This window comes from Scyliorhinus torazame, chromosome 14 (genome assembly GCF_047496885.1).
Source record: "Scyliorhinus torazame isolate Kashiwa2021f chromosome 14, sScyTor2.1, whole genome shotgun sequence".
Lineage (NCBI taxonomy): Eukaryota > Metazoa > Chordata > Chondrichthyes > Carcharhiniformes > Scyliorhinidae > Scyliorhinus > Scyliorhinus torazame.
Window position 1 is genome coordinate 4,561,684 of NC_092720.1, and position 72,089 is coordinate 4,633,772.

The 72,089-nt window shown below is 52.4% G+C and overlaps 1 long non-coding RNA gene across 1 annotated transcript; it reads left to right on the plus strand.

The window, feature by feature from the left end:
* The first annotated feature begins 21,088 nt into the window (after positions 1-21,088).
* Positions 21,089-42,595, plus strand: LOC140389237 (uncharacterized). The gene is made up of 4 exons (XR_011934311.1): positions 21,089-21,404; positions 22,760-22,915; positions 38,204-38,308; positions 42,310-42,595. It is a non-coding gene; the product is annotated as an uncharacterized lncRNA (long non-coding RNA).
* The last annotated feature ends 29,494 nt before the right edge of the window (positions 42,596-72,089 follow it).

A 72,089-nucleotide genomic window follows, 5' to 3' on the forward strand; every position in this document is an offset into this window, starting at 1 on the left:
CACACCCTTTAATAGCCCACCCGTCTAATTCCCCTCTCCCCCTCACTCCCTACACCCTTTAATATCCCTCCCAGTCTAATCCCACTCTCTGCCCTCACTCCCCTCACTCTCTAATATCCCACCCGTCTAATCCCATTCTCCCCCTCACTCCCCACACCCTTTAATATTCCACCCGTCTAATCCCACTCTCCCCCTCACTCCCCACACCCTTTAATATCCCACCCGTCTATTCCCACTCTCCCCCTCACTCCCCACACCCTTTAATATCCCACCCAGTCTAATCCCACTCTCTCCCCTCACTCCCCACACCCTTTGATATCCCACCCGTCCAATCCCACTCTCCCCTCAATCCCCGCACCCTTTAATATCCCACCCAGTCTAATCCCACTCTACCCCTCACTCCCCACACCCTTTAATATCCGACCCAATCTAATTCCACTCACCCTCACTCCCCACACCCTTTAATATCCCACCCAGTCGAATTCCACTCTTCCTTCTCTCCCCAAACCCTTTAATATCCCAACCAGTCTAATCCCACTCTCCCCTCACTCCCCGCACTCGTTAATATCCCACCCAGTCTAATCCCACTCTGCCCCTCACACCTCACACCCTTTAATATCCCACACAGTCTCATCCCACTCTCCTCCTCACTCCCCGCACCCTTTAATATCCCACCCAGTCTAATCCCAGTCTCCCCCTCACTCCCCGCACCCTTTAATATCCCACCCAGTCTAATCCCACTCACCCCTCACTCCCAACATCATTTAATATCCCACCCAGTCTAATCCCACTCTCCCCCTCACTCCCCGCATCCTTTAATATCCCACCCAGTCTAATCCCACTCTCCCACTCACTCCCCGCATCCTTTAATATCCCACCCAGTCTAATCCCGCTCTCCCCTCACTCCCCACACCCTTTAATATCCCACCCAGTCTAATCCCAGCCCCTCCCTCACTCCCCACACCCTTTAATAGCCCACCCGTCTAATTCCCCTCTCCCCCTCACTCCCTACACCCTTTAATATCCCACCCAGTCTAATCCCACTCTCTGCCCTCACTCCCCTCACCCTCTAATATCCCACCCGTCTAATCCCACTCTCCCCCTCACTCCCCACACCCTTTAATATCCCACCTGTCTAATCCCACTCTCCCCCTCACTCCCCACACCCTTTAATATCCCACCCAGTCTAATCCCACTCTCACACCTCACTCCCCACACCCTTTAATATCCCACCCGTCTAATCCCACTCTCCCCTCACTCCCCGCACCCTTTAATATCCCACCCAGTCTAATCCCACTCTACCCCTCACTCCCCACACCCTTAAATATCCCACCTGTCTAATCCCACTCTCCCCCTCACTCCCCACACCCTTTAATATCCCACCCAGTCTAATCCCACTCTCTCCCCTCACTCCCCACACCCTTTAATATCCCACCCGTCTAATCCCACTCTCCCCTCACTCCCCGCACCCATTAATATCCCACCCAGTCTAATCCCACTCTACCCCTCACTCCCCACACCCTTTAATATCCGACCCAATCTAATTCCACTCACCCTCACTCCCCACACCCTTTAATATCCCACTCTGTCTAATCCCACTCTCTCCCCTCACTGCCCACACCCTCTAAAATCCCACCCGTCTCATCCCACTCTCCCCCTAACTCCCCACACCCTTTAATATCCCACCCAGTCTAATCCCACTCTCCCCCTCACTCCCCGCATCCTTTAATATCCCACCCAGTCTAATCCCACTCTCCCCCTCACTCCCCGCACCCGTTCATATCCCACCCAATCTAATCGCACCCTCCTCCTCACTCCCCGCACCCTTTAATATCCCACTCAGTCTAACCCCACCCTCGCCCTCACTCCCCACACCCTTTAATATCCCGCCCAGTCTAATCCCACGCTGCCCCTCACTCCACACACCCTTTAATATCCCACACTGTCTAACCCCATTCTCCCCTCACTCCCCACACCCTTTAATAGCCCACCCGTCTAATCCCCCTCTCCCCCTCACTCCCTACACCCTTTAATATCCCACCCAGTCTAATCCCACTCTCTCCCCTCACTCCCCACACCCTCTAATATCCCACCCGTCTAACCCCACTCTCCCCCTCACTCCCACACGCTTTAATATGCCACCCGTCTAATCCCACTCTCCCCCTCACTCCCCACAACCTTTAATATCCCACCCAGTCTAATCCCACTCTCCCCCTCACTCCCCGCACCCTTTAATATCCCACCCAGTCTAATCCCACTCTCCTCCTCACTCCCCGCACCTGTTAATATCCCACCCAGTCTAATCCCAGTCTCCCCCTCACTCCCCGCACCCTTTAATATCCCACCCAGTCTAATCCCACTCACCCCTCACTCCCAACATCATTTAATATCCCACCCAGTCTAATCCCACTCTCCCCCTCACTCCCCGCACCCTTTAAAATCCCACCCAGTCTAATCCCACTCTCACCCTCACTCCCAACATCATTTAATATCCCACCCAGTCTAATCCCACTCTCCCCCTCACTCCCAACATCATTTAATATCCCACCCAGTCTAATCCCACTCTCCCCCTCACTCCCACATGCTTTAATATCCCACCCAGTCTAATCCCACTCTCCCCCTCACTCCCCGCACCTTTAAAATCCCACCCAGTCTAATCCCACTCTCTCCCCTCACTCCCCACACCCTCTAATATCCCACCCGTCTATTCCACTCTCTCCCTCACTCCCACACGCTTTAATATCCCACCCAGTCTAATCCCACTCCCCCCTCACTCCCCACACCCTTTAATATCCCACCCAGTCTAATCCCACTCTCCCCCTCACTCCCCGCACCCTTTAATATCCCACCCAGTCTAATCCCACTCACCCCTCACTCCCAACATCATTTAATATCCCACCCAGTCTAATCCCAGTCTCCCCCTCACTCCCCGCACCCTTTAATATCCCACCCAGTCTAATCCCACTCACCCCTCACTCCCAACATCATTTAATATCCCACCCAGTCTAATCCCACTCTCCCCCTCACTCCCACACGCTTTAATATCCCACCCGTCTAATCTCACTCTTCCCCTCACTCCCCACACCCTTTAATATCCCACCCAGTCTAATCCCACTCTCCCCCTCACTCCCCGCACCCTTTAATATCCCACCCAGTCTAATCCCACTCTCTCCCCTTACTCCCCACACCCTCTAATATCCCACCCGTCTATTCCACTCTCTACCTCACTCCCACACGCTTTAATATCCCACCCAGTCTAATCCCAGTCCCCCCTCACTCCCCACACCCTTTAATATCCCACCCCGTCGAATTCCACTCTTCCTTCTCTCCCCAAACCCTTTAATATCCCAAATAGTCTAATCCCACTCTCCCCTCACTCCCCGCACCCTTTAATATCCCACCCAGTCTAATCCCACTCTGCCCCTCACACCACACACCCTTTAATATCCCACACAGTCTCATCCCACTCTCCTCCTCACTCCCCGCTCCCTTTAATATCCCAGCCAGTCTAATCCCAGTCTCCCCCTCACTCCCCGCACCCTTTAATATCCCACCCAGTCTAATCCCGCTCTCCCCTCACTCCCCACACCCTTTAATATCCCACCCAGTCTAATCCCACTCTCCCCCTCACTCCCCGCACCCTTTAATATCCCACCCAGTCTAATCCCAGCCCCTCCCTCACTCCCCACACCCTTTAACATCCCACCCAGTCTAATCCCACTCACCCCTCACTCCCCACACCCTTTAATATCCCACCCAGTCTAATCCCACTCTCCCCCTCACTCCCCGCATCCTTTAATATCCCACCCAGTCTAATCCCACTCTCCCCTCACTCCCCGCATCCTTTAATATCCCACCCAGCCTAATCCCACTCTCCCCCTCACTCCCCGCATCCTTTAATATCCCACCCAGTCTAATCCCACTCTCCCCTCACTCCCCACACCCTTTAATATCCCACCCATTCTAATCCCACTCTCCCCCTCACTCCCCGCACCCTTTAATATCCCACCCAGTCTAATCCCAGCCCCTCCCTCACTCCCCACACCCTTCAATATCCCACCCAGTCTAATCCCACTCTCCCCCTCACTCCACACACCCTTTAATATCCCACCCAGTCTAATCCCACCCTCTCCCTCAATCCCCGTACCATTTAATATCCCACCCAGCCTAATCCCACTCTCCCCCTCACTCCCCGCATCCTTTAATATCCCACCCAGTCTAATCCCACTCTCCCCCTCACTCCCCGCACCCTTTAATATCCCACCCAGTCTAATCCCAGCCCCTCCCTCACTCCCCACACCCTTCAATATCCCACCCAGTCTAATCCCACTCTCCCCCTCACTCCACACACCCTTTAATATCCCACCCAGTCTAATCCCACCCTCTCCCTCAATCCCCGTACCATTTAATATCCCACCCAGCCTAATCCCACTCTCCCCCTCACTCCCCGCATCCTTTAATATCCCACCCAGTCTAATCCCACTCTTCCCCCGCACTCCCCACACCCTTTAATATCCCACCCAGTCTAATCCCACTCTCCCCTCACTCCCCACACCCTTTAATATCCCACCCAGTCTAATCCCACTCTCCCCCTCACTCCCCGCACCCTTTAATATCCCACCCAGTCTAATCCCACTCTCCCTTCACTCCCCACACCCTTTAATATCCCACCCAGTCTAATCCCACTCTCCCCTCACTCCCCACACCCTTTAATATCCCACCCAGTCTAATCCCACTCTCCCCCTCACTCCCCGCACCCTTTAATATCCCACCCAGTCTGATCCTACTCTGCCCTCACGCCCCACACCCTTTTATATCCCACCCAGTCTAATCCCACTCTCCCCTCACTCCCCACACCCTTTAATATCTCCCCCAGTCTAATCCCTCTCTCCCCTCACTCCCCGCACCCTTTAGTATCCCACCCAGTCTAATCCCTCTCTCCCCTCACTCCCCACACCCTTTAATATCCCACCCAGTCTAATCCCACTCTTCCCCTCACTCCCCACACCCTTTAATATCCCACCCAGTCTAATCCCACTCTCCCCCTCACTCCCCACACCCAGTCTAATCCCACTCTCCCCCTCATTCCCCGCAACCTTTAATATCCCACCCAGTCTAATCCCACTCTCCCCGCACCCTTTAGTATCCCACCCAGTCTAATCCTTCTCTCCCCTCACTCCCCACACCCTTTAATACCCTAACCAGTCTAATCCCACTCTACCCCTCACTCCCCGCAACCTTTAATATCCCACCCAGTCGTGACTTCCGGGTGCGGCGATGACCAGCTGAGTCGCACGTTTCGGCAGCTCCCTGTGAAACGGACTTTTGGGCTCTTGATAGGAGCCCCAACGGCAATTTTAACGGCTAAAAACACCGTGCGGTAAACCAGGAGGGTGTTCCCCCTGGACACGGATGGAAAAAGGAGAGGAAAGTGGCCGGATTGCAGCGGATCCTTTGGAACAACGGCAAGGAAGGCAAGCAAAAACCAAGATGGCGTCGGAAGGTGGCAGTTTCATATGGGGCCCTGAACAACAAGAGTTCTTGAAATGCTGCGTGGAGGAGATAAAAAAGGAAATGAAGAAAGAGTTGTTGGCCCCGATACTACAGGCGATCGAAGGGCTAAAGGAGGAACAAAAGACCCAGGAGCAGGAGCTTCGGGTCGTGAAGGCGAAAGCAGCCGAGAATGAGAACGATATACAGGGCCTGGTGGTGAAGTCGGAGATACAGGAGGCACACCAGAAACGATGTGTGGAGAGGTTGGAGGCACTGGAAAACAACGCAAGGAGGAACAACCTGAGGATTCTTGGCCTTCCTGAAGGTGTGGAGGGGGCGGACGTCGGGGCATATGTGAGCACGATGCTGCACTCGTTAATGGGAGCGGAGGCCCCGACAGGTCCGTTGGAGGTGGAGGGAGCGTACCGAGTTATGGTGCGAGGATCGAGAGCAGGAGAAACTCCCAGAGCCATAGTGGTGAGATTCCTCCGTTTTAAGGATAGAGAAATGGTCCTTAGATGGGCGAAGAAAACTCGGTGCAGTAAATGGGAGAACGCGGTGATCCGCGTTTATCAAGACTGGAGTGCGGAGGTGGCGAGAAGGAGAGCGAGCTTTAATCGGGCCAAGGCGGTCCTTCACAAAAGGAAGATAAAATTTGGAATGCTGCAACCGGCAAGACTGTGGGTCACATATCAAGGGAGGCACCACTACTTTGAGACGGCGGATGAAGCGTGGACTTTTATTGTAGAAGAAAAACTGGAATGAGTGGATTATGAAAAAGAACGTTTGGACAAAGTGGTGGGGCGAATGGGGGGGGCGAAGAGGGGTTTTATGTTCTAATCCTGCGGTATGGTAACTTTTCTTTCACCCACAGGTGGTGATGGGGGGAGGTGGAGAGGGAGAGGAGATGGGGCGTTGGCCGTGGGAGGCGGGGCCGAGGGAGAGGCGCGGGCTTGGTTCCCGCGCTATGATAATTATGGCGGGAATAGAGAAGCAGGAAGGAGGGGGCGTCGCACGGTGCGAGCCGTGGTCACGGGGGGAAGCCGAGGTCAGCCAGAGTTTGCTGACTTCTGGGAGCAACATGGGGGGAGTAATTACGCTAGCGGGGGGTCTAGCGGGGGGGGGGGGGAGGGGGGAATTACTGGGTTGCTGCTGCTGGGGAAAGGGGGGAGTGGGTACGGGAGAGGATGGGCGGGGGGGCACCGCCTGGGGGAGATACAGCTGTGTGGGAACTGGGTGAGAAGCTGGAAAAAGATGATGGCTAACCGGCAAGGGGGGGGGGGGTGGGAAGCCCCCCAACCCGGCTGATCACGTGGAACGTGAGAGGGCTCAACGGGCCGATAAAGAGGGCACGAGTACTCGCACACCTTAAGAAACTTAAAGCAGATGTGGTTATGTTACAGGAAACGCACCTGAAACTGATAGACCAGGTTAGGCTGCGTAAAGGATGGGTAGGGCAGGTGTTCCATTCGGGGCTGGATGCGAAAAACAGGGGGGTGGCTATATTAGTGGGGAAGCGGGTAATGTTCGAGGCAAAGACTATAGTGGTGGATAACGGGGGCAGATACGTGATGGTGAGTGGCAAATTACAGGGAGAGATGGTGGTTTTGGTAAACGTGTATGCCCCGAACTGGGATGATGCCAACTTTATGAGGCGAATGCTAGGACGCATCCCGGACCTAGAGACGGGAAAGCTGATAATGGGGGGAGACTTTAACATGGTGTTGGAACTAAGGCTGGATAGGTCGAAGTCCAGGACTGGTAGGAGGCCGGCAGCAGCCAAGGTGCTTAAGGATTTTATGGAGCAGATGGGAGGTGTGGACCCGTGGAGATTTAGTGGACCTAGGAGTAAGGAGTTCTCGTTTTTCTCCTATGTCCATAAAGTCTATTCGCGCATAGACTTTTTTGTGTTGGGTAGGGCATTGATCCCGAAGGTGAGGGGAACGGAATATACGGCTATAGCCATTTCGGATCATGCCCCACACTGGGTAGACTTGGAGATAGGGGAGGAAACAAGAGGGCGCCCACCCTGGAGAATGGACATGGGACTAATGGCGGATGAGGGGGTGTGCCTAAGGGTGAGGGGATGTATTGAAAAGTACTTGGAACTCAATGACAATGGGGAGGTTCAGGTGAGAGTGGTCTGGGAGGCGTTGAAGGCGGTGGTTAGGAGGGAGCTGATATCAATAAGGCCACATAAAGGGAAGCAGGAGAGTAAGGAACGGGAGCGGTTGCTGCAAGAACTTTTGAGGGTGGACAGACAATATGCGGAAGCACCGGAGGAGGGACTGTACAGGGAAAGGCAAAGGCTGCATGTGGAATTTGACTTGCTGACTACAGGCACTGCAGAGGCACAATGGAGGAAGGCGCAGGGTGTACAGTATGAATATGGGGAGAAGGCGAGCAGATTGCTGGCACACCAATTGAGGAAAAGGGGAGCAGCGAGGGAAATAGGGGGAGTGAGGGATGAGGAAGGAGAGATGGAGCGGGGGGCGGAGAGAGTGAATGAAGTGTTCAAGACATTTTATAAAAAATTGTATGAAGCTCAACCCCCGGATGGGAGGGAGAGAATGATGGATTTTTTGGATCGGCTGGAAATTCCCAAGGTGGAAGAGCAGGAAAGGGTGGGACTGGGAGCACAGATCACGGTAGAAGAAGTGGTGAAAGGAATTAGGAACATGCAGACGGGAAAGGCCCCGGGACCGGACGGATTCCCAGTTGAATTTTACAGAAAGTATTTGGACTTGCTCGCCCCGGTACTGACGAGGACCTTTAACGAGGCAAAGGAAAGGGGACAACTGCCCCCGACTATGTCTGAAGCAACGATATCGCTTCTCTTAAAGAAGGAAAAGGATCCGCTACAATGCGGGTCCTACAGACCAATTTCCCTCCTAAATGTGGATGCCAAGGTCCTGGCCAAGGTAATGGCAATGAGAATAGAGGAATGTGTCCCGGGGGTGGTTCACGAGGACCAAACTGGGTTTGTGAAGGGGAGACAGCTGAACACGAATATACGGAGGCTGTTAGGGGTAATGATGATGGCCCCACCAGAGGGTGAAACGGAGATAGTAGTGGCGATGGATGCCGAGAAAGCATTTGATAGAGTGGAATGGGATTATCTGTGGGAGGTGTTGAGGAGATTTGGTTTTGGAGAGGGGTATGTTAGATGGGTGCAGCTGTTGTATAGGGCCCCAGTGGCGAGTGTGGTCACGAATGGACGGGGATCGGCATATTTTCGGCTCCATAGAGGGACAAGGCAGGGATGTCCTCTGTCCCCATTACTGTTTGCACTGCGATTGAGCCCCTGGCGATAGCGCTGAGAGGTTCCAAGAGATGGAGGGGAATACTTAGGGGAGGAGAAGAACACCGGGTATCTTTATATGCGGATGATCTGCTACTATATGTGGCGGATCCGGCGGAGGGGATGCCAGAAATAATGCGGATACTTGGGGAGTTTGGGGATTTTTCAGGGTATAAATTGAACATGGGGAAGAGTGAGCTGTTTGTGGTGCATCCAGGGGAGCAGAGTAGAGAAATAGAAGACCTACCGTTGAGGAAGGTAACAAGAGACTTTCGTTACCTGGGGATCCAGATAGCTAAGAATTGGGGCACATTGCACAGGCTAAATTTAACGCGGTTGGTGGAACAGATGGAGGAAGATTTCAAGAGATGGGATATGGTAGCACTGTCAATGGCAGGGAGGGTGCAGGCGGTTAAGATGGTGGTCCTCCCGAGATTCCTCTTTGTGTTTCAGTGCCTCCCGGTGGTGATCACGAAGGCTTTTTTTAAAAGGATAGAAAAGAGCATCATGGGTTTTGTTTGGGCCGGGAAGACTCCGAGAGTGAGGAAGGGATTCTTACAGCGTAGTAGGGATAGGGGGGGGCTGGCATTACCGAGCCTAAGTGAGTATTATTGGGCCGCTAATATTTCAATGGTGAGTAAGTGGATGGGAGAGGAGGAGGGAGCGGCGTGGAAGAGATTAGAGAGGGCGTCCTGTAGGGGGACCAGCTTGCAGGCTATGGTGACAGCCCCATTGCCGTTCTCACCGAGGAACTACACCACGAGCCCGGTGGTGGTAGCTACACTGAAGATTTGGGGACAGTGGAGACGACATAGGGGAAAGACCGGAGCATTGGGGGGGTCCCCGATAAGAAACAACCATAGGTTTGTCCCGGGGGGAATGGATGGGGGATATGGAATGTGGCAAAGAGCAGGAATAATGCAACTGAAAGATCTATTTGCGGACGGGAAGTTCGCAAGTCTGGGAGCGCTGACCGAGAAATATGGGTTGCCCCAAGGGAATGCATTCAGGTACATGCAATTGAGGGCTTTTGCGAGGCAACAGGTGAGGGAATTCCCGCAGCTCCCGACACAAGAGGTGCAGGACAGAGTCATCTCAAAGAAATGGGTGGGGGATGGTAAGGTGTCGGATATATATAGGGAAATGAGGGACGAAGGGGAGACTATGGTGGACGAACTAAAAGGGAAATGGGAAGAAGAGCTAGGGGAGGAGATCGAGGAGGGGCTGTGGGCAGATGCCCTAAACAGGGTAAACTCGTCGTCCTCGTGCGCCAGGCTAAGCCTGATTCAGTTTAAGGTATTACACAGGGCACATATGACTGGAACACGGCTCAGTAAATTTTTTGGGGTGGAGGATAGGTGTGCGAGGTGCTCGAGAAGCCCAGCGAATCATACCCATATGTTTTGGTCATGCCCGGCACTACAGGGGTTTTGGGTGGGGGTGACAAAGGCGCTTTCAAAAGTAGTAGGAGTCCGGGTCGAACCAAGCTGGGGGTTGGCTATATTTGGGGTTGCACAAGAGCCGGGAGTGCAGGAGGCGAGAGAGGCCGATGTTTTGGCCTTTGCGTCCCTAGTAGCCCGGCGCAGGATATTGCTAATGTGGAAAGAAGCCAAGCCCCCGGGGGTGGAGACCTGGATAAATGATATGGCGGGGTTCATAAAGCTAGAGCGGATTAAGTTCGTCCTAAGGGGGTCGGCTCAAGGGTTTACCAGGCGGTGGCAACCGTTCGTCGAATATCTTGCGGAAAGATAGATGGGGGAAAAAAGAAGGCAGCAGCAGCGGCCCAGGACTTGGGGGGGGGGGGAGGGATGGGGGTGGGTGGGTGGGGGGGGTATAGCCTGTGACAAGGCAGTTGCCAATTAGGGCTAGTTTTCATTTTTGTTATTTAATATTTATTTATTTGTTGTTTTTTGTTTATATAAAAAAGGTCATTATTATCTGTATTGTTATAATGTTGTGTAAAGGATGCACAATGTACTGTGTTGGTTGACCAAAAATTTTCAATAAAATATTTATTAAAAAAAAAAAAATATCCCACCCAGTCTAATCCCACTCTCCCCTCACTCCCCGCACCCTTTAGTGTCCCACCCAGTCTAATCCCTCTCTCCCCTCACTCCCCGCACCCTTTAGTGTCCCACCCAGTCTAATCCCTCTCTCCCCTCACTCCCCGCACCCTTTAGTGTCCCACCCAGTCTAATCCCTCTCTCCCCTCACTCCCCGCACCCTTTAATATCCCACCCAGTCTAATCCTACTGAGCCATTATTTTCGCCAGCTAGTACCTCCCTGACTGGGAAATGGGCATTCCCAGTTCATGCAGCCCCCATTAGCCATGCTCCATTTCTAGATGAGGGGCGAAATTCTCCCGAAACGGCGCGATGTCCGCCGACTGGCGCCCAAAATGGTGCCAATCAGACGGGCATCGCGCCGCCCCAAAGGTGCAGAATGATCCGCATCTTTGGGGGCCGAGCCCCACATTGAGGGGCTAGGCCGACGCCGGAGGAATTTCCGCACCGCCAGCTGGCGGAACCGGCCTTTGGTGCCCCGCCAGCTGGCACGGAAATGACATCTCGGAGCAGCGCATGCGCAGGAGCGTCAGCGGCCGCTAACAGTTTCCCACGCATGCGCAGTGGAGGGAGTCTCTTCCGCCTCCGCCATGGTGGAGACCGTGGCGGAGGCGGAAGGGAAAGAGTGCCCCCACGGCACAGGCCCGCCCGCGGATCGGTGGGCCCCGATCGCGGGCCAGGCCACCGTGGGGGTCCCCCCCGGGGCCAGATCGCCCCGCGCCCCCCCTCAGGACCCCGGAGGCCGCCCACGCCACCTTGTCCCACCGTTCAAAAGGTGGTTTAATCCACACCGGCGGGACAGGCAATTTATCGGCGGGACTTCGGCCCATCCGGGCCGGAGAATCGCGCGGGGGCGCCCGCCAACTGGCGCGGCCCGATTCCCGCCCCCGCCGAATATCCGGTGCCGGAGACTTCGGCAACCAGCGGGGGCGGGATTCACGCCAGCCCCCGGCGATTCTCCAACCCGCTGGGGGGTCGGAGAATGACGCCCAGGAGCCGTGTTCAAGGGTTGATGAGATTCTAACCCAAATGCAAAGCCACAGGAAAATCCCGGGTAAATCCCATCCCGGCAGGTGCCAGACTGACCCTCCGGCAGAACCGAGATTCTGCCACCCTTCTTAAACAAAGGAACAACATTGGCTATTCTCCAGTCCTCCGGGACATCACCTGAAGACAGTGAGGATCCAAAGATTTCTGTCAATGCCTCAGCAATTTCCTCTCTTACCTCCTTCAGTATTCTGGGGTAGATCCCATTTGGCCCTGGGGACTTATCTACCGAGATGCCCAACACCTCGGGCGACATTCTCCGACCCCCCGCCGGGCCGGAGAATCGTCGGGGGCTGGCGTGAATCCCGTCCCCGCCAGTTGCCGAAGTCTCCGGCACCGGAGATTCGGCGGGGGGCGGGAATCGCGCCGCGCCGGTTGGCGGGCCCCCCCCTGCTCGATTCTCTGGCCCAGATGGGCTGAAGTCCCACCACTAAAATGCCTGTCCCGCCGGCGTAAATTGAACCACCTACCTTACCGGTGGGACAAGGCGGCGCGGGCGGGCTCCGGGGTCCTGGGGGGGGGTGCGACCTGGCCCCGGGGGGGTGCCCCCACGGTGGCCTGGCCCGCGATTGGGGCCCACCGATCCGGAAGAGACTCCCTCCTCTGCGCATGCGCGGGAATGCTGTCAGCGGCCGCTGACGCTCCCGCGCATGCGCCGCCCGGAGATGTCATTTCCGCGCCAGCTGGCGGGGCACCAAAGGCCTTTTCCGCCAGCTGGCGGGGCGGAAATTCCTCCGGTGCCGGCCTAGCTCCTCAATGTTGGGGCTCGGCCCCCAAAGATGCGGAGCATTCCGCACCTTTGGGGCGGCGCAATGCCCGTCTGATTTGCACCGTTTTGGGCGCCAGTCGGCGGACATCGCGCCGTTTCGGGAGAATTTCGTCCCTCGTCTTTTTGGATCTCAATGTGACCCAGGCTATCTACACACCCTTCTCCAGACTCAACATCCACCAATTCCTTCTCTTTGGTGGATTCTGAGGCAAAGTATTCATTTAGTACCTCGCCCATTTCCTCTGGCTCCACCCATAAATTCCCTCCCCTGTCCTTCAGTTGGCCACCACTTTCCCTGGCTACCCTCTTGCTTTTTATGTACGTGTAAAAAGCCTTGGGATTTTCCTGAACCCTATTTGCAAATGACTTTTCGTGACCCCTTTTAGCCCTCCTCACTCCTTGCTTAAGTTCCTTCCTACTTTCCTTATATTCCACACAGGCTTTGTCTGTTCCCAGCCTTTTAGCCCTGACAAATGCCTCCTTTTTCTTTTTGACGAGGCCTACAATATCTCTCGTTATCCAAGGATCGCGAAATTTGCCATATTTATCCTTCCTCACAGGAACATGCCGGTCCTGAATTTCTTTCAACTGACATTTGAAAGCATCCCACATGTCAGATGTTGATTTACCCTCAAACATGCGCCCACAATCTAGGTTCTTCAGTTCCCGCCTAATATTGTTATAATTAGCCTTCCCCCAATTTAGCACATTCATCCGAGGACCACTCTTATCCTTGTCCACCAGCACTTTAAAACTTACTGAATTGTGGTCACTGTTCCCAAAATGCTCCCCTACTGAAACTTCTACCACCTGGCTGGGCTCATTCCCCAATACCAGGTCCAGTACAGCCCCTTCCCTAGTTGGACAATCTACATATTGATTTAAGAAGCCCTCCTGGATGCTCCTTACAAACTCTGCCCCGACTAAGCCCCTGGCACTAAGTGAGTCCCAGTCAATATTGGTGAAGTTAAAGTCTCCCATCACCACAACCCTGTTGCTTTTACTCCTTTCCAAAATCTATCTACCTATCTGCTCCTCTATCTTCCGCTGGCTGTTGGGAGGCCTGTAGTAAACCCCCAACATTGTGACTGCACCCTTCTTATTCCTGACCTCTACCCATATAGCCTCGCTGCCCTCTGAGGTGTCCTCCCGCAGTACAGCTGTGATATTCTCCCTAACCAGTAGCGCAACTCCTCCACCCCTTTTACACCCCCCTCTATCCCACCTGAAACATCTAAATCCTGGAATGTTTAGCTGCCAATCCTATCCTTGCCTCAACCAGGTCTCTGTAATAGCAACAACATCATAGTTCCAAGTATTAATCCAAGCTCTAAGTTCACTTGCCTTACCCGTAGTACTTCTTGCATTAAATCATATGCACTTCAGGCCACTAGACCTGCTGTTTTCAGCAACTTCTCCCTGTCTGCTCTGCCTCAGAGCCCCACTGTCCCTATTTCCTAGTTCTCCCTCAATGCTCTCACCTTCTGACCTATTGCTCCCGTACCCACCCCCCTGCCATACTAGTTTAAACCCTCCCGTGTGACACTAGCAAACCTCGCGGCCAGATTATTTATGCCACTCCAGTTTAGATGCAACCTTTCCTTCTTATATAGGTCACACCTGCCCCGGAAGAGCTCCCAGTGGTCCAGATAGCTGAAACCCTCCCTCCTACACCAGCTGTTTAGCCACGTGTTTAGCTGCTCTACCTTCCTATTTCTAGCCTCACTGGTACGTGGCATAGGGAGTAATCCCGAGATCTAGCAGAGGGCAGTAGAGCGGAGCTGCTGATTGGTGTTGCAAGGGAAATTTGCATACCTCCATTGTGGTCACCCTAATTTGAAGGTAGTTTATGGAGGAGCTGTTGTCAAGTGACACTTAAACCCGAAACACTTCTTCAGTGTTTCCCTCCCTACCCTCTCCTCTAACCAAATAAAAACAACCGCTGTGAAGATCAAGGGGAAGGCTCGAGGTCAGTGACTGGTAAGTAGTGTTTCTGTTTTCTTTTTCTTTTCATTGGTATATTGATATATTTTTTTCTTCGTTGTTTATTTATTTATTTAATTTTATTTGGTAAATTGTAATTGTTGAAGTTAACCGAAGGTTTAAGACATGGCAGGTGATCTCAGACCCGTGTCATGCTCCTCGTGTGCGATATGGGAGCTCAGGGCCACGTCCACTGTCCCTGGCTCCTTCACGTGCAAGAAGTGTGTCCAGTTGCAGCTCCTGTTAGACCGCTTGACAGCTCTGGAGCTGTGGATGGACTCACTTTGGAGCGTCCGCGATGCTGAGGATGTCGTGGATAGCACGTTTAGCGAGTTGGTCGCACCGCAGGTGAAAGGTACTGAGGGAGATAGAAAATGGGTGACCAAAAGACAGAGCAAGAGTAGGAAGGCAGTGCAGGTGTCCTCTGCGGTCATCTCCCTGCAAAACAGATATACCGCTTTGGATACTGTTGAGAGAGATGGCTCACCAGGGGAAGGCAGCAGCAGCCAGGTTCATGGCACCATGGCTGGCTCTGCTGCGCAGCTGGGCAGGAAGAAGAATGGCAGGGCTATAGTGATAGGGGACTCAATTGGAAGGGGAATAGACAGGCGGTTCTGCGGACACAATCGAGACTCCAGGATGGTATGTTGCCTCCCTGGTGCAAGGGTCAAGGATGCCTCGGAGCGGTTTGCAGGTCATTCTGGGGGGGGGGGGGTGAACAGCCAGCTGTCGTGGTGCACATAGGCACCAACGATATAGGTAAAAAACGGGACAAGGTCCTACAAGCTGAATTTAGGGAGTTAGGAGTTAAACTAAAAAGTCGGACCTCAAAGGTAGTAATCTCAGGATTGCTACCAGTGCCACGAGCTAGTCAGAGTAGGAATGTCAGGATAGATAGGATGAATGCGTGGCTCGAGAGATGGTGCAAGAGGGAAGGATTCAAATTCCTGGGACATTGGAACTGGTTCTGGGGGAGGTGGGACAGTACAAACCGGACGGTCTGCATCTGGGCAGGACTGGAACTGATGTCCTGGGGGGGGGGGGGGGGGGGGTGTTTGCTAGAGCTGTTGGGGAGAGTTTAAACTAATGTGGCAGGGGGATGGGAACCGATGCAGGAAGTTGGAAGGTAGTAAAACAGGGACAGAAACAAGAGGCAGTAAGGGGGAAAGTGTAAGGCAGAGAAGCCATAGTCAAAAATCAAAAAGGGCGACAGTACAAGGTACAGTGACTGAGGGGAGCTCAGTGAATAGGCCCAGTAAACTAAAAGGAATAAAACGGGAAGTGAAAGCATTAATGGTAAGCGTCGCGGCAGGTTGTTACATGAAGATGTGGGTTCGATGACAAGGAAAATTAGGAGAAAGGTTAAGAGGAAATATAACTTAGGAGAGGTTACTGATCGAGGTGTTAAGATTCAGAACAGAGGTAAAAAAAGCCAACATAAGTGTACTTTACCTGAATGCTCATAGTATTCGAAATAAGGTAAATTAGTTGATGGCGCAAATCATCGTGAATGACTATGATTTAGTGGCCATTACTGAAACATGGTTAAAGGATGGTCACAACTGGGAGTTAAATATCCGAGGGTATCAAACTATTTGAAAGGACAGAGTGGATGGTAAGGGAGGTGGTGTAGCTCTGTTAATTAAGGATGACATCCGGGCAATAGTAAGGAATGACATCGGTGCTATGGAGGATAAGGTTGAATCAATTTGGGTGGAAATCAGGAATAGTAAGGCAAAAAAGTCACTGATAGGAGTAGTCTATAGGCCACCAAATAGTAACAATATGGTGGGGCAGGCAATAAACAAAGAAATAACTGATGCATGTAGAAATGGTACAGCAGTTATCATAGGGGATTTTAATCTATATGTTGATTGGTTTAACCAGGTCGGTCAAGGCAGCCTTGAGGAGGAGTTTATAGAATGTATCCGCGATAGTTTCCGAGAACAGTATGTATTGGAACCTACGAGGGAACAAGCGGTCCTAGATCTGGTCCTTTGTAATGAGGCAGGATTGATTCAGGATCTCATAGTTAGGGGTCCTCTCGGAAGGAGCGATCACAATATGGTGGAATTTAAAATGGAGGGTAATGAGAAGGTAAAATCAAGCACTAGTGTTTTGTGCTTAAGCAAAGGACATTACAATGGGATGCGAGAAGAACTAGCTAAGGTAGACTGGGAGCAAAGATTTTATGGTGAAACAGTTGAGGACCAGTGGAGAACCTTCCAAGTGATTTTTCACAGTGCTCAGCTGAGGTTTATTCCAACAAAAAGGAAGGACGGTAATAAGACGGAAAATCGACCGTGGATATCTAAGGAAATAAGGCAGAGTATCAAATTGAAGGAAAAAACATACAAAGTAGCAAAGATCAGTGGGAGACTAGAGGACTGGGAAATCTTTAGGGGGCAACAGAAAGCTACTATAAAAGCTATAAAGAAGAGTAAGATAGATTATGAGAGTAAACTTGCTCAGAATATAAAAACAGATAGTAAAAGTTTCTACAAATATATAAAACAAAAAAGAGTGGCTCAGGTAAATATTGGTCCTTTAGAGGATGAGAAGGGAGATATAATAATGGGAGATGAGGAAATGGCTGAGGAACTGAACAGGTTTTTTGGGTCGACCTTCACAGTGGAAGACACAAATAACATGCCAGTGACTGAGAGAAATGAGGCTATGACAGGTGAGGACCTTGAGAGGATTGTTATCACCAAGGAGGTAGTGATGGGCAAGCTAATGGGGCTAAAGGTAGACACGTCTCCTGGACCTAATGGAATGCATCCCAGAGTGCTAAAAGAGATGGCTAGGGAAATTGCAAATGCACTAGTGATAATTTACCAAAACTCACTAGACTCTGGGGTGGTCCCGGCGGATTGGAAATTAGCAAACGTGACACCACTGTCTAAAAAAGGAGGGAGGCAGAAAGCGGGTAATTATAGGCCAGTGAGCTTAACTTCGGTAGTAGGAAAGATGCTGGAATCTATCATCAAGGAAGAAATAGCGCGGCATCTGGATGGAAATTGTCCCATTGGGCAGACGCAGCATGGGTTCATAAAGGGCAGGTCGTGCCTAACTAATTTAGTGGAATTTTTTGAGGACATTAACAGTGCGGTAGATAACGGGGAGCCAATGGATGTGGTATATACTTTTCTCTGGTTGGCAATCAGTAGCTAGTGGTGTCCCTCAGGGATCAGTGTTGGGCCCACAACTGTTCACAATTTACATAGATGATTTGGAGTTGGGGACCAAGGGCAATGTGTCCAAATTTGCAGACGACACTGAGATAAATGGTAAAGCAAAAAGTGCAGAGGATACTGGAAGTCTGCAGAGGGATTTGGATAGGCTAAGTGAATGGGCTAGGGTCTGGCAGATGGAATACAATGTTGACAAATGTGAGGTTATCCATTTTGGTAGGAATAACAGCAAAAGGGCTTATTATTTAAATGATAAAATATTAAAACATGCTGCTGTGCAGAGAGAGCTGGGTGTGCTCGTGCATGAGTCACAAAAAGTTGGTTTACAGGTGCAACAGGTGATTAAGAAGGCAAATGGAATTTTGTCCTTCATTGCTAGAGGGATGGAGTTTAAGACTAGGGAGGTTATGCTGCAATTGTATAAGGTGTTGGTGAGGCCACACCTGGAGTATTGTGTTCAGTTTTGGTCTCCTTACTTGAGAAAGGACGTACTGGCACTGGAGGGTGTGCAGAGGAGATTCACGAGGTTAATCCCAGAGCTGAAGGGGTTGGATTACGAGGAGAGGTTGAGTAGACTGGGACTGTACTTGTTGGAATTTAGAAGGATGAGGGGGGATCTTACAGAAACATATAAGATTATGAAGGGAATAGATAGGATAGATGCGGGCAGGTTGTTTCCACTGGCGGGTGAAAGCAGAACTAGGGGGCATAGCCTCAAAATAAGGGGAAGTAGATTTAGGACTGAATTTAGGAGGAACGTCTTCACCCAAAAGGTTGTGAATCTATGGAATTCCTTGCCCAGTGAAGCAGTAGAGGCTCCTTCATTAAATGTTTTTAAGATAAAGATAGATAGTTTTTTGAAGAATAAAGGGATTAAGGGTTATGGTATTCGGGCCGGAAAGTGGAGCTGAGTCCACAAAAGATCAGCCATGATCTAATTGAATGGTGGAGCAGGCTCGAGGGGCCAGATGGCCTACTCCTGCTCCTAGTTCTTATGTTCTTATGTTCTTATTACAACTCTTGAGGTCCTGTCTTTTAACTTCCTGCCTAGCTCCCTGAACTCCTGCTGCAGGACCTCATGCCCCTTCCTGCCTATGACATTAGTACCAATATGTACCACGAACTCTGCCTGTTTGCCCTCCCCCTTCAGGATGCCCACTACCCGTTCTCAGACATCCTGGACCCTGGCACCAGGGAGGCAACATACCATTCTGGAGTCTCTTTCATGTCCACAGAAGCACCTATCTGTGCCCTGACTATAGAGTCCCCTATTACTATTGCTCTTCTGCGCTTTGACCCTCCCTGCTGAACATCAGAGCCAGCCATGGTGCCACTGCTCTGGCTGCTACTGTTTTCCCCTGATCGGCTATTCCCCCCGACACTATCCAAAGGGGTATACCTGTTCGAGAGGGGAACAACCACACGGGATTCCTGCGCTGATTGCCTTCCCCTTCTGGTGGTCACCCATTTCTCTGCCTGCACCTTGGGTGTGACCGCATTTACATAATTGCTATCTATGACGCTTTCCGCCACCTGCATGCTCCTAAGTGCATCCAATTGCTGCTCCAACCGAACCATGCGGTCTGTGAGGAGCTCCAGTTGGGTGCACTTTCTGCAGATGAAGACATCCGGGACACTGGCAGCCTCCCGGACCTGCCACATCTCACAGTCAGAGCACTGCACCCCTCGAACTGACATTGCGTCAACTAATTAGTAAATTAAATTTTTAATTTTTTTTTTAAAAGTTACTGTTAACTATATGTTTCTAGCACTAGATTTCTACTATAAATGTAAAAGCTAAATACAGTGCTCTCCGATCTCTGGCTTAGATACCCCTCTAAATTATGATCAAGTAATTAATTAATTATGTTTAATTAGTTTAACAATGTTTAATTTTTAAATTTAGTGCAGATTCCCTATCAGCCAATCAGGTCACAGCTTTCCTGTGACATGACTTTTCAGCCCCCCCCCCCCTCCCCCCCAGTCGGATCACTCGGAGTAGCAGAATATCTATCACTTACCTGTTCCCAAGCTGCTCCCCGGCTCTCTCTCTCTCGCTCCCGAAAATGAAGGCCTCTGGAACCTGGGGGTAAGATTTTATATCAGCTACCTTCCCAGGGTGCTCCCTGGTTTTCTCACTGCTTCCCGGAATGCACTCTGGATCTCTCCCTGCTGATTACCAGTTACAAAGCCAAACGAAGGAAACAGAACAAAAAGGGAAACCGCACCACCTCCCACTCCGTGCCGAATTACCACACTGCCCAAATTACCACGTTCCAATTCCCACTCTGGCTGTGTCTCACTCACTCAGCCTGTGTCTCCTTCACCTGCGCAAAGTTTACTGAGTGCGCTTTCTGTCTGTCTTTTATACAGAACCTAGATAAACATGAGTGACACTATTTAAGCTTCAAACAGAAGAATACAATGTACACCCTTGTGCCACTAAACAGGGTCCTCGGCACCGTGAGGCAGCAGTGCTAACCACTGCGCCACTGAGCCGTCCCAGGTGATATCTCTGCCCAACTCTCTGGGGAGTATTGGATTCCCAATCCAATACTCCTTGCTGAACACTATGAGGGCTTTACATCGTTATAAAGATTCCTTTTAGAGGAGGTGGACATCGCTGGGTAGGGCAGCATTTATTGCCCATTCCTAGTTACCCCTTGGAAGCTGGTAGTGAATTGCCTTCTTGAACCGCTGGAGCCCCTGAGGTGTGGGTACTGGGACTGACACAGCAGATCAGCCTCTATGTTAATTGGCTGTGATAATGCTGACCTATCGTGATGCATTGCATCCAGTCTAGCAGCAAATCCCCGGTTGTCGTGGCCCAGGTTCCTGCGCCCACCATCTGCTCATTAGCTCTTCACATGCCCGATGCAGGGAGGGTGGCTTTGCTGGCAGCTCCAAGGAGGGCCTCATTGACAGACAGGCTAACAGCATGTTGTACATATCTGCCTAACAAGCAGCTATTTTCATTGCTTATAGCAATAAGTCCTATTAAACAACAGCTGTTCCAGGACCTGACGTCCCTCCTGGAGAAGATTGAGGGCGATTGTTAATATTGCAGCACCTCCCAGGGCTAGAAACCCATGGCAACCAGAGACTGTTGTAGTCACACACCACCGGCTGGCGCACTCTGACATTCTCGGATCTGTTTCGCAATTTTCTTGCAAACTGCTGAGCGAATTAATGGGTTTTAAGCCGATCTTGGTTTTGGGTGTGAAAGGGTCAAATTCAATCTGTGGAGTTACACCCATCAAGTGGCTCGAATTCTTCCAAAGGTTTGCCCTTCTCAATGTTGAGATTTTTTGGTAAACATTGTGCACCTGTCCCAGATCTGGCTGGATAAAGTTGCAGCAAAGCTCCCATTTGGAAAATGTGCCTCTGCCCAACTCATTTGTTGTGTGGTTCAGCTGTTAAACCAAACAGCTGCAGGAAATGAGGGGGTGAGTACAGTGTGTGAACAGGAGGGGGCAGTGCCGCCACCGATTCAACTCAGACCAGACAGAATATCTGCCAAACCCCAGCAGCTCGGGGTCACATCGCTCTCAAGGTAAGAACAGTAAACAGGTGAAGATGGCAAGAAATAAAGAACACAGCAGAGTGGACATACAAACATTCGAACGAGGAGCAGCAAGCCATTCGGCCCCTCGAGCCTGCACTGCCATTTAATAAGATCGTGACTGATCTGATCGTAACATCAAATCTGCACCTTGTCCAACCCCGATCAATTTTCAGGCCCCCATTGCTTATCAGGAATCGATCTACCTCAACCTTAACAATATTCAAAGTTTCAGGAGAGAGTTCCAATGACTCAGGAACTCCTCATTTCTGTCTGGGCAACACTGCTGCTTCACAGCGCCAGGGACCCAGGTTCGATTCCGGGCTCGGGTCACTGCCTGTGCGGAGTCTGCACGTTCTCCCCGTGTCTGCGTGGGTTTCCTCCGGGCGCTCCGGATTCCTCCCACAAGTCCAGAAAGACGTGCTGTTGGGTGAATTGGACATTCTGAATTCTCCCTCAGTGTACTGGAGTGCTGGAGTGTGGCGACTAGGGGATTTTCACAGTAACTTCATTGCAGTGCTAATTATTATTATTAAACAGTGACCCTTCGTTCCAGATTCTCCCGCAGGGGAACCATCCTCTCCACATCCACCCTGTCAACACCCCTCAGCATCTGAGAAGACCTCCACATGACACTGTACCCACCAACCTCCATTTCAATCCCAAGCGAAGCTGCAAGAACAACCCACCCCTCTCCACTGTTTCCCCCTCACCCCACCAGCTGTATTTCACCCCAGCAACCCAGTGAGCACCGTATCTCAATCACTGCTGCACCTCCCCAGGCCACGTCACACTGTACCACACAGGATTTTACCCCAACACTGCATCTCACGCCAACCGCTCCCCACCCCACCCCCAACCTCCCCTGTAACACCGTATGACAGTTGTGGGCACAACCTATCTCAGGGAAGTCTGTGTGTGAGGGGAATCTGTGTGCGTGTATGTGGGTGCGAACGTGTGTTTGTGTGCTTGTGTGTGTGTGTGCTCACTATAGGAAGGTGAAACTGTGCTATGTGTATATGTGGGTTTGTGTGCACACGTGTGTGCATTTACACCTGTGAGTATGTGTGCACATTGTGTGTGTGAACACGTGTGTTGTGCTTGCACACGAGTGTGTGTGAGGCTGTGTGCACATGTATATGCGCATGTGTGTGTGTATGTGTGTGTGTGCACGCATGTCAAGGGCCAGGAAGTGAAATCATGCTCCCTGGTTCCTATTCCTCTCGTCACCCCTTTAGCCCTCCCCGTCACATTCTTAGGGTGGCCAGAATTAGGAACCACAGTCGCAGTGGGGTTAAACTGTTTTATACAGGTTTATCTAATCATCTTGGCTTTTGTACTCACAGAATCACAGAATCACAGAATACTACAGCGCAGAAAAGGCCCTTCGGCCCATCGAGTCTGCACCGCCGCATGGAAGGCCCTGACCTGCCCACCTAATCCCATTGGCCAGCACCAGGCCAATTGTCTTGAATGTTACAACTTGCCAAATACTCATCCAGGTATTTTTTAAAGGATGTGAGGCAGCTCGCCTCTACTACCTTCCCAGGCCGTGCGTTCCAGACCCGCCTCTACTACCTTCCCAGGCCGTGCGTTCCAGACCCCCCTCTACTACCTTCCCAGGCCGTGCGTTCCAGACCCGCCTCTACTACCTTCCCAGGCCGTGCATTCCAGACCCGCCTCTACTACCTTCCCAGGCCGTGCGTTCCAGACCCTCACCACCCTCTGGGGAAAAATGTTTTCCCTTAATCCACCGAAAACTCCCTCCCCTCACTTTGAACTTGTGTCCCCCTCGTAACTGACCCTCCAACTAAGGGGAGCAGCGGCTCCCTCTCCACCCTGTCCATGCCCCTCAGAATCTTGTCCACCTCGATCAGGTCGCCCCTCAGTCTTCTCTGCTCCAGAGAAAACAACCCCAGCCTATCCACCCTCTCTTCATCACTGAAATGTTCCATCCCAGGCAACATCCTGGTTAATCTCCTCTGCACCCCCTCCAATGCAATCACATCCTTCCTATAATGTGGCGACCAGAATTGCACACAGTGCTCCAGCTGTGACCTCACCAAAGTTCGATACAGCTCCAACCTGGCCTCCCTGCTTTTGTAATCTACGCCTCGATTGATAAAGGCGAGTGACCCCTATGGCTTTTCACCTCCCTATTAACCTGCCCTTCTGCCTTCAGAGCTCTCTGGACAAACACACCGAGGTTCTTTTGTTCCTCAGAACTTCCCAGTATCAGGCCGTTCATTGAATACTTCCTTGTTAAATTACTCCTTCCAAAGTGTATCACCTCACACTTTTCAGGGTTAAATTCTATCTGCCACTTACCTGCCCTTTTGACCATCCCGTCTGTATCTTCCTGTAACCTAAGACTCTCAACCTCACTGTTACCCACCCGGCCAATCTTTGTGTCATCGCAAACTTACTGATCCTACCCCCACATAGTCATCTTAGTCATTTATATAAATGACAAACAATAGGGGACCCGGCATAGACCCCTGTGGTGCCCCACTGGTCACTGGCTTCCAGTCACTAACGCAGCCGTCTGTCATCACCCTCTGTATCCTGCAGCTAAACCAATTATGAATCCATCTTCTCAAATCATCCTGTATGCCATCTGCATTTGCCTTCTTAATAAGTCTCCCACGTGGGAACTTGTCAAAGGCTTTGCTGAAATCCATGTAAACTACATCAACTGCACTACCCTCACCTACACACCTGGTCACATGCTCAAAAAATGCAATCACCTTTATGAGGCACGACCTCCCTCTGACGAAGCCATGCTGACTCTCCCTGATCCAACCTCGCCTCACCAAGTGGAAATTGATTCTCTCCTTCAGAATCTTCCCCAGTACTTTCCCCATCACTGACGTGAGACTCACTGGTCTGTAGTCCCCTGGATTGTCTTTACAACCTTTCTTAAAAACTGGGACCATATTGGATTGGATTTGTTTACTGGCACGTGTACCGAAGTACAGTAAAAAGTACAGTTCAGACAGATCATTCTGTACATGAAAAGAAAATACATCGAGCAAATATCAATACACAGTTAAACACACAGGCATTGGGTGAAGCTTACAGAGTGTAGTACTGCTCAGTGGAGAAGATGTGTGAAGAGATAGCGGGATTCTCCGACCCCCGCCGGGTCGCAGAATCGCTGGGGGGCGGCGTAAATCCCGCCCCCGCCGCCCGCCTCGGAGAATGGCAGGGGCGGGCGCGACACAATAGACTCCGGGGCTACCCATATTCTCCCGGCCGGATGGGCCGAAGTAAATCAAAACGCCTTTTTAACGGCGTCAACCAGTGCTGGTGGTTGACGCCATCCAGCGTGGAGGTGGGTCACGGCCTGGGGGGTGGCCGCAGGAGAGGTGATGGCGTGGCCGCAGTGTGTGGTGAGGGGGAGAGGTGTGTGTGGGTGTGGGTGCGGCGGGGGGGGGAGGGGGTTGGGGTGGGGTGGGCTTCGGGGGAGTGCCGGGAAATGCGGTGTGAGTGCCGGGGACGGGGGAGTGAGTGCCGGGGGGGTGGGGGGGGGTGAGTGCCGGGGAGGGGGGGCCTGTGCCGGGGACGGGGGGGACGGGGGGAGTGCCGGGGGGGGGGTGAGTTCCGGGGGGTGGGGGGGGGTGAGTGCCGGGGGGGGGGGGAGTAAGTGCTGGGGGGGGGGGGGTGAGTGCCGGGGACAGGGACGAGGGGGGGGAGCCAGGGAAGGGGGGGTGAGTGCCGGGGACGGGGGGGGTGAGTGCCGGGGACGGGGAGGGGGGGTGAGTGCCGGGGGGGGGGGGTGAGTGCCGGGGACGGGGGGAGTGCTGGGGGGGGGGTGAGTTCCGGGGGGTAGGGGTGTGAGTGCCGGGGACGGGGACGGGGGGGGAGTAAGTGCAGGGTGGGGGGGGTGAGTGCCGGGGACGGGGGGGTGAGTGCCGGGGACGGGGGGTGGTGAGTGCCGGGGATGGGGGGGTGGGGTGAGTGCCGGGGAGAGGGGGGGGTGAGTGCCGAGGACGGGGGGTGAGTGCTGGGGACGGGAGCTCAGGGGGACAGGGGACGGGGGGGGGGGGTGAGTGCTGGGGAGAGGGGGGGGTGAGTGCGGGGTGGGGAGGTTGAGTGCCGAGGACGGGGGGGTGAGTACCGGGGACGGGGGGTGAGTGCCGGGGTCAGGGGGGGTGGGGGGATGCCGGGGAAGGGATGCAAGGTCAAAGGGGTTTGTCAGCCTGGCCAGGTGCCATCTGCCAACAGTCGATGGCACTTTGGGGTGGCGGTTCATCTCCGCCCATCCACTCTGTGTCACTGTCCTGTATTTCAGTTTCCTGGGTTGTGGTCTCCTGGGTAGGGGTGTCCTGGGTAGGGGTGTCCTGCGCAGTGGTTTCGTGGCTCGGCTGCGACGGGGGCCTGTGGCTGACCCCCTCATCGCTGGGTGGCACACGCCTGCGTCGCCGCACCCGCACGAGACGGGGGCGTCGTCTCCCTATTGCTCCGGGTCCCTCCATCTCCTGTGGTCGCCCTGGGGCATCCTGCGGGCGGTCTGCATCTGCGGGGATGGGTGCCTGGGCGTTTGCTCCTGCGATACACAATGAAGCATGCATGGTTAGACACGCAGGCAGTGATCAGGTGGTATGGGGGAGGGGGGATATGGGGGAGGGGGGATATGGGGGATAGGGGGAGGGAGGATATGGGGGAGGGGGGATATGGGGGAGGGGGTATATGGGGGAGGGGGGATATGGGGGAGGGGGATATGGGGAGGGGATATGGGGGAGGGGGGATATGGGGGAGGGGGGATATGGGGGATATGGGGGAGGGTGGATATGGGGAGGGAGGATATGGGGGAGGGGGGATATGGGGGAGGGGGTATATGGGGGAGGGGGGATATGGGGGAGGGGGAAATGGGGAGGGGGATATGGGGGAGGGGCGATATGGGGGAGGGGGGATATGGGGGAGGGGGGATATGGGGAGGGGGGATATGGGGAGGGGGTATATGGGGAGGGGGGATATGGGGGAGGGGGATATGGGGAGGGGGATATGGGGGAGGGGGATATGGGGGAGGGGGGATATGGGGGAGGGGGGATATGGGGGAGGGGGGATATGGGGGAGGGGATATGGGGAGGGGGATATGGGGGAGGGGATATGGGGGAGGGGGGATATGGGGAGGGAGGATATGGGGGAGGGGGATATGAGGGATATGGGGGAGGGGGGATATGGGGGAGGGGGGATATGGGGGAGGGGGGATATGAGGGATATGGGGGAGGGGGCATATGGGACCGGGCTGTCGGTGGCTCACTTGCTGGTGGGCCCCCGATCTCTGCATCGGCAACCTCCCGGTCCTCAGGTCCGCCAGCCAGTTCCAGGGCCCATTCCTCATGTTCGGTCAGTGGCCTCTCATCAGTGGGGCCTCCTCCAGTCCTCACATGCTCCCTATTGTTGTGTGCGCGCTTCTCCTGTGGGGGGTGGGTGGGTGGGTGCCAGGGGTAAAGGGCAACAGTGTTAGACAGGTATATGAATGCACGCCATTGGTTGCGCGTATAGTGCAGAGGTGCGCAGCACATTAGGGTTAGGGTTGGTTTCACCTGGGGGTGTGCCGCACATCGGGCAGGGAGGGGGTGGGTGCTCACCCTGGCATCCCTGACGATGTCGTTCACCTTCCGTGGTGTCAGAGCCACAGCGCTGACGGCCTCTGCCACCTCCCTCCACAGTCACCGGCTGAGGCGTGGGGCGACCCTGCGGCCGTGCCCGGGGTACAGGGCCTCCCTCCTCTCCTCCACACTGTCCATGAGCGCCTCGATGTCGCGGTCCTGGAACCTCGGGGCTGCGCGGCGGGCGGCCATCTTGTCGGGTCTTCCGGGGTGGGGGGGGCGCGTCTTTTGAGCCATCACGCGGTGCGGCGTCATCACCGTCCACGTTGGGTGACGCCATCGTGAATGGCGTCACGCCGCTGCTAGCCCATTCGGGGCCGGAGAATTTGCGTTGTTTGAGGGGGCCCGACGCCGGAGTGATCCGCGCCGTTTTGGCGCCGGCTCCCGGACATCGTGCCAGTTTTCGGAAAATCCCACCCCAGATCAGTCCATAAGAGGGTCGTTTAGGAGTCTGGTAACAGCGGGGAAGAAGCTGTTTTTAAGTCTGTTCTCAGACTTTTGTATCTCCTGCCTGAAGGAAGAGGTTGGAAGAGTGAATAACTCGGGTGGAAAGGTCTTTGATTATGCTGCCCGCTTTCCCCAGGCAGCGGGAGGCATAGACTTGTCAATGGATTGGAGGTGGGTTCACGTGATGGACTTGCTGTAGTTTCTTCTGGCAGGGGCTGTTTAGCACAGGGCTAAATCGCTGGCTTTGAAAGCAGACCAAGGCAAGCCAGCAGCACGGTTCAATTCCTGTAACAGCCTCCCCGAACAGGTGCCGGAATGTGGCAACTAGGGGCTTTTCACAGTAACTTCATTGAAGCCTACTTGTGACAATAAGCGATTTTCATTTCAGTTGCCATACCAGGCTGTGATGCAGCCCGATAGGATGCTTTCTATGGTGCATCTGTAAAAGTTGGTAAGAGTCAGTGTGGACGTGCCAGATTTCCTGAGGAAGTATAGGCGCTGTTGTGTTTTCTTGGTCGTAGCGTCAACGTGGGTGGACCAGGACAGATTTTTGGAGATGTGCACCCCTAGGAATTTGAAACTGCTAACCATCTCCACCTCGGCCCGTTGATGCTGACAGGAGTGTGTACAGTACTTTGCTTCCTGAACTCAATGACCAGCTCTTATTTTTGCTGGCATTGAGGGATAGATAGTTGTCGCTGCACGACTCGACTAGGTTCTGTATCTCCCTCCTGTAGTCTGATTCATCATTGTTTGAGATCCGACCCACTATGGTCGTGTCATCAGCAAACTTGTAGATGGAGTTGGAACCAAATTTTGCCACGCAGTTGTGTGTGTACAGGGAGTAGAGTAGGGGGCTAAGTAGGGGCCTTGCGGGGCCCCGGTGTTGAGGACTATTGTGGAGGAGGTGTTGTTGTTCATTCTTACTGATTGTGGTCTGTGGGTCAGGAAGTCAAGAACCAGTTGCAGAGGGAGGAGCCAAGTCCTAGGTTTTGGAGCTTTGACATGAGTTTGGCTGGGATTATGGTGTTGAAGGCGGAGCTGTAGTCAACAAATAGGAGTCTGATGCAGGAGTCTTTGTTGCTGAGATACTCCAGGGATGAGTGTAGGGCCAGGGAAATGGCGTCTGCTGTGGACCGGTTGCGGCGGTATGCGAATTGCAGTGGAACGCGGCATTCCGAGAGTATGGAGTTGATGTACCTCATGACCAACCTCTCAATTAGCTGTTCTCCAGTCCTCTGGCACCTGCCCCGTGGCCAGAGAGAAATTAAACATTTTGGTCAGAGTCCCAGCAATCTCCTCCCTCACCTCCCACAGCATCCTGGGAGACAATTCATCTGGACCTGGAGGTTTGTCCACTTTTAAGCCCTCCAATACTTCCAATACCTTGTCCCTCCCCGTGACAGTTTGCCTCACAATCTCCGGTTTCCTCCGGGAGCTCCGGTTTCCTCCCACAAGTCCCGAAAGACGTGATGTTAGGTGAATTGGACATTCTGAATTCTCCCTCAGTGTACCTGAACAGGCGCCGGAATGTGGTGACTAGGGGCTTTTCACAGTAACTTCATTGCAGTGTTAATGTAAACCTACTTGTGACAATAGAGATCATTATTATTATCATCTCTTTCCCCGAGTTCCATATCTACCTCCTCATTCAGGAGGTGAAGACGGATGAGAAATATTCACTCAACACCCTACCAATGTCCTCTGGCTCCACCCACAGATTTCCCCCTTGGTGCCGAATGGGCCCTACTCTTTCCTGGTTGTCCTCTTCCCATTGATACACTTATAGAATATCTTGGGATTTTCCCTACTTTTACCAGCCAGAGATTTGTCATATCCCCTCTTTGCACCCTAATTGATTTCTTAAGCTCCATCCTGCACTTTCTGTACTCCACTAATGCCTCTGCTCCCCTTATACTTAGAATATTCATTCCCCAGAATTCGATCCAGCACTGCACCACTGCACCCTCCACAGATGGAGCTAAAAAGTTCTCTTGAATACATTTGAAGAACTCCACTCCAGCTGAGCCCTTAATACGATGGCTGTCCTAATTAACTTTGGGAAAGTTGAAATCACCTAATATAATTACCCTCTTATTATTTTTAGCCCCTCCATAAATTGCGCACATATTTGCTCCTTAATTTCCCACTGACTATCTGGGGTATATAATAAACACCGAGCAATGTGACTGTCCCTTGTTTATTCCTAAGCTCTATCCACAAAGCTTCATTTGATGTCCCGCCCCCAAGATGTTATCTCTCCTTACTACAGTAAATGCCTCCTTAACGAACAATACAATGTCTCCTCCTCTTCTACCCCCTCCTCTGTCTTGCCTGAAGATTCTTTATCCCGGAATGTTGAGCTGCCAATCCTGCCCTCACTCAACCATGTCTCTGTGATAGCTATCATATCATAATTACATGTATCAATCAACGCCCTTAACTCATCCGTTTTACCTTGAATACTCCTGGCATTAAAGTAGAGGCCATCCAGCCTTGGATTGCATTGGATTTGTTTATTGTCACATGTATTGAGGTACAGTGAATAGTACTTTTCTGTGTGCAGCTCAAACAGATCATTTAGTACAAGAAAAGAAAAGAAAATACGTAATAGGGCAACACAAGGTACACAGAGCAAATATCTAGACACCGGCATCGGGTGAAGCATACAGGAGTGTAGTGTGAGGCACGATCAATTTGACTGGAGACGAAGTTTAATTCAAACTGAGGCTTTATTAGTATCAGATGTGTGGCCTCCCACAGCAGCTGGCGAAATGGCTGCGAGCTGGAGGCCACGCATATTTATAACCCGCCTCCTGGGCGGAGCTAGCATGCAGGGGCCACAGGTGAACCTGTAGTGCAGGTTCTACCATACAACCTCTAACCTCTAAGCTTTTGACAAGGTGCCACACAAAAGGTTGCTGCATAAACTAAAGATGCATGGCATTGAAGGTAAAGTGGTAGCATGGGTAGAGGATTGGTTAACTAACAGAAAGCAGAGAGTGGGGATAAATGGGTGTTTCTCTGGTTGGCAACCTGTAACTAGTGGGGTCCCTCAAGGATCAGTGTTGGGCCCGCAGTTGTTCACAATTTACATAGATGATTTGGAGTTGGGGACCAAGTGCAATGTGTCAAGTTTGCAGACGACACTAAGATGAGTGGGAAAGCAAAAAGTGCAGAGGATACCGGAAGTCTGCAGAAGGATTTGGATAGGTTAGGTGAATGGGCTAGGGTCTGGCAGATGGAATTCAATGTTGCCAAGTGTGAGGCTATCCATTTTAGGAGGAATAACAGCAGAATGGATTATTATTTAAACAGTAGGCTGTTAAAACATGCTGCTGTGCAGAGGGACCTGGGTGTGCTGGTGCATGAGTCGCAAAAAGTTGGTGTGCAGGTGCAACAGGTGATTAAGAAGGCTAATCGAGTTTTGTCTTTCATTGCTAGAGGGATGGAGTTCAAGACTAGTGAGGTTATTCTGCAATTGTATAGGGTGTTGGTGAGGCCGCATCTGGAGTATTGTGTTCAGTTTTGGTCTCCTTACCTGAGAAAGGACATATTGGCACTGGAGGGAGTACAGAGGAGATTCACTAGGTTGATCCCAGAATTGAGGGGATTAGATTATGACGAGAGGTTGAGTAGACTGGGACTGTACTCATTGGAGTTTAGAAGGATGCGGGGGGATCTTATTGAAACATATAAAATTATGAAGGGGATAGATAGGATAGATGCGGGGAGGTTGTTTCCACTGGTGGGTGAAAGCAGAACTAGGGGACATAGCCTCAAAATAAGGGGAAGTAGATTTAGGACCGAGTTTAGGAGGAACTTCTTCACCCAAAGGGTTGTGAATCTCTGGAATTCCTTGCCCAGTGAAGCAGTTGAGGCTCCTTCTTTAAACGTTTTTAAGAAAAAGATAGAATAAAGGGATTCGGGGATATGGTGTATGGGCTGGAGAGTGGAGCTGAGTCCACAAATATCAGCCATGATCTCATTAAATGGCGGAGCAGGCTCGAGGGGCCAGATGGCCGACTCCTGTTCCTAATTCTTATGTTCTTATACCAGAACACAGTGGTTTACCACATTCACCCCCTGTTAAAATTGAGTCTGGCGGGGATGGTGGATAACTATATACAATTCGCAATCTTTAATATTTACAGAGCAGTAAAAAAAAATGTCTCTGGTCATCCGGCGGGCCGGTCAGAGGTTCAGCCGGTCCGGCGCCTTGATCGTCCTTTGAGATTGGCGAAGTGGAGCCGGCGATGTTGGTGCTGTCGTGGTCGAAGATGACTCCGGGAGCGTGCCGAAATCCTCTTCATCAACGGGGGTGGGCAGGGGGAGGACGGACGGTCCTAAGGGGGGTGATGGGGGCGGCAGGGGAGGGGAGGGTGGCGCCGGGGGGGCGGGGGTGGTGTGGGGGTGGAACCTGCTGGTGCCAGGTCCCTGAGGGAGACGGTATCCTGGCGGCTATCGGGGAACGCCACGTAGGCGTACTGTGGGTTTGCGTGGAGCAGGTGCACCCTTTCCACCAACGTATCCGCCTTCTGGAGCCGCACATGTTTACGGAGAAGCACGGTTCCCGGAGCTGTGAGCCAAGTTGGGAGTGATACCCCGGATGTGGATTTCCTGGGGAACGCAAAAAGACGTTCATGTGGTGTATTGTTAGTGGCAGTGCAGAGTGATGAGCGAATGGAAAGTAGTGCATCAGGGAGGAAACCGGGAGTATTCATCGATCACACTGAGGAAATATGTGTGTCGATCGGAGGAGGGGAGGGGGCCTTTGAAATCCACGCTGAGGCGTTCAAAGGGCCGGGAGGCTTTCACCAGGTGCGCGCGGTCCGGCCGGTAGAAGTGCGGTTTGCACTCCCCACAGACCTGGCAGTCCCTGGTGATTGTCCTTACTTCCTCGACGGAGTAAGGCAAATTTCGTGCCTGAATGAAATGGTACAACCGAGTAACACCTGGGTGACAAAGGCTGTCGTGCAGGGTCCGGAGTCGGTCTACCTGTGCGCTGGCACATGTACCTCGGGATAGGGCGTCTGGGGACTCGTTGAGTTTGCCAGGGCGATACTTAATCTCGTAATTATAGGTGGAGAGCTCGATTCTCCACCGCAAGATTTTGTCATTTTTGATCTTGCCCCGCTGCGTGTTGTTGAACATGAAGGCTACCGACCGTTGGTCAGTGAGGAGAGTGAATCTCCTGACAGCCAGGTAATGCCTCCAATGTCGCACAGTCTCAACGATAGCCTGGGCCTCCTTTTTGACGGATGAGTGCCGAATTTCAGAGGCATGAAGGGTGCAGGAAAAGAATGCCACGGGTCTGCCTGCCTGATTGAGGGTGGCGGCTAGGGCGACGTCTGATGCGTCGATTTCTACTTGGAAAGGAAGTGTTTCATCTACAGCGTGCATTCCAGCTTTGGCAATATCAGCTCTGATCCGGGCGAAAGCCTGTTGGGCCTCGGCCGTCAGGGGGAAATGAGTGGACTGTATGAGTGGGCGGGCCTTGTCCGCATAGTTTGGGACCCACTGCACGTAATATGAGAAGAACCCCAGGCAGCGTTTGAGGGCCTTGGGGCAGTGGGGGAGGGGAAGCTCCATGAGGGGGTGCATGCGGTTGGGATCGGGCCCCAGAACTCCATTCTGGACCACGTAGCCGAGGATGGCTAAGCGGTTTGTGCGGAACACACACTTCTCCTTGTTATACGTGAGATTGAGGAGAGTGGCGGTGCGGAGAAATTTAGCGAGGTTGGCGTCGTGGTCCTGCTGATCATGGCCGCAGATGGTCACATTGTCTAGGTACTGAAACGTGGCCCGCAAGCCGTACCGGTCGACCATTCGGTCCATCTCCCTTTGGAAGACCGAAACCCCATTGGTGACGCCGAAGGGGACCCTAAGGAAGTGATACAGCCGGCCGTCTGCCTCGAAGGCGGCGTATGGCCGGTCCGATTTACTGATGGGGAGCTGGTGGTAAGCGGATTTCAGGTCCACCGTTGAGAAGACCTGGTACTGTGCAATCTGGTTAACCATATCAGATATGCATGGGAGGGGGTATGCGTCGAGCTGCGTGTATCTGTTGATGGTCTGGCTGTAGTCCACGATCATTCGGCTTTTCTCCCCAGACTTAACCAATAGCACTTGAGCTCTCCAGGGGCTGTTGCTGGCCTCGATGACGCCCTCCCGAAGCAACCGCTGGATCTCGGACCTGATGAAGGCCTTATCCTGGGTGCTGTACCGTCTGCTCCTGGTGGCGATGGGTTTGCAATCTGGAGTAAGATTGGCAAAGAGGGAAGAAGGATCGACCTTTAGGGTCGCGAGGCCGCACACAGTGAGGGGAGGTAAGTGTCCGCCGAATTTAAGGGTCAGGCTCTGGAGGTTGCACTGGAAGTCCAGGCCGAGGATAAGTGCAGTGCAGAGGTTAGGGAGGACGTAGAGGCGAAAGCCGTGGAACTCTATGCCTTGGACTGTGAGCATGACCATACAGTACCCCCGGATCGCTACGCGATGGGATCCGGAGGCCATGGAGATACTTTGATTGGTAGGGTGTACCTTAAGGGGCAGGAGGTCACATGGCCGTTGACTTTCACGCTGGTGGATGCGTTGGTCAGGTCGATTGCCATGGAGGCGAGCCGTGGTTGATCGGCGGGTCGTGAGGCGGCCGTTGAGTTGAGTTCTTGGAACGCCATTGGTATCCATGTGCTGCGGGGTGGACAAGATGGCGGCGCCCGGAGATCCTGGGGATTACAAAATGGAACGCACGCTGTGGGGGTGGAGCAAGATGGCGGCGCCCATGAAACGCACGTGTTGTGCGGGGGAGAAGATGGCGGCGCCCATTGGTCGCACATGGCCTGGGGAGGAGAGGAGGATGGCGACGCTCATTGTCCATGACCGGGCAGGGTGGGGGCGACCGCGGCCGCTGAGCGGGCCTGGCACACTGCAGCGAAGTGGCCCTTCTTCCCGCAGACCTTACAAAGGACAGCACGGGCCGGGCAGCGTTGGCGGGTATGTTTTTGCTGGCCGCAAAAATAGCATCGGGCCCCCCCCCCGGAGATCACTGGCTGGCACGTAGGGCAGGCGTATTGGGTGGGTAGCGTCCCCGCTGGGGCGGCTGCATGTGGGGCCCATGAAGCGTAGGAGGAGTGGGCTGCGCGGTTGGGGGCGTAGGACTGGACATTGCGCAGGGCGACCGTCATGGAAAGCGCGAGTGTTTTAGTCTCTGCGAGGTCGCGCGTGGCGAGCTGCTGCCTGATAACATCAGACCCAGTCCCAGTTACAAAAGTGTCCCGCATAAGGAGATCTGAGTGCTCCTTAGCTGTAACGTCCTGGCAGTCACAGTCCCGAACTAGTGGGATCAGGGCCCTCCAGAAGTCCTCGATTGACTCACCAGGTAGTTGAGTACACGTTGCGAGCGCGTGTCTGGCGAAGAGCGTGTTCGTCTTCTGTTCATAATTTTCTTTGAGTCGAGTCATGGCATCAGCGTAACTGGGCGCATCCTGGATCAGCGGGAAGACTTTGGAGCTGAGTCTGGAGGGCAATATTTGAATCTTCTGAGCCTCTGGAACAGGGGTCGGCGCCGCGTTGATATACGCTCCAAAACAAGCTAGCCAGTGCTGGAAGTCCTTTCTGGCGTCGCTTGCGTGTGGATCCAGCTGCAGGCGATCTGGTTTAATCCGGAGGTCCATCTTCTGAATCAGATACCAATAAATTGAGGCACGATCAATTTGACTGGAGGCAAAGTTGAATCCAAACTGAGGCTTTATTAGTATCAGATGTGTGGCCTCCTACAGCAGCTGGCAAAATGGCTGCGAGCTAGAGGCCACGCATATTTATAACCCGCCTCCTGGGCGGAGCTAGCATGCAGGGGCCCAGGTGAACCTGTAGTGCAGGTTCTACCGAACAACCTCTAATATCAGAACACAGTGGTTTACCACATCGTGTTAATCAGTTCAGTCCATAAGAGGGTCGTTTAGGAGTCTGGTAACAGTCGGGAAGAAGCTGTTTTTGAGTCTGTTGGTGTGTGTTCTCAGACTTCTGTATCTCCTGCCCGATGGAAGAAGTTGGAAGAGTGAGTAAGGCGGGTGGGAGGGGTCTTCTCTGTGATCTGGGTGGGGTGGGAATCGAGGTCGCGGCCGCACTTCCGGTTTGGGCCCCATCAGCTTCCAGGTCAGGTCGGGTCATCAGAGGTGCAGCCGGGCCGGGTCGAGTCGGGTCAAAAGGTCTCCTCCACGGGCCTTGGACGATCTTCAAACCTGCAAGGGAAGATGAACGAGAAAGGTTAGCGATAGTGTTAGTGTTAGGATTAAATTTTAAGAGATTAGAGCAGTTATAGGGGCAGCACGGTAGCATTGTGGATAGCACAATTGCTTCACAGCTCCAGGGTCCCAGGTTCGATTCCAGCTTGGGTCACTGTCTGTGCGGAGTCTGCACATCCTCCCCGTGTGTGCGTGGGTTTCCTCCGGGTGCTCCGGTTTCCTCCCACAGTCCAAGGATGTGCAGGTTAAGTGGATTGGCCGTGATAAATTGCCCTTCGTGTCCAAAATTGCCCTTAGTGTTGGGTGGGGTTGCTGGGTTGTGGGGATAGGGTGGGGGTGTTGACCTTGGGTGGGGTGCTCTTTCCAAGAGCCGGTGCAGTCTCGATGGGCCAAATGGCCTCCTTCTGTACTGTAAATTCTATGATTCTATGATAGGAGATGTAAAAAGAGGATCTGTTTGAGAGATCTCGGAGAGGGTCACCACGCTCCGGCGCCACCTTAAATACTAAGATCTTACTCCCTTGAAACGTACTAGTGCTGTATCCCCTCTGACCTGATTGCTTTTCTATGTTATACTGTGTCCCTATTCTGCTATCAGTCTGCTTCCCCCCCTCCTGCCAAACTAGTTGAAACTCTTCCCAACAACACTTGCAAACCTGCCAGCAAGGATGTAAGTCCCGCTCTTTAGATGTAGATCGTTCCGCTTGTACAGGTCCCACCTTCCCCCAAAGCCATCCCAATGGTCCAGAAACCTTCCCTCCTGAACCAACTCTGAATCCGCGGAACAATCTGTGCTATTCCTGTACTCACCCGCACACGGCACTGGGAGTAATCTGTGCTATTCCTGTACTCACCAGCACACGGCACTGGGAGTAATCTGTGCTATTCCTGTACTCACCAGCACACGGCACTGGGAGTAATCTGTGCTATTCCTGTACTCACCAGCACACGGCACTGGGAGTAATCTGTGCTATTCCTGTACTCACCAGCACACTGCACTGGGAGTAATCTGTGCTATTCCTGTACTCACCAGCACACGGCACTGGGAGTAATCTGTGCTATTCCTGTACTCACCAGCACACGGCACTGGGAGTAATCTGTGCTATTCCTGTACTCACCAGCACACGGCACTGGGAGTAATCTGTGCTATTCCTGTACTCACCAGCACACGGCACTGGGAGTAATCTGTGCTATTCCTGTACTCACCAGCACATGGCACTGGGAGTAATCTGTGCTATTCCTGTACTCACCAGCACATGGCACTGGGAGTAATCTGTGCTATTCCTGTACTCACCAGCACACGGCACTGGGAGTAATCTGTGCTATTCCTGTACTCACCAGCACACGGCACTGGGAGTAATCTGTGCTATTCCTGTACTCACCAGCACACGGCACTGGGAGTAATCTGTGCTATTCCTGTACTCACCAGCACACGGCACTGGGAGTAATCCAGACATTACAACCCGAGAGGTCCTGCTCTTTAGTCTACAGCCTAACTCCTTGAATTAGAATCATAGATGTTTACAACATGGAAACAGGCCCTTCGGCCCAGCTTGTCCATGCCGCCCAGTCTCTATCCCTAAGCTAATACCACTAGCCCGCATTTGGCCCAAATCCCTCTATACCCACCCTGCCTATGTAACTGTCTAACTGCTTTTTAAAGGAAAAAATTGTACCCGCCTCTGCCACTGCCTCTGGCAGCTCGTTTCAAATGCTCACCACCCTCTGTGTGAAGGAATCTCCCCCTCTGGCCTCTTTTGTATCTCTCCCCTCTCACCTTAAACCTATGCCCTCTAGTTCTAGACTTCTCTACCTCTGGGAAAATATGTTGACTATCTACCTTATCTATGCCCCTAATTATTTTCTAGACCTCTATAAGATCACCCCTAAGCCTCCCACGCTCCAGGGAAAAAAGTCCCAGCCTACCCAGCCTCTCATAACTCAGACCATCAAGTCCCGGTAGCATCCTCGTAAATCTCTTCTGCATTTTTTCTAGTTTAACAATAGCCTTCCTATAATAGGGTGACCAGAACTGAACACAGTATTCCATGTGTGGTCTTACCAATGTCTTGTACAACTTCAACAAGATATCCCAACTCCAGTATTCAATATTCTGACCAATGAAACCAAGCATGCAGAATGACTTCTTCACCACCCTGTCCACCTGCAACTCCACCTTCAAGGAGCTATGAACCTGTACCCCTAGATCTCTTTGTTCTGTAACTCTCTCCACCTCCCTACCATTAACTGAGTAGGTCCTGCCCTGATTTGATCTACCAAAACGCATCGCCTCACATTTATCCAAATTAAACTCCATCTGCCATTCATCGGCCCACTGGCCCAATTGGTCAAGATCCTGTTGCAATCTTATATAACCTTCTTCACTATCCACTATGCCACCAATCTTGATGTCATCTGCAAACTTACTAACCATGCCTCCTACAATCTCATCCAAATCATTTATATATATAACAAATAACAGTGGACTCAGCACCGATCCCCGAGGCACACCGATGGTCGAACCTGGGACTTCACGGTGGAAGACACCAGTGGGATGCCCGAGCTCCAGGAGAACCAGGGGGCAGAGGTGAGTGTAGTGACCATTACTGGAAGGTTCTGTGGAAACTGAAAGGTCTGAAGGTGGATAAATCACCTGGATCGGATGGACTACACCCCAAGGTCCTAAAAGAGATAGTTGAGGAAATTGTGGAGGCATTGGTGATGATCTTTCAGGGGTCACTGGAGGCAGGAAGGGTCCCAGAGGACTGGAAAGTGGTTAATGTAACACCCCTGTTTAAGGAGGGAGGGAGGCAGAAGGCGGGAAATTATAGACCGGTTAGCCTGACATTGTTCATTGGTAAGATTTTAGAGTCTGTTATTAAAAATGAGATCGCGGAGTACTTGGAAGTGCATGGTAAAATAGGACTGAGTTCATCAAAGGGAGGTCGTGTCTGACAAATCTGTTTGAGTTCTTTGAGGAGATAACAAGGAAGTTAGACAAAGGAGAACCAGTGGACCTCATTTATTTAGATTTCCAGAAGGCATAGGAGACTGTTAAATAAGTTAAAAGCCCATGGTGTTCAGGGTAAGATCCGGGCATGGATAGGGGCTGGTTTAGCACAGTGGGCTAAACAGCTGGCATGTAATGCAGAACGAGGTCAGCTTCGCGGGTTCAATTCCCATACCGGCCTCCCCGAACAGGCACCAGAATGTGGTGACTAGCGGCTTTTCACAGTAACTTCATTGAAGCCTACTTGTGACAATAAGCAATTATCTGGAAGAAGGTACTGAAGGCACTGTTGCTAAGATTGCAGATGATACAAAGATCTGTAGAGGGACAGGTCGTATTGAGGAAGCAAGGGGGCTGCAGGAGGACTTGGACAGGCTAGGAGAGTGGGCAAAGAAGTGGCAGATGGAATACAATGTGGAAAAGTGTGAGGTTATGCACTTTGGAAGGAGAAATTTAGGCAGAGACTATTTTCTAAATGGGGAAATGCTTCGGAAAGCAGAAGCACAAAGGGACTTGGGAGTCCTTGTTCACGATTCTCTTAAGGTTAATGTGCGGGTTCAGTCAGCAGTTAGGAAGGCAAATGCAATGTTAGAATTCATGTCAAGAGGGCTAGAATACAAGACCAGGGATGTACTTCTGAGGTTGTATAAGGTTCTGGTCAGACCCCCAGTCCCGTATCTAAGGAACGATGTGCTGGGCTTGGAAAGGGTCCAGAGGAGGTTCACAAGAATGATCCCTGGAATGAAGAGCTTGTCGTATGAGGAACTGTTGAGGACTCTGGGTCTGTACTCGATGGAGTTTAGAAGGATGCGAGGGGATCTTATTGAAACTTACAGGATACTGCGAGGCCTGGATAGAATGGACGTGGAGAGGATGTTTCCACTTGTAGGAAAACTAGAAGCAGAGGCCACAATCTCAGACTAAAGGGACGATCCTTTAGAACAGAGATGAGGAGGAATTTCTTCAGCCAGAGGCTGGTGAATCTGTGGAACTCTTTGCCGCAGAAGGCTGTGGAGGCCAAATCACTGAGTGTCTTTAAGACAGAGATAGATAGGTTCTTGATTAATAAGGGGATCAGGGGTTATGGGGAGAAGGCAGGAGAATGGGGATGAGAAAATATCAGCCATGATTGAATGGCGGAGCAGACTCGATGGGCCGAGTGGCCTAATTCTGCTCCGATGTCTTATGGTCTTATGGACCTTGGAGTGGTGAAGCAACAGTGCTAACCACTGTGCTACTGTGCCGCCCATTAAATTCCTGTGAACAGCTGCAGACAAACTCCGTGAGCCTGACATGATCGCTGAGGGGTTCCAGCCCCTCCCCTGTGGCAAGTGCCGGCAGGGATCGCATCACTTCCTCCTCCCTCGGGATGCTCGATGGTCCCAGGGCTACTCCATGGGATGGAGGCGAGGTCAGAGTGACCATCTCCCCCCCCACACCACCACCCCAAAGCAGTTATCTAGGTGAGGGGCGGGATACTCCCCCTGCGGGATGGTTCCATTTTGCCGTCAGCCCAGGGGTTTACTGACCGCGTGGGGCTGCCCCACAGGGGAAACCCCATTGACCAGCCGATGAAAGGGAGCATCCCGCCGGCACACTGAACCAGAAATCTGGCACGGCGAGACGGAGAAAACCGACCAAAGTCTTTTTCAAAGCCGTAAACATTCATGTGACCCTTTTGTTAGCTGTCCACCAAGTCAAGAGGTTTCCAATTCTTTAAAACTGCTTCATTACCTTTTCTTGTTCAATGTTATCTCTTCCAGGAGCAGCAGCATTCAACCTTTAAGGGGTCGTGCCTTTTCAAAATCACAAATTGTTCCAGAATTTGGCTGCCTGCACGGTAGCACAGTGGTTAGCACTGCTGCCTCACAGCTCCAGGGTCCCAGGTTCGATTCCAGCCTCGGACGACTGTCTGTGCGGAGTCTGCACGTCCTCCCCGTGTCTGCGTGGATTGCCTCCGGGTGCTCCGGTTTCCTCCCACAGTCCAAAGATGAGCAGGTTAGGTGGATTGACCATGCTAAATTGCCCTTAGTGTCCAAAGATTAGGTGGGGTTATGAGAATAGGTTGGGGGAATGGGCCTGGGTAGTGTGCTCTTTCAGAGGGTCTGTGCAGATCTGTTTGGCCAAATGGCCTCATTCTGCACTGTACCAATTCTGTGATTCATAGAATCATCGAATTTGCAGTGCAGAAGGAGGCCATTCAGCCCATTGAGTCTGCACCGGCCCTTACAAAGCACCCTACTGAAGCCCACGTATCTACCCTATCCCCGTAACCCAGTAACCCCCACTTAACATTTTTTTGATACTAAGAGCAATTTATCATGGCCAATCCACCTAACCTGCACGTCTTTGGACTGTGGGAGGAAACCGGAGCACCCGGAGGAAACACATGCAGACACGGGGAGGATGTGCAGACTCCACACAGACAGTGACCCAGCCGGGAATCGAACCTGGGATCCTGGAGCTGTGAAGCAACTGTGCTAACCACTCTGCTACCACGCTGCCCATTCACGACATTCTCTGAATGTTTTTAGTCCTTGAATAGAGAACAATAAAACGTTTGTGACATGTCAGGGTGAAATTTGTACTCTCTGCTTTGTTTAATAGTCTAGGTGTGAGCACCTACAGGCCGCACACAAACTCTTGCTGCATTAACCATTGCTGCTCTTAATATTAATGACCCCTAATGCACATGTATCAGTCAGTAACTCAATGCCAAAAATGGGAGTTATTTTACTAGGGCCATCCTGTGATTGGAGAATTGACTGGTGAATCTTGAAAAGTGGAAAAATATCATGAATGATTGAGCCTGGGGGTGAAATGGGGGTCTTCTGGAGTTTTCCCTATCGCTATTGAAAAAAATGGCACCTGTGGCAGCTCAACGTGAGAGTCAACGTGGAGCCAACGAGTACCCCCCCTTCCCCCCCCCATGGAAGTGAGCAACACAAACCCATCATGATACCTCACTCCCTCTGGCTCAGTGCAATGGCCTCATTTCCTTGAAAAAATAGCTGACTTTCGACTCTCCTTCAAAAAAGGAATTTTTTCTCTCAATCACTTGGAATTCTTAATTGGAACACGTTTGCTTTTGAAGCACATAAATTGGCTACGAGATCAAGAGAGTCCTGGGAGGCACAATGTTTTATTGCTTTTAGAACCATCTGCTTCATTTGCCCAAGGTAATGGCCGGTGATAATTCTGTTGCTCTCAATTTACTCTTTCATGTGATCAAATCCAAATTAATCATTTTAATTGCAGTAATCCTTTATTCTTTGCGTGTTTGCAAATAATTCGGATTCACAAAAAGGTTCATAATATGCTTCAAATAATTTCTGATATTTTGAATTAGTACTCAACAGGGAGCCAATTAATCACCATTCCGGTCCCATTCAGTAGCAGATGCAAGGAGTGGTGTGGTTATAACTGTTTCCCACATGTCCGGGCATGAATTTAATACTGTTACCTCCAGTCGATGCACCTTAGACTCATGGAATCAAATTGCTTCTGATATGTCGGGGAGAATTTCAAATTCAGGGAAATTGAGTTCACAACGAGCATCTCATCACTTGTGCCAACAGGGAAACTCCAAGCTAGCACCTAGACGGTGGAAGAAAATTAAGAAGCTTTCGGCAGATGCATCCAAGATGTTCAGGAGGAATAAAATATTTTGAGAATTGCTGAAGAAAGAGACATGCTGTTGAAGCGTTTCATGTTGCACTCATCAGGACAGATGTTATAATACCAAATTTGAAATGGAACAACAATTTATATTGCATGAGAAAAGAAGTCTGATTGGTTGGTGCCAGAATGTGGTGACTAGGGGCTTTCACAGTAACTTTATTGCAGTGTTAATGTCAGCCTACTTGTGACAAAAAGATTATTAGAAATAAAGTCAGTTCTGATTGGTTGAAACATTGTCATGGGGAATGCATCAGAGAGCTATTCTCTCCTGCTTGTGTTTTTCATAAAAGTTCAATGTCTGGACATTTTTCTTTTGCCTGTAGAGTACAGGTCCCTGCATAAATATATGTAACTTCTAGCAAGAATAGGTGAGCTACATTGTGAGTCCAACCGATAATATTAAACTGGTTATGAGTGTAATTCGTAGCCCAGTTAGGATTGTTCAGTAAGTGCTGCTCAATCACAGAAGCACGTCTAATGGTAGTCATTATGTTCGGAGTTTTCGAAGCACAGGTTGGTCGAGTACAGACAGTACTCTGCTTGTTGTGAATAGCAAAAGGGACATGATACAATCCACCAGTTATTGGGATGTGTGGCCAATGTACCTTGAATTGCACCAACACTGAAATTCATATACCACATTGTGAAGATTGCTGAAGATCTTTTTGGTTGATGGCAGAATCTTGTTAGTGGAAACGTCACTTGTGTGCCATTGCAAAATAATTCACAGAATCATACAGACAATGTCCCAGACACCACTATCACCATTCCTGGGTATGTCCTGTCTCACCGGCAGGTGTCTCACCGGCAGGACAGACCCAGCAGAGGTGGCGGCACAGTGGGACACAGTCGGGAGGGAGTTACCCTGGGAGTCCTCAACATCGACTCAGGACCCCATGAAGTCTCGTGGCTTCAGGTTAAACATGGGCAAAGAAACCTCCTGCTGATTACCACGTACCGGCCACCATCAGCTGATGAATCAGTTCTCCTCCATGTTGAACACCACTTGGAGGAAGCACTGAGGGCAGCAAGGGCACAGAATATGCTCTGGGTGGAGACTTCAATGTCCATCACCAAGACTGACTCAGTGCTACCACCACAGACCGAGCTGGCCGGGTCCTAAAGGACAGAGCTGCTAGACTGGGACTGCAGCAGGTGGTGAGGGAACCAACAAGAGGGAAAACATACTGGATGTAAGAACATAAGAACATAGAACATAGAACATAGAACGATACAGCGCAGTACAGGCCCTTCGGCCCACGATGTTGCACCAAAACAAAAGCCATCTAACCTACACTATACCATTATCATCCATATGTTTATCCAATAAACTTTTAAATGCCCTCAATGTTGGCGAGTTCACTACTGTAGCAGGTAGGGCATTCCACGGCCTCACCACTCTTTGCGTAAAGAACCTACCTCTGACCTCTGTCCTATATCTATTACTCCTCAGTTTAAAGCTATGTCCCTCGTGCTAGCCATTTCCATCCGCGGGAGAAGGCTCTCACTGTCCACCCTATCTAACCCCCTGATCATTTTGTAAGCCTCTATTAAGTCTCCTCTTAACCTTCTTCTCTCTAACGAAAACAACCTCAAGTCCATCAGCCTTTCCTCATAAGATTTTCCCTCCATACCAGGCAACATCCTGGTAAATCTCCTCTGCACCCGCTCCAAAGCCTCCACGTCCTTCCTATAATGCGGTGACCAGAACTGTACGCAATACTCCAAATGCGGCCGTACCAGAGTTCTGTACAGCTGCAACATGACCTCCTGACTCCGGACAGAAGAACTAGGAGCAGGAGTAGGCCATCTGGCCCCTCGAGCCTGCTCCACCATTCAATGAGATCATGGCTGATCTTTTGTGGACTCAGCTCCACGTTCTCGCCCGAACACCATAACCCTTAATCCCTTTATTCTTCAAAAAACTATCTATCTTTATCTTAAAAACATTTAATGAAGGAGCCGCAACTGCTTCACTGGGCAAGGAATTCCATAGATTCACAACCCTTTGGGTGAAGAAGTTCCTCCTAAACTCAGTCCTAAATCTACTTCCCCTTATTTTGAGGCTATGCCCCCTAGTTCTGCTTTCACCCGCCAGTGGAAACAACCTGCCCGCATCTATCCTATCGATTCCCTTCATAATCTTATATGTTTCTATAAGATCCCCCCGCATCCTTCTAAATTCCAATGAGTACAGTCCCAGTCTACTCAACCTCTCCTCGTAATCCAACCCCTTCAGCTCTGGGATTAACCTAGTGAATCTCCTCTGCACACCCTCCAGCGCCAGTACGTCCTTTCTCAGGTAAGGAGACCAAAACTGAACAAAATCCTCCAGGTATGGCCTCACTAACACTTATACAATTGCAGCATAACCTCCCTAGTCTTAAACTCCATCCCTCTAGCCACGAAGGACAAAATTCCATTTGCCTTCTTAATCACCTCTTGCACCTGTAAACCAACTTTTTGCGACTCATGCACTAGCACACCCAGGTCTCTCTGCACAGCAGCATGTTTTAATATTTTATCATTTAAATAATAATCCATTTTGCTGTTATTCCTACCAAAATGGATAACCTCACATTTGTCAACATTGTATTCATCTGCCAGACCCTAGCCCATTCACTTAGCCTATCCAAATCCCTCTGCAGGCTTCCAGTATCCTCTGCACTTTTTGCTTTACCACTCATTTTAGTGTCGTCTGCAAACTTGGACACATTGCCCTTGGTCCCCAACTCCAAATCATCTATGCAAATAGTGAACAATTGTGAGCCCAACACTGATCTCTGAGGGACACCACTAGCTACTGATTGCCAACCAGAGAAACACCCATTAATCCCCACTCTTTGCTTTCTATTAATTAACCAATCCTCTATCCATGCTACTACTGTCCCCTCAATGCCATGCATCTTTATCTTATGCAGCAACTTTTTGTGTGTCATCTTGTCAAAGGCTTTCTGGAAATCCAGATATACCACATCCATTGGCTCCCCGTTATCTACCACACTGGTAATGTCCTCAAAAGATTCCACTAAATTAGTTAGGCACGACCTGCACTTTATGAACCCATGCTGCGTCTGCCCAATGGGACAATTTCCATCCAGATGCCTCGCTATTTCTTCCTTGATGATAGATTCCAGCATCTTCCCTACTACCGAAGTTAAGCTCACTGGCCTATAATTACCCGCTTTCTGCCTACCTCCTTTTTTAAACAGTGGTGTCACGTTTGCTAATTTCCAATCCGCCGGGACCACCCCAGAGTCCAGTGAATTTTGGTAAATTATCACTAGTGCATTTGCAATTTCCCTCGCCATCTCTTTTAGCACTCTTGGATGCATTCCATCAGGGCCAGGAGACTTGTCTACCTTTAGCCCCATTAGCTTGCCATCACTACCTCCTTAGTGATAACAATCATTTCAAGGTCCTCACCTGTCATAGCCTCATTTCTATCAGTCACTGGCATGTTATTTGTGTCTTCCACTATGAAGACCGACCCAAAAAATCTGTTCAATTCCTCAGCCATTTCCCCACCTCCCATTATTAAATCTCCCTTCTCATCCTCTAAAGGACCAATATTTACCTTAGCCACTCTTTTTTGTTTTATATATTTGTAGAATCTTTTACTACTGTTTTTATATTCTGAGCAAGTTTACTCTCATAATCAATCTTACTCTTCTTTATAGCTTTTTTAGTAGCTTTCTGTTGCCCCCTAAAGATTTCCCAGTTCTCGAGGCTCCCACTTAACTTTGCCACTTTGTATGCTTTTTCCTTCAATTTCATACACTCCCTTATTTCCTTAGATATCCACGGTCGATTTTCCCTCTTTCTACCGTCCTTCCTTTTTGTTGGTATAAACCTTTGTTGAGCACTGTGAAAAATTGCTTGGATGGTTTCTCCACTGTTCCTCAACTGTTTCACCATAAAGTCTTTGCTCCCAGTCTACCTTAGCTAGTTCTTCTCGCATCCCATTGTAATCTCCTTTGTTTAAGCACAAAACACGAGTGTTTAATTTTACATTCTCACCCTCCATCTGTATTTTAAATTCCACCATATTGTGATCGTTCCTTCCGAGAGGATCCCTAACTATGAGATCATTAATAAATCCTGTCTCATTACACAGGACCAGATCTAAGACCGCTTGTTCCCTCGTCGGTTGCATTACATACTGTTCTAGGAAACTATCGCAGATACATTCTATAAACTCCTCCTCAAGGCAGCCTTGACCGACCTGGTTAAACCAATCGACATGTAGATTAAAATCCCCCATGATAACTGCTGTACCATTTCTATATGCATCAGTTATTTCTTTGTTTATTGCCTGCCCCACCATAATGTTACTATTTGGTGGCCTATAGACTACTCCTATCAGTGACTTTTTCGCCTTACTATTCCTGATTTCCACCAAAATGGATTCAACCTTATCCTCCACAGCACCGATGACATCCCTTACTATTGCCCGGATGTCATCCTTAAACAACAGAGCTGCACCACCTCCCTTACCATCCACTCTGTCCTTCCGAATAGTTTGATACCCTCGGATATTTAACTCCCAGTCATGACCATCCTTTAACCATGTTTCAGTAATGGCCACTGTCATGTGTGAGTGCTTTTAAGAATTGGATGTTTAAGAAATGTACCATTAAGAAATGAAGCTGATTATATTACTGAAGTGATATCACAGGGGGGAGCTGAGCTCACTTCTGCTTTTTGGGAGTTATAGTTTCAGTTTGAAGAAAGCTTGGCTGTGGCTGTGAGCTGCATTGCTGGGGATCTCTGCCATGAAGGACTATCTCTTAATCATTTGGTGAAATCGGAATTGTAAAACGGCCTCAGTATTGAATATAAATCTAATGTGCTTCTGTTTGAAGAATTTGTGAAGTCTTTTGGATGTGTAAAGGAACAGTTTGCAGAATTGGGTAGTGCTGTCTTATTTTCGGGATTATCTTTGAAGTAAGGGGTGTTAAGAGATCCAATGTTTATTTAAAAGGTTAATTTGAGTTCATGGAATAAACATTGTGTGGTTTTAAAAACCACGTGTCCATAATTGTAATACTACACCTGGGGAACAAGCCGTGTGCTTCAAAAGCAACAATCCATTAAAGGGGGGGTTGGTTGAACTCCATGATACATTTTGAGGTTCTGAAAACACTTCTCCCATAACACCACAAAATCATAGTCATTCACGATGATTTGCGCCATCAACTCATTTACCTTATTCCGAATACTACGAGCATTCTGGTAAAGTACACTGATGTTGCCTTTTATATCTTTGTTTTGAATCTTAACACCTCGATCAGTAACCTCTCCTAAGTTATATTTCCTCTTGACTTTTCTCCTAATTTTCCTTGTCGTTGAAACCATATCTTCATGTAACAACCTCATCCTCACCAACCTGCCTGCTGCAGATGTATCTGTCCATGACGTATCGGTCGAAGTGACCACCGCACAGTCCTTGTGGAGACAAAGTCCCGTCTTCACATTGCGGATACCCTCCATTGTGTTGTGCGGCACGACCATTGTGCTAAATGGGAGAGACTTCGAACAGATCCAGCAACTGAAAACTGGGCATCCAGGAGCCGCTGTGGGCCATCAGCAGCAGCAGAATTGTATCAACCCCAATCTGCAACATCGGGCAGAACTCTCTGATAATGGGGCTATGTCCCCACGCCCGTGAGAAAACGGGCATGACTCACTCTGGACTTTCCTGGAGAAAGTCGAGAGTGATTCTCCCACCTGAGGGGTGCTAGCAGGACCCCGGAGTAGTCCTCGCAGCTCCGGCTGCCGATAAGGGGCCCTGCACGTCCGGCCGGGGGTCTGTGAGTGCGCACGGCGGCGACCTGCGGTGGCCCCGAGCAACATGGTGGACCGGCCCCGACAATAGAGCCCCCCTCCCCCAAATCGCACGCGCCCACCAATCAGTGGACGCAGATCGCGACCCTGGCCGTCCTGGAGGCTCCCCCCCGATGACGGATCCCCGACGCCCCCCCCACCAGGGCAGCCGGGGACTGAGTCCGCAGCCCCCACTCCGAGTGCCCACCGGGTGGAACTATGAGTGAACCACGCTGGCGGGAGCTCGGTCAATTGCCGGTGAAGAAACGCCGCGGGGGCCTCTTTCAATGGCCCCCGACCGGCGCCATGTCGACCGCGCGCACCTGATTGGCGGCGATTTTCCAGTCCCCAGAGAATCGCGGGAGCAGCGTCGGACCCGATCACGGGTCTGACGGCCATTCTCCGCCCCCGCGCCGAGCACGATTTCAGTGCAGAGGCTCGGCGAATCCCGGCCCTCATGTCCCAGCTTTTCCCCCACTATACCATTACCACCAAGCCAGGGGAACAACCCTGGTTCGATGAAGAGTGCAGGAGGGCATCAGGCAGACCGAAAAATGAGGTGTCAACCTGGTGAAGCTACAACACAGGGTTACTTGTGTGTCAAACAGCATCAGCAGCAAGTAACAGACAGAGTTCACTATGGTAGCAAGCAACCATAGAATCGTAGAATGCTTCAGGTTAGAATCATGGAATACCTACAGTGCAGAAGGAGGCCATTTGGCCATTCGAGTCTGCACCGACCCTCTGAAAGAGCACTCCACCCAGGCCCAAACCTCGCCCTATCCCTGTAGCCCCACCTAAACTTTGGACACGAAGGGCAATTTATCATGGCCAATCCACCCAACCTGCACATCTCTGGACTGTGGGAGGAAACCGGAGCACCCGGAGGAAACCCACGCAGACAAAGGAAGAGCATACAAACTCCAAACTGACAGTGATTAAAGGTTGGAATTGAACACGGGTCCCTGGCACTGTGAGGGAGCAGTGCTAACCACTGTGCCACCATGCTGCCCCCCGAATAGAAGTTTGCAATAGATAGAGATCAGCAATTCCACAACAAAAACATCAGATCTAAGCTCTGTAGTCCTGCCGCATATATTCTAATCATTGGAATGTTAATTATTAGCAGAAAACAGATAATATGATAAATTGTGCGCAAATAGTGTCCAGAGAACAATTGTCCGGCGCAGATCCCGCCTACTGGGTGAATCCTAGGAAAGCCCCAAATCGGGCTCGGCAAGATCCAGAATTGCATATTCAAATGCAGCATTTAAATGAGTCATTTATATACCCGGATACCAGATTCACCAGGCGTCCGTGAGCCAATGGCCGCCCCTGTGACAGCTCACCAAGGCGCTGTGACATGTGTAATGTCTGACACATTAAGAGTTAATGTAATACTTTATTCTACCACCAGATGGAGCTGGGGAAGAGGCCTATAAAAGGGAATGCCTCTCAGACTTCTGGGAGAGTGTAGTGGGAGAGCAAATGATGAACAGATAGTCTAGAGATAGTTCGAGAACAATGTGTCAGAGACAGTAGTTAGTTATGAAAATGAAATGAAAATTGCTTATTGTCACAAGTAGGCTTCAATGAAGTTACTGTGAAAAGCCCCTAGTCGCCACATTCCGGCGCCTGTTACGGGAATTGAACCGTGCTGCTGGCCTGCCTTGGTCTGCTTTCAAAGCCAGCGATTTAGCCCTGTGCTAAACAGCCCCTGTTATTGTGTAGATAATGATTGTATTATATCGTGTTGCTAACTTTAGGAATAGTGTTTGAACTGTATTCATAATAATAATCTTTATTGTCACAAGTAGGCTTACATTAACACTGCAATGTGAAAATCCTCTAGTCGCCACATTCCGGTGCCTGTTCAGGTACACAGAGGGAGAATTCAGAATGTCCAATTCACCAAACAGCACGTCTTTCGGGACTTGTGGGAGGAAACCGGAGCACCCGGAGGAAACCCACGTAGACACGGGGAGAACGTGCAGACTCCGCACAGACGGTGACCAAAGCCGGGAATCGATCCTGGGACCCTGGAGCTGTGAAGCAACAGTGCTAACTACTGTGCTACTATGCTGCCCCGAGCAGTGTAATATAATTAACTTTGTTAATTCAACATAGCTACGTGCCGTTGAATCGCGGTGTCCTTCTCGGCATTGCAGCCGTCATGTAACACTCTGTCAAGCTGCCCAAAACCAGACTGTGACATTTTTCCGGTGTATCGCACCCTGTGGAGACCAAGTCACTGAATATATTTAAGAAGCAAATAGATAGATTTCTGGACTCAAATAGCATCAAGGGGCATGGGGAGGGCATGGGGGTATGGTGTTGAGATAGCGGTTCCACCATGAACACATTTAATGGCAGAGCAGGCTCGAAGGGCCGAATGGCCTTCTGTTCCTATCTACTGTGATTCTATCCCAAGGGTCAATATGTAAAATTACATCAAATAAAGTAATTCCCCAGATTCCAGTATTGATAAAGTTTGTATCAAGCTGCATCCTCCAGGAGACTTACACCTGAAAGTTTCCACCTTTACAAATTCATCAATCAGACAATTCTTCCTCCTCAGCAGTTGCGTTCTCTCTGGAATGGTCCCCAATGGTCTGCAATGCACAACATTGTCCTGGAGTCTTGACAGGTGCGGTGTGTCTGAAATGCTCCAAAACCTCATTTGAGACCAGTTGAATGGACCAATAAGTGGAGTGAATGAGCTGACCAACATTAACAGGCCCTGTCACCGTTCTGGGCATAGGAACGTGCAGTTTGCGCAACTATCAGGCCAAAGGCACCATTATAGTTGGCCTCATATGCCTTATTAATTGGAGCAACAGCAAATTGCATTTATATAGTGCCTTCAATGTAGAAAAACATCTCAAATTGCTTCACGGAGACATAAATAGAAAGAACCATACCACGTTATTCGGAGGAATTATAGCGTTATTTATGACACAGAAGGAAGCCATTCGGCCAATCAATAGAAATGTGGTGAGCGAAGCAGATTTGAGGAGAATGTTCCAGAGGGGAGGCTGAATGGAAAGTTGGAAACAGGGTCCCAAAGGCTACAGTGTCGGGGTCTTTTCGTTGGCGTGAGCTCTGCTAATCCCCTGCATTTTTACCAATGGGGCAGCACATCTGAGGAGAGGGGCCTGCCTGATGGGCCCCTGATTGAACTTGGCCACGTTCGTCCCCTTGGTGAAACAGCAGGGGGCATAAAGGTGTCCAGAGGGGCACCTGGGTGGGCTCCCACCTGTCCAGAGGCTCTCTGAGCCCACACAGGACACACAGAGCAGTGTGAGCAGCTAGGAGCCTGGAAGTGGCACCAGAGGGTGGCTTTAAATCAAGTATTACAGCAATGGCGGTCTGAGCCAGGTCACTCTGATCCTGAGGGGGACTCCCTGGGTCCATGGGCTTGGCACAATGTGATTCTCCGCTAATGGCAGATTTGCACGGATCCGCCGGTGCAGGGCGACAGAGAGGGACCGGAACATGGCGTCGGGACCGAGCGTAAAACGGTCTCCGTCCAATTACGATTTTTGCTTCCAGCCCCATTAGAACTCGTTGAGAAACACAAATTTTCCTCACCTCCTCGCTGGCTCTCTGTTAGTTACTGTAAATCTGAGTCCCTCTGTCACTGCAATCACTTTCTCCTAATTCATCAAAAGCTCTGAAATACTTCAGAGATGGAAAACGTTCTAACTGGAGGGAGAGGTCAGACCATAGCAGGAGGTCACCTTTCGTCTTTCATGCTAAATTAGTGGACTCTGCTTTTCCATCAAAGGAACCATTCATTCTTCTTTTCTCTGTCCAGATCCCACATCATTTTGAACCTCTATCAAATCTCTCTCAACAATCTCTTTTCACGGACGACCAGCATCATCTTCTGCAGTTTACACGTAACTGAAATACCTCATCCCAGGAAATGTTTTTCGAAATTCTCCCTGTCCTGTCTGCCTTGTGTCCCCATCCTTCCTAAAGTACAGCACCCAGAACCGAACCCAACACACGGGCAGAGGTGAGACCAGGGTTTTAGAATCATGAATTTTCTAATTAGAAAGGCACAGTTGTACTGTTGCTTCACAGCTACAGGGTCCCAGGTTCGATTCCCGGCTTGGGTCACTGTCTGTGCGGAGTCTGCACGTTCTCCCCGTGTCTGCGTGAGTTTCCTCCGGGTGCTCCGGTTTCCTCCCACAGTCCAAAGATGTGCAGGTTGGGTGGATTGGCCATGATAAATTGCCCTGAGTGTCCAAAAAAAAAGGTTAGGTGGGGTTACTGGGTTGCGGGGATAGGGTGGAGGTGTGGGATTAAGTAGGGTGCTCTTTCCAAGGGCCGGTGCAGACTCGATGGGCCGAATGGCCTCCTTCTGCGCTGTAAATTCCATGATTCTATGAATTGGATCCTTTAGTTTAGTGGACAAATGGGGTCATGTTTTAAAATTATATCTTGTTTTCCTTTGCTGGATTCAAATGATAAAGAAAACTCAATTTGAGGTTTCAAATTCTTCATCCCATCTAACGTTGCTGACAAAGTATTGGGGCGGGTAAGGGGGGGGGGGGTGCTGTCACCAGCATTGCTAAGGGCAGTAATGAAGAAAATATTAGTAAGATGAAGTTTTCTTATTCATATCCCATTATAATACCTCAATGTTGCTGAGTGATGCCACACCCTCAGGTGTGAATATTAGCCAAACTGTAATGTATTTTCGATACAGCTTCCAGACATAACTAGCGCATAACTAACTTTGATCATGAGCTGGACTTTAAGCTTCCCTGTCAACAGGAGGCATTTAAAATCCAATGGGCGGCCCTCCCGACACATACCCACTCGTGCCGAGCATGTCTGAAATTTTACAGGCTGGTGGTGCGATAGTCTGCTCATCCTTGGGCCTATTGAGGTCATTTAGTGACCAATTAATGGTTCTTTACCCACTGCAGGGGAGGCCTACATCATGTAGGAAGCCTGACAGCTCCAGCTACAGGACCAAGTGCCGGGTCAGAGGGGGGAAACTCTTTTATTGACACTCTGGGTCCATTGAAGGTATCCTTCTCCAAGTTCACCCCCTTCTCCAAGTTCACCCCCTTCTCCAAGTTCACCCCACCTTTATCCTACCCTCTGGTCTCCCAGCTCCTCGCTAAGATCCCTGATCCCGGACTGGCCTGGGCATGGTGGGACTGCCTGCAATCCCAGAAGTGACTCCCCGCTCTTGCCTCACTCTGTTAGGATTACAGAGCTGGCTGGAGCTAGCAGGACGTCTTCTGAGAGAGGGCAGAAACCTTACCTTAAAGCAGCAGAGTTTATTGCATGGCTGCTGTCAGGATCGAGAATGGGATCCCCCCCAACCGGGTAACAGGGGCCACAACGTCTGTAAACTCCAGCCCCAGGTGTCACTCGTAAGGAAGGGTCACTTCTGGGTGACTAAATCCCCCCCCTATCCACCAAAGTATTTCCGATCCACCCTGATTTCCTAATGGGTTGCACTCTGCTGCCAACACGATTGAAAATTGTCAGCTTGCAGCTTACCGGAATTGTAGCTTGAGGCCTTACCCTTGCTGCAAACATTTTTAAAATTTATATTTTTGAGCCCTTACTTTCCCCGTATAATTGTCCGAAACATCCACATAAAGAAAGAGGAGAATCAATGGTGACAGAAGGGGAAAACGTCTATCCAGCGAGGATGGAAGGTTGTGGAATGGACGGGCTGTATGGTGGAGGCAGGGTCAGTCTGCTTCTCTCCTGTAAGAATCTCTCCTGAATTTGGTTGCACCGAATCCTCTCTCAGACTCACTTTGCTGTTACAGTTAATCAGTGATTTCTCACCTCTGCCCTTCAGTCCTCAACTTTTATTTTCTGACTTTTCGAGATTATAAAGGTCCAATGGCTTCTCAGGTTCTTCAGTGGCTTAAAAAGTTGGTTTGCTGATACCTCAGTGATGCTCTATCAATTACAACGAGACGAGAGAGTATTCGAGGCTTTATTACACAGAGATGTGTGGCCTCCTACAGCTGTTACCGAAATGGCTGCAGCTCGGTGAGCACACACATTTATACTCCGCCTACTGGGCAGAGCCAGCAGGCAGGGATCTACCCCCGTACCTGTAGTACAGGGGCCTTACCGTAATACCCTCGTATGCAGTGCAGTATATACAATATAATACAACAGTGGTGACTACCACATTCAGGAACTGGCCCAGACTTTCCTTTTAAAAATGCCCTTCTTACAGAGACTGTAGATGTTATTAACTGGTGCATAAAAGTCGATTGAGCGATAGATTGTGCTGGAAAATCCCAGCGACATCTGTGGAGAGAGAACAATGTCAACGGGTAGGACGTTCCGGTCCCGCCCACGGTGATTCCTGGTGTGGGCGGCACTGGAAAATCCCAGCCAACATTTCAAGTTGAATTACAACTTCATCTTTGGAGGTTTTCTGAGCTTTTCTAGCACTTTCTGCCTTCATTTCAAGTACTTTGCTTTTATTTTAACGATTGGTTAAGTGGTCTTGGAGGGAGGGGTTAAAGAGGTCGGAGAAAGTGGGAATCAATATTCTTCATCGGCTTTGCACAGAGTTTGATTGAATAAATGGTCCTCTCTCACAGCACTCTGCAGAGTATGTGCGTAAGTTAAAAGGTGCCTTACATCAGCTTTAAGCAGTTAAAGAATATTGGTCCATAAATCTCTCCACCGTTAGTTATTCTTCAATCTGATGATTTAATTATTGCTCGAATGTTGTAATGAAAAATGTACTTCTGCAGGAATGATTCATTTTAATGATCACATTTCACAACCAGGATGAATTAGCAGGGGATGAAGAAATAATTGCAGATCTGCTCCTGAACCTAGTGCTTGGATTTAAATCAAATTCCTCACAAGGCCAGGCCTGTTCTTGTTTAAATTGTCTGCATGTGCCAGTACCAAATGTATCGAATGAATACAGTCTGTCAAATGTTACGCAATATGCGATTGGATGTCCCACGGCTCATTGCTTTATAGCACATCCACACTCCCAAAGCATTGGGTCTCAGTGTTTCCCTTTCATACCCATTCCTGATCCACATGTTCAGTCCCTTAGACACGACAGGATCACTGCCCCTCACTGCCTGGCCTCCTCCTGCTCAATGAAAAGTCTGCCTTTTGCCTTCTCCCTGGCCTCGCTTCCCAAATTGGAGGCTGGATTCTGCATTATTGGGACTATGTCCCCACGCCGGTTCGAAACGGTGGAGTTTTACTCCTGAAAATCCTGGATTAAAGGGACACGAATTCCCAGCCCTGCAGGGGGCGAGCAGGGCCCCGGAGTAAATCTCGCAGCTTTTGCTGCAGATACGGACCCTCGCACTTCCGGGTCAGAGGCTGCGCACAATGGCGGCTTCCAGCAGGCAAGCCGTGGTCCATGGCGGACTTGGACCGTGGAGCCAGACCCTCCGATCGGCCACTCCCGACTCTCAAACCCCGCACATTAATTACCCCGCTGCCTATAGCGCCCCCCATGGTCTCCGATCCGCCCGCCCCCAACCAGGTCGACCGCGGACTAAGTCCGCAGCCGCCACACGAGCATCCCGCCCAGCAATAGCAGGTTAGTTCCAGGCTGTCGGGAACTCGGCCAGTCGGGGATTGCGAAGCGTTCCTCTGGCAATGGCCCCCGGTGGCTCGGCGTATTCCCCGGAGAATCGGCGAACCGGCGCTGGGCCCGATTACGGCGCCGAACTGGATTCCCCGCCCCGGTGCCGGCAGCGATTTCGGTGTCGGGGTGCAGAGAATCCAACCCAGGGTTTCTGTCTCCTCTCTCATTCTGTGTCACACCACAGCTGAGTCGCTCTCTCTCTCCATGACAGCGTCAACCATCAATTCGATCTCGCAGCCCATTCATTCCCTTTCTCCTCTCTAAAGTGTGTCTTCCACTCCATACTGTCGTGAAGGGACATCTGGCATAGCAAGGGTTAAAGGACGGCACGGTGGCATGGGTTAGCACTACTGCCTCACAACGCCAGGGACCCGGGTTTGATTCCGGTCTCGCGTGACTGTAAGTGTGGAGTTTGCACATTCGCCTCCCCGTGTCTGCATGGGTTTCCTCCGACATTGCAAAGAGGTAGCTCATGGCTTGTATATATGTATATAGATGTTCCATTGCAGAACTGGAATCAGAAAAGCAGAAGCAAAAACTCCACTGTGCTGCTGAGGACTCCACAAGATCTGATTAGATGTCCACAGAGTTTACAATCAAAGGACCCAGAAAGGGGAGCAAAGAATGGCTGTTCTTGTATCCAGAAATCACCATTTGGATCAGTGCCACCCTCGAGTGCCAAGGCGATGGGACGTACAGCACAGTTACCAACTTTGTGACAAACCCTTGTCCCTGCCATAGTCTCAGCTACAGGGTGAGGATTTATGTCTGGCAGCTGCAGTGAAATGTGCCACAGATTTTTCACCTTGAGGGGGGCAACAGGCTCCTACTCTTTGGCGAGCTCAGTAGATTGACCCTGGGAAAGGTGGAAATGTGGTTCACAGAGTGCAGCGCACATCAGCACCCTCCTGACAGACAGTGTGCTGAGGGAGTTGGACAATTTGTGATCCTTTTCCATGTGTGAGCACACCTTTCCACACCTTTACTCTTCAGGAATAGAGATGCGAGACGGACATACCTCTGCCTCTATCGCTGTGAGTCAGGAATGTACAGGACCCTGTGAAGCAGCGAATGAGATTTGTTTGTTCAAGAAGCATTTTTAACATTAAGGTGGAGGCATTACTAATATAGAAAATGATATTGATGTGGGGTATTGGAAGCATACTGCACAGGAGAGAGGCCCAAGATAGCGGTATTACTGATGAGTGAGTGCAGGAGGCAAGGTTTCACACATGATTGGTAGCAACGTAGCTCATTATAAGGAGGAGGCATACACCAGGGGAGATCTGAAATGACTGGGAATCTGTATAGATTTGTGAACATTGCATACATGTGGTTAACTCCCATGCCAACGTTGTGTATCTACATCTCCTTCACTTTCCAAACCCGATCGCTACGTCTTGGTACTTCCCCAACATCCACACTGAAGGTAGCTTGCTGTCTGCCATGCCTTGAAACTTACAGGGTGCTGGATAGAGTGGACATGGAGAGGATGTTTCCACTTGTAGGAAAAACTAGAAGCAGAGGACACCATCTCAGACTAATGGGACGATCCTTTAAAACAGAGATGGGGAGGAATTTCTTCAGCCAGAGGGTGGTGAATCTGTGGAACTCTTTGCCGCAGAAGGCTGTGGGAGGCCAAATCACTGGGTGTCTTTAAGACAGAGATAGATAGGTTCTTGATTAATAAGGGGATCAGGGGGCTAGTACGACACCGGAGTGGCGTCCGAAAGTCGGCGCGCCATGGCCCGCGCGCGTTGTGGTCCGAGCACAGACCCCTGAGGCACACCACTAGTCACCGGCTGCCACCCTGAAAAAGACCCCTTTCTCCCCACTGCATTGGAGCAGGGTCTTGTGGTAAAATGGTTGCCAGCCGAGGAGGATGGAGAGCCGGCCGCCCCACAGGCCGAGGAGGGGGGGGTGGGAATGAGGCACCACATGAGGCCTCGTGTGTACCGGCGCCGCCTGTCATTCGAGGACCTGCCGGACCGGGCATGGCGTCGGAGACTCCGGCTGGGCAGATCTGGCATGGCGGGGGTATGGGAGAGGATACCTGCTCCCGGTGGTCATCAAGGTGATGGTCGCTGTGAACGTTTACGCCACGGGATCCTTCCAGTCGCCCAGTGGGGACCTGTCCGGTATCTCACAGACCTCGGTGCAAAGGTGCATCCAGTCCGTAACGGAGGCCCTATTTTCCCAGTCAGCACAATACATCCATCTCAATGTGGACAGAGTCCACCAGGATGCCCGGGCAGCAGGGTTTGCTGCCATCAGCAGGATGCCCAGGTCCAGGGGGTGATCGACGGGATGCCCCGGGTCCAGGGGGTGATCGACGGGATGCCCCCGGTCCAGGGGGTGATCGACGGGGTGCCCCGGGTCCAGGGGGTGATCGACGGGATGCCCCGGGTCCAGGGGGTGATCGACAGGATGCCCCGGGTCCAGGGGGTGATCGACGGGATGCCCCGGGTCCAGGGGGTGATTGATGGGATACCCCGGGTCCAGGGGGTGATCGACAGGATGCCCCGGGTCCAGGGGGTGATCGACAGGATGCCCCGGGTCCAGGGGGTGATCGCCGGGATGCCCCGGGTCCAGGGGGTGATCGACAGGATGCCCCGGGTCCAGGGGGTGATCGCCGGGATGCCCCGGGTCCAGGGGGTGATCGACGGGATGCCCCGGGTCCAGGGGGTGATCGACGGGATGCCCCGGGTCCAGGGGGTGATCGATGGGATACCCCGGGTCCAGGGAGTGATTGCCGGGATGCCCCGGGTCCATGGGGTGATTGATGGGATGCCCCGGGTCCAGGGGGTGATCGACAAGATGCCCCGGGTCCAGGGGGTGATCGATGGGATGCCCCGGGTCCAGGGGGTGATCGACGGGATGCCCCGGGTCCAGGGGGTGATCGACAGGATGCCCCGGGTCCAGGGGGTGATCGACAAGATGCCCCGGGTCCAGGGGGTGATTGATGGGATACCCCGGGTCCAGGGGGTGATCAACAAGATGCTCCGGGTCCAGGGGGTGATCGATGGGATGCCCCGGGTCCAGGGAGTGATCGACGGGATGCCCCGGGTCCAGGGGGTGATCGACGGATGCCCCGGGTCCAGGGGGTGATTGCCGGGATGCCCCGGGTCCAGGGGGTGATCGACGGGATGCCCCGGGTCCAGGGGGTGATCGACGGGTGCCCCGGGTCCAGGGAGTGATCGACGGGATGCCCCGGGTCCAGGGGGAATAGACGGGATGCCCCGGGTCCAGGGGGTGATCGACGGGATGCCCCGGGTCCAGGGGGTGATCGACGGGTGCCCCGGGTCCAGGGAGTGATCGACGGGATGCCCCGGGTCCAGGGGGTGATTGCCGGGATGCCCCGGGTCCAGGGGGTGATTGCCGGGATGCCCCGGGTCCAGGGAGTGATCGACGGGATGCCCCGGGTCCAGGGGGTGATCGACGGGATGCCCCGGGTCCAGGGGGTGATCGCCGGGATGCCCCGGGTCCAGGGGGTGATCGACAGGATACCCCGGGTCCAGGGGGTGATCGACGGGATGCCCCGGGTCCAGGGGGTGATCGATGGGATGCCCCGGGTCCAGGGGGTGATCGACGGGATGCCCCGGGTCCAGGGAGTGATTGCCGGGATGCCCCGGGTCCAGGGGGACATCGACAGGATACATGTCCCCCTATGAGCCCCTGAAAGTGTCGGTCCGGTCTTCACAAACCGAAAGGGGTTTCTCTCGATGAACGTGCAGCTGGTGTGTGACCATCAGATGCACATCAGGCTGCGCCCGATACCCGGGCAGTGTGCACGATGCCTTCATCCTACATAGGAACATAGGAATTAGGGGAAGTAGCCAATTCAGCCCTTCGGGCCCGCTCCGCCATTCAATCAAGCGGATATTGGATAGGGACATGGATTACGGGAAAATGATATAGTGTAGATTTATTTGTTCTTAAGGGCAGCACGGTAGCATTGTGGATAGCACAATTGCTTCACAGCTCCAGGGTCCCAGGTTCGATTCTGGCTTGGGTCACTGTCTGTGCGGAGTCTGCACGTCCTCCCCGTGTCTGCGTGGGTTTCCTCCGGGTGCTCCGGTTTCCTCCCACAGTCCAAAGATGTGCGGGTTAGGTGGATTGGCCAATGATAAATTGCCCTTAATGTCCAAATTGCCCTTGGTGTTGGGTGGAGGTGTTGAGTTTGGGTAGGGTGCTCTTTCCAAGAGCTGGTGCAGACTCAAAGGGCCGAAATGCCTCCTTCTGCACTGTAAATTCAATGATAATCTATGATTAATCTAGGACAAAGGTTCGGCACAACGTCGTGGGCCGAAGGGCCTGTTCTGTGCTGTATTTTCTATGTTCTATGTTCAATCAGATCCTGGCTGATCTCTTCCTGGTCTTAAATCCACCTCCCCACCTGTCCCCCATATCCCTTTAACCCGTTTTTTAATCTATCCCCTTCTTGAAACTATTCAATGACTCAGATTCCACCGCACTATGGGACAGCGAGTTCACTACCTTCTACGTGAAGTAGTTCCTCCTCATCTCAGTTCTAAATCTACTGCTTCTCAACCTATATGCCCTGGGTCAGGGGGTGATCGCAGTTGCAAAAAGTTGGTTTACAGGTGCAACAGGTGATTAAGAAGGCAAATGGAATTTTGTCCTTCATTGCTAGAGGGATGGACTTTAAGACTAGGGAGGTTATGCTGCAATTGTATAAGGTGTTAGTGAGGCCACACCTGGAGTATTGTGTTCAGTTTTGGTCTCCTTACTTGAGAAAGGACGTACTGGCACTGGAGGGTGTGCAGAGGAGATTCACTAGGTTAATCCCAGAGCTGAAGGAGCTGGATTACGAGGAGAGGTTGAGTAGACTGGGACTGTACTTAGAAGGATGAGGGGGAATCCTAGAGAAACATATAAGATTATGAAGGGAATAGATAGGATAGATGCGGGAAGGTTGTTTCCACTGGTGGGTGAAAGCAGAACTAGGGGGCATAGCCTCAAAATAAGGGGAAGTAGATTTAGGACTGAGTTTAGGAGGAACTTCTTCACCCAAAGGGTTGTGAATCAATGGAATTCCTTGCCCAGTGAAGCAGTAGAGGCTCCTTCTTTAAGCGTTTTTAAGATAAAGATAGATAGTTTTTTGAAGAATAAAGGGATTAAGGGTTATGGTGTTCGGGCCGGAAAGTGGAGCTGAGTCCACAAAAGATCAGCCATGATCTTATTGAATGGTGGAGCAGGCTCGAGGGGCCAGATGGCCTACTCCTGCTCCTAGTTCCTATGTTCTTATGTTCTTATATCCATGACCTGGCGCGCCCGAAGGTTCCTGATACCTTTGAGCAGCACCCACGCAGGAGGGGGAGGCTCTTGAGTGCCGGGGGTTATCCGCTGTGGTTGTGGCTGATGACGCCTACATGGAGGCCACAGACCGATGCGGAGACCAGCTACAATGACGTACATGCAACGACCAGCGGTGTGATTTAGCGGTGCATTGGCGTCCTGAAGATGCGGTTCAGGTGCCTGGGCGATTCTGGAAGGGCCCAGCAGTATAGCACTAGGAGGGTCTCCCACAGCGTGGTGGCCAGCCTGCTGAAGGAGGAGGAAGGGGGCCAGGCCCCGCCCGACAAGGCGGGTGCGGAGGATGGGGAGGAGGGTGAGGATGGGCAGCACATAGGGCCCAGGCAGGCTCAGGATGCCGCAAAACGTGTGCGCCAGGGTCAGCAGTCACGGGACGCACTGATCACCTCCAGGGGGCCTTGCTGATGGCACGAACATCCCATCCCACCCCACACTGCCCCCACCCCCAGTTGACCATCCCCTCCCATGACTACCCTCCCTACACCACCCCTCCCCCCTCTGCACTCCCCTCCGGGATACATACCTGCCGCACTACAGGGTGGGGGCCCTGGGTTGGCAGTGACAGAGGGTCTGGTCCATGGGATGGGGATGATGACAGCCCGCTCTGCGATGAGCTACGTGCTCCACATCGTTTGGCAATGTCTGACTCCTGGCCACAGAGGCACCTCCCACCTGGGTGATCCCTGCGTCCATCACACGGTCCCGTCGAAGCCTTGGGGACAAACCCTATGGGTGGTAGAGCTGGGGATGGAGTGTGGGGGTGTGCTGGGGTTGAGAGGGAGTGGGAGGGGCAGGGTACCGGGGCGGTAGGTGGTGTCCAACCTGGGGGCCCCCACCTGTGCCCACCTGCAACATCCAACCATTCCCCACACCAAGCGCCTCCTCTGCAGCTAGTCCAGCCCAGCCCCCCCCCCCCCCCCGCCCCCCCCCAGCCCAGCCCAGGCCAGCCCAGCCCAGCCCAGCCAAGCCCAGCCCAGCCCAGCCCAGCCCAGCCCAGCCAAGCCCAGCTCAGTACAGCCAGGCCCAGCCCAGCCCAGCCCAACCCAGTCCAACCCAGCCCAGCTCAGTCCAGCCAGGCCCAGCCCAGTCCGGCCCCTCCAGCCCAGCCCAGCCCAGCCCAGTCCAACCCAGCCCAGCCAGGCCCAGACCAGTCCGGCCCCCCCCAGCCCAGCCCAGCCCAGCCCAGTCCAACCCAGCCCAGCTCAGCCCGGCCCAGCCCAGCCCGCTCAGTCAAGCCCAGCGCCACCCCCCCAGCCCAGCCAGGCCCAGCCCAGTCCAGCCCCCCCAGCCCAGCCCGGCCCAGCCCAGCCCAGCCCAGCCCGGCCCAGCCCAGCCCGGCCCAGCCCAGCCCAGCCCAGCCCAGACCAGCCCGACCCAGCCCAGCCCGGCCCAGCCCAGCCCAGCCTAGCTGAGCCCAGCCCTTCCAGCCCGGCCCAGCCCAGCCCAGCCCGGCCCATCCCGGCCCAGCCGAGCCCAGCCCTCCCAGCCCAGCCCGGCCCAGCCCGGCCCAGCTCAGCCCAGCCCAGACCAGCCCAGCCCGGCCCAGCCCAGCCCAGCCCAGACCAGCCCAGTCCAGCCCAGCCCAGCCCAGACCAGCCCGGCCCAGCCCAGCCTAGCCCAGCCCAGCCCAGCCCAGCCCGGCCCAGCCCGGCCCAGCTGAGCCCAGCCCAGACCAGCCCGGCCCAGCCCAGCCCAGCCCGGCCCAGCTGAGCCCAGCCTGGCCCAGCCCGGCCCAGCCCGGCCCAGCGCAGCCCAGCCCAGACTAGCCCAGCCCGGCCCAGCCGAGCCCAGCCCTCCCAGCCCAGCCCAGACCAGCCCAGACCAGCCCGGCTCATCCCGGACCAGCCAAGCCCAGCCCGGCCCAGCCCAGCCCAGCCCAGCCCAGTCCAGCCCAGCCCAGCCCAGTCCAGCCCGGCCCAGCCCGGCCCAGCCCGGCCCGGCCCAGCCCAGCCCAGCCCAGCCCAGCCCAGTCCAGCCCAGCCCAGCCCGGCCCAGCCCAGCCCGGCCCAGCCCAGCCCAGCCCAGCCCAGCCCAGTCCAGCCCAGCCCAGCCCAGTCCAGCCCAGCCCGGCCCAGCCCAGCCCGGCCCAGCCCAGCCCAGCCCAGCCCAGTCCAGCCCAGCCCAGCCCAGCCAGCCCAGTCCAGCCCAGCCCAGTCCAGCCCAGCCCAGCCCAGCCCAGCCCAGCCCAGCCCAGCCCAGCCCAGTCCAGCCCAGCCCAGCCCAGTCCAGCCCAGCCCAGCCCGGCCCAGTCCAGCCCAGCCCAGCCCGGCCCAGCCCAGCCCAGCCCAGTCCAGCCCAGCCCGGCCCAGCCCAGCCCGGCCCAGTCCGGCCCGGCCCAGCCCTCACACCATTTCAAATGCCAACTGAGGCAGTTTAAAACCTTTGTACACAGGTGTTTATTTTGAACATAACAGGTGACCATCTGGACACCGGTTTGTACCCCACTCTCTAACGCTATCCCGTGTCCTGTGTCTATGCCAAATTAACTGGTGTCTACCTTTATGGCCTTACGGGCCCAAACGCTACGCCTAGATGGTTCCCTAGGCAGTACATCACGGGTGAAGGTGGGGTTCTGCGATTCCCGCCCGTCACTAGGATCCCCTTTGGCAGCCGTTCTCTGGAGCGCTGGGGTGTCCCAGGTGGCGTGGTGCCAACCTGTTCTGCTTGCTGCCCACTAGATGCAGCAGGGTCCGGAGGGGGGGAGTCCGAGGTGCTGCAGTGTTCCGGCACGCGTCCTGAGGGAGTCACTGGCATGGGCCCCAGCAGCTCCTCCTCCCTCGGGGGGCCCAATGGCCCCCGGACTACTCCTTTGGACGGGGGCTGTGACTGAAGCAAATTCCTGGGGCTCCTCCGCCACCTGGTGCTGCCAGTCCTGGAGGCCCGTTCTCGTCTCAATCAGGGTGTCCATGCTCGCGGCCATGGAGCACAGGGAGTGGCCCACCTCCCTCTGGGTCTGCGCTACGGCGGCCAGCTCCTCGGCACTGAGGCCCTCAGCCATAACCCATTGTGACTGGCCTAAGCTGTGGAGCGTCGCTGCACTGTCCAGCTGGCCCTGGTACATCGCTGCCTGTGACAGGGCCGCCCTGTCCTGTGCACCGGCCACCACCCGCACAGAGTGCCCCAGGCATCGGAAATCCTGGCCCATGGCCGATACGTTCGCCCCCAAGGCCTCCACTGTGGAGGCCACCCATGCGGTGTTGTCCTGGGCGGCACGCATGGCCGACACCATCTCCTGCTCCTACACACGGTTGGAGTTCTCCAGTCGCACCCGCAGGCATTGGATGCTCGCCGACAACCCCTCATGTTGACGAATGTGATATAAAATAGTTACTTTAGAGATATTAGTTAATGTAATGTAGAAATAAGCCACTTTGATTCTGGCAGGTAGAGACAAAGGGATTTTAGACCGCATGGAAAAAGCAGGAAGAGGTGTGTCTATGAGAGTGATGCTGCATTGATAGGGGCCAGAGAAAGGGATTGGAAGTGAGCCAATCAGAATAGATCAAACAAGTCAGGAGGGACATAGGATGACCTATGGGTGTCGCGTATGTGAAACTTGATGCCATTTGAATGTATCAGTACTGATCTCTTTGTCTGGGACCTACACTTAGTTCCCGGGGCTGCAGACAGCAACATGTTTTCTGTATCACTGTGGACCACGTAGCTTGCAAGCTGAATAAAATAACTTCTTTTTACTTGCAAATCCATCTCGACTTTTATTGAGGCCAGACTGACAGAGGAAAGAAATTTGGGATTCAACAATGTCGCCAACAGCTCTGTGTCTGCGTCTCCATTATCGGTGGGACCCCCCTTTCCGGAAGCCCGAGACCCGCCTGGAAGGCAGCTACTCCCTGGGGTCGGCCTGCCCTCCGACCGTCCAGCCTCTCGGGGGTTCCTACATCCACCTGGTAACCGCTGCATGTGTGTAGGGCCACAGGAGATTCTTCACTAACACACCCAACCGAGGTGAGTGTCTCTGGGGTGGTGGACGGTGTTGGAGACAAGTGTGACGGCCTGGTCACCTGGGACACCCCAGCGCTCCGGTGAACGGCTGCCAAAGGGGATCCTAGTCACTGGTCTCGGACTGGGGTTTGGGGGTGCCCTTCGTTATCCATTGCTGACACCTCCCTGGAAGCCACTTGGATTTGGGTTCAGGATACTCCAGAAGGGCCCGCCTCCTGCCAGACACTAGATACATGATTGGATTGGGCTGGTGGGTGGGGTGGGAGAGGTGGGGTGGTGGGGGTGGTGTGGCTGGTGTGGGTGGTGAGGGGGTGGTGAGGGAGAGTGAGATGGTGGGGGTGGTGTGGGTGGTGAGGGGGTGGTGAGGGAGAGTGGGGTGGTGGGGTGGTGTGGGTGGTGTGGGGGTGGTGTGGGGGGGTGAGGGAGAGTGGGGTGGTGTGGGGGTGGTGTGGGGGGGGTGAGGGAGAGTGGGGTGGTGTGGGGGTGGTGTGGGGGGGGGTGGGGGAGAGTGGGGTGGTGTGGGGGTGGTGTGGGGGGGTTGGGGGAGAGTGGGGTGGTGTGGGGGGGGGTGGGGGAGAGTGGGGTGGGGTGGGGATGGTGAGGGGGGTGAGGGAGAGTGGGGTGGTGTGGGGGGGGGTGGGGGAGAGTGGGGTGGGGTGGGGATGGTGAGGGGGGTGAGGGAGAGTGGGGTGGTGTGGGTGGTGTGGGGATGGTGAGGGGTGGTGAGGGGGTCATGCCACACGTACCATAGGGACACCGCAACTCAGCGGGGTCTCACTTGGTAGCTGATGCCAAACTCCGGCTCTCCCGGTGCAGCAGCAGGTCCAGTACCCGCCACTCCACATCGGTGAAAGACCACAGGTCTGGTGGTCTTCTCTCTGTCCCTATCTCTCTCTGGTTGTGCACTGCCTGCTCCTGACTGGGGCAGGGGGTGTCGGGTCAGGGGGTGTTGGGGCAGGGGGTGTAAGGGCAGGGGGTGTCGGGGCAGGGGGTGTCGGGGCAGGGGGTGTAGGGGCAGGGGGTGTCGGGGCAGGGGGTGTAGGGGCAGGGGGTGTGGAGGCAGGGGGTGTAGGGGCAGGGGGTGTAGGGACAGGGGGTGTCGGGGCAGGGGGTGTAGGGGCAGGGGGTGTCGGGGCAGGGGTTGTAGGGGCAGGGGGTGTGGAGGCAGGGGGTGTAGGGGCAGGGGGTGTAGGGACAGGGGGTGTCGGGGCAGGGGGTGTAGGGGCAGGGGGTGTCGGGGCAGGGGTTGTAGGGGCACGGGGTGTGGAGGCAGGGGGTGTAGGGGCAGGGGGTGTTGGGGCAGGGGTTGTAGGGGCAGGGGGTGTGGAGGCAGGGGGTGTCGGGGCAGAGGGTGTAGGGGCAGGGGGTGTTGGGGCAGGGGGGAGGGAGGGGGTGCGCTGGGGGGGGAGGGAGTAAGTCAGACATGTGCAGCAAGGGGATGGGTGGTTGGTGGTGGCCTCTGTAGTGAAGGCACCCAGCCGTGGCAGGTGGTATGGGCGTTGGCATGTGGTGCAGGGTGGAGAGGGCGCACCTCGCAGGGTGGGGCTATGGGGATGTGGGACGAGGGGTGGTGCCAGGGGCACAGTGCTCTCTACTCATTCCCGCCATCCTGAGGAGGTTTGGCGTCTTCTCCCTGCACCACCATCCGGTTCTGCTGGCAGGGGGCGTGGTCCTCACGGCATCTGTCCCCTGCGCCCTGGCACGGGGCACAGCGGTGGGTGGCCACCTCCTTCCCACCCCAGCGAACAGGGTGGTCTGCCTCTCCTCCAAGCTGCAAAGCGGGGTTCCGCTGTCTGTGCTGCCATCCTGTCGGCTGGGCTGAGAATCCCGGCCATTGTCTCTGAAACGGAGAATCTCGCCCTTGCAGTTTATTTCAGTAAAGGAGGAGACAGGACAGAGGATTGAAGGGGGTTCACTGATTGATCGCTGATCAGTAGCAATGATGATCAGGGACAAATATATCCAGAGGGCTTTGATTAGATGTTTGGATGCTTTGACAATTACACCACTAATGGCCCAGCGATTAAACCAGTGATCCTTTTCCCAACAAAACTTAGAAAAGTGTGAAAGAGAGCTCCAAGAGATGACTGAGCCTGCATAAGACATCAGAGCAGAATTAGGCCACTCGGTCCATCGAATCTGCTCCGCCATTCAATCATGGCTGATATTTTCTCATCCCCCATTCTCCTGCCTTCTCCCCGTAACATTGATCCCCTTATTAATCAAGAACCTATCTATCTCTGTCTTAAAGACTCAGTGATTTGGCCTCCACAGCCTTCTGCAGAGTTCCACAGATTCACCACCCTCTGGCTGAAGAAATTCCCCCTCTCTGTTTTATAGGATCGTCCCTTTAGTCTGAGATGGTGTCCTCTGCCTCTAGTTTCTCCTACAAGTGGAAACACACTCTCCACGTCCATTCTATCCAGGCCTCGCAGTATCGTGTAAGTTTGCAGATTGGGTAAATTGCATTGCGGTGGGAGAGAAGACACATGGACGGCTGAGAATATGCCTGGATCCCAAAGATCTTAATCAAGCAAGAAAGAGGAATCACTATACTATTCCAACAGCAGAAGAGGGCATGCCCACACTGGCAGGGGCAAAGGTTTACTGCAAGCTTGATGCCAGAACTGGAGAGTGGAGCGTGAAGCTTGGCAAGAAATCTTTGCTGTTGACAACACTCGACACACCCTTTGGATGGTGCAAATACCTGCATCTACATTTTGGCCTTAAAGTGAGCCCAGGTGTGTTCTAGCAAAAGAAAATAGACATGACGAGGATGTAAAGTAGCAGTTGTTATAGCTGCTAAAATCCAGGTCTATGGTGTTGATAGAATAGATCATAATTAACATGGAGAGAAATTAGAAACCTGGGATTAAGAAATACATTTGAGTTATGTGGTGTGCAAAACTGAAATCTGCTTTTGATTTGTACATTGAATGATGCAGTTGCTCATTTTGCGCTGGACTTTTGCTAATAACTTGCTTCATTGTTTAATGCAACAACAGAGCCTTGAAAGACACCCAGAATCATCTACCAGACCTCACAGAACAGCGAGAGACAGTTTTCCAGACAGGAGTGATTTACCCAGCTGTTATAATCAGGCAGTAGAGGATCGACCAGCCATTGCAATTGGGGAGTGGGCTGACCCGCGAGGAAGCAGCCTGGAATGGGAGAGTGTTCATTGGGCATGAGGATTGAGGCCTACACTTCCCTGGCAGTCAGGGATGAAGACCAGCCAGCTGCTCCGAAACGGTGAGCTCAACAGAAGAATGGAAAAGAAACATCACAGCAGAAAAGCAATTTGTTTGGTTGGGGAAGAAGCTGGGTGATTGGTGAGTGGTAAGTGGTTAAGGTTTATCTATTCCTGAGGTTTAAAATAGCACCGGGACTGGATGGACGGTTAGTAAAAATTAAAAACGGGAATATAATAATTGAATAATATAATGAAGTCGATAATTGTAGACGGTTATAATAGACAGCAGAGGAATGAGCAACCATTGAAATCAGAGCGGAGAAGATTTAAAAATATATTTTTATTCAATTTTCACTTTACAAACATAAAATATTCCACCAGATTCATACAATATACAAAAACTATCCTCCCCACCCAACCCCTCCCCCCAACCGTGGGCTGCACGGTAGCACAGTGGTTAGCACTGTTGCTTCACTGCTCCAGGGTCCCGGGTTCGATTCCCGGCTTGGGGTCACTGTCTGTGCGGAGTCTACACGTTCTCCCCGTGTCTGCGTGGGTTTCCTCCGGGTGCTCCGGTTTCCTCCCACAAGTGATGAGTGATGGTGGATGGCAAATATTCAGCCTGGATCCCAGTTACCAGTGGCGTACCGCAGGGATCAGTTCTGGGTCCTCTGCTGTTTGTGATTTTCATTAATGACTTGGATGAGGGAGTTGAAAGGTGGGTCAGTAAATTTGCAGACGATACGAAGATTGGTGGAGTTGTGGATAGTAAGGAGGGCTGTTGTTGGCTGCAAAGAGACATAGATAGGATGCAGAGCTGGGCTGAGAAGTGGCAGATGGAGTTTAACCCTGAAAAGTGTGAGGTTGTCCATTTTGGAAGGACAAATATGAATGCGGAATACAGGGTTAACGGTAGAGTTCTTGGCAATGTGGAGGAGCAGAGAGATCTTGGGGTCTATGTTCATACATCTTTGAAAGTTGCCACTCAAGTGGATAGAGTTGTGAAGAAGGCCTATGGTGTGCTCGCGTTCATTAACAGAGGGATTGAATTTAAGAGCCGTGAGGTGATGATGCAGCTGTACAAAACTTTGGTAAGGCCACATTTGGAGTACTGTGTACAGTTTTGGTCGCCTCATTTTAGGAAGGATGTGGAAGCTTTGGAAAAGGTGCAAAGAAGATTTACCAGGATGTTGCCTGAAATGGAGAGTAGGTCTTACGAGGAAAGGTTGAGGGTGCTAGGCCTTTTCTCATTAGAGCGGAGAAGGATGAGGGGCGACTTGATAGAGGTTTATAAGATGATCAGGGGAATAGATAGAGTAGACAGTCAGAGACTTTTTCCCCGGGTGGAACAAACCATTACAAGGGGACATAAATTTAAGGTGAAAGGTGGAAGATATAGGAGGGATATCAGAGGTAGGTTCTTTACCCAGAGAGTAGTGGGGGCATGGAATGCACTGCCTGTGGAAGTAGTTGAGTCGGAAACATTAGGGACCTTCAAGCTGCTATTGGATAGGTACATGGATTACGGGAAAATGATATAGTGTAGATTTATTTGTTCTCAAGGGCAGCACGGTAGCATTGTGGATAGCACAATTGCTTCACAGCTCCATGGTCCCAGGTTCGATTCCGGCTTGGGTCACTGTCTGTGCGGAGTCTGCACGTCCTCCCCGTGTCTGCGTGGGTTTCCTCCGGGTGCTCCGGTTTCCTCCCACAGTCCAAAGATGTGCGGGTTAGGTGACTTGGCCAATGATAAATTGCCCTTAATGTCCAAATTGCCCTTGGTGTTGGGTGGAGGTGTTGAGTTTGGGTAGGGTGCTCTTTCCAAGAGCCGGTGCAAACTCAAAGGGCCGAATGGCCTCCTTCTGCACTGTAAATTCAATGATAATCTATGGTTAATCTAGGACAAAGGTTCGGCACGACATCGTGGGCCGAAGGGCCTGTTCTGTGCTGTATTTTCTATGTTCTATGTTCTATGTCCCGAAAGACGTGCTGTTGGGTGAATTGGACATTCTGAATTGTCCCGCAGTGTACCCGAACAGGCGCCGGAATGTGGCGACTAGGGGCTTTTCACAGTAACCTCATTGCAGTGTTAATGTAAGCCTACTTGTGACAATAAAGATTATTTAAAAAATAAATTTTAAATTTATTTTGATAACTATTTTTGAGAATAACACCAACACAACCATTTATGTAGAACCTTTCCTCCACCCCACAAACCCAAAAGATATATCAACAACTCTCCAATGCCCTCCCCCCACACCTCCAAAAATATCTGCTGCCCGCGCGCGGCGATTCTCCGCGCTCGACAGGCCGGGTCCCGCCGACGTGGTTGACACGTGGCCCTACCCAGCGGAACCCCGGGGTTCGGGGCCCATCCTGGCGGGAGGGTGGGAGGATCCGACTCCGCGGAGGGCCTTCACGCTGGTCAGGCCCGCGTTCGGGGGCTACCGATCGGCAGGCGCGCTCATTCTGGGGGGGGCCTATGTTCCCCCACGCCGGGCCCCTGTCGGGCTCCGCCATGTTGCGCGGGGGCCGGCGCGGAGACACCCGTTGCGCGCATGCGGGGACACGTGCCTGCCGTGCAGGGCCGGCTCTCGCCGCCGGAGCAGCGCAGAGCAACCCGATCCGCCGTTCTAACCCCCTGAAATCCGGAGAATAACTGGGCCAGGAGTCCCGGTGACGCCGGCGTACACCACTCCGTGCACCAGCGCCAACACTTGGCCAGGAATTCGGAGAATCCCGGCCCATAATCCCCAGAGGGCAACGGGAAACCTAATGGTTTCTATCCTGTGACCTCCGCAGGGATTATAACTGGAATGTTACTGGTGAATGCCCCAGGATAGGGGAGCTGCCAGGTCCAACTATCATTATGTGGGACACCAGAGGCCCACGCCTGGGCCTCACTTCAGAAGCTAAATTTTGGGGTCTTGGTTAGAGTGGAGGAACTGAAGAGGTGGATAGCCTCCCACTGACTTTGGTCGGAAGGATCCAATCGATTAAAGTGAATATCCTCCCAGGATTTCTGTTTTCCTTTCAAAGTGTTTTTTACAGGAGTCAATAAGTTTATTTGGGTGGGTAGGTCCCTGCGGTTCCGTTGGGGTTTTTAACAAAGGAATAGCCAATCCGGGGTCTGGTGTTCCCCAAGCTGTTATGTTATTATTAAGCGGTGAATATTGAAAAGGTGTGGGGGTGGCATAGAGGGGCAGAGTCCATGTGGAGGCGGATAGCGAGGAATGACTGTAAAGGTACCAGCGTGAGGACATTGGCCTCCTCTTCCATTTCCCCAGTGAAATGGACACTCAAACTGGTGGTGGTGGCCATCGTGAAAATATGGGGACAATTGTGACAGATTTTAACTTCCCCTATATTCAATAATAGAATTCACAGTGCAGAAGGAAGCCATTCGGCCCATCGAGTCTGCACCGGCTCTTGGAAAGAACACCCGACTTAAGCCCACGCCTCCACCCCATAACTCTGAAACTCCACCTAACCTTTGGACACTAAGAGCAATTTATCATGGCCAATCCACCTAACCTGCTCATCTTTTGACTGTGGGAGGAAACCGGAGCACCCGGAGGAAACCCACGCACACACGGGGAGACCATGCAGACTGCGCACAGACAGTGACCCAAGGCTAGAATTGAACCTGGGATCTGGAGCTGTGAGGCAGCAGTGCTAACCACTGGGACTGTCTTCGTGCTCGGGGTTTGGATGGGGCAGAGTTTGTAAGGTGTATC